At 43.6% G+C, this 72,089-nt stretch overlaps 3 protein-coding genes across 4 annotated transcripts in view; 1 reads left to right on the top strand and 2 right to left on the bottom strand.

Annotated features, from left to right (window-relative positions):
• The window catches only part of PHLDB3 (pleckstrin homology like domain family B member 3), a 70,699-nt gene extending 66,893 nt beyond the window's left edge, over nt 1–3,806 (top strand). For both annotated transcript variants that reach the window (XM_066607087.1, XM_066607086.1), the window contains one exon: nt 619–3,806. In XM_066607087.1, coding sequence (XP_066463184.1) covers nt 619–753 — 135 coding nt within the window. In that variant the 3' untranslated portion in view covers nt 754–3,806. The remainder of the gene's footprint in view (nt 1–618) is intronic.
• A 15,013-nt stretch (nt 3,807–18,819) lies between these two features.
• Nucleotides 18,820–39,071, bottom strand: LOC136632303 (ly6/PLAUR domain-containing protein 3-like). Its single transcript, XM_066607085.1, has 5 exons — nt 38,881–39,071; nt 32,341–32,478; nt 31,931–32,101; nt 29,120–29,266; nt 18,820–20,545 (listed from the first exon to the last, which is right to left on the bottom strand). The coding sequence occupies exons 1-5, from the start codon at nt 38,957–38,959 to the stop codon at nt 20,142–20,144; spliced, it is 939 nt and encodes a 312-aa protein (XP_066463182.1). The 5' UTR covers nt 38,960–39,071; the 3' UTR covers nt 18,820–20,141.
• A 25,687-nt stretch (nt 39,072–64,758) lies between these two features.
• The window catches only part of LOC136632302 (phospholipase A2 inhibitor and Ly6/PLAUR domain-containing protein-like), a 7,729-nt gene continuing 398 nt past the window's right edge, over nt 64,759–72,089 (bottom strand). The window contains exons 2-5 of the mRNA XM_066607084.1: nt 71,101–71,208; nt 67,873–68,028; nt 67,290–67,436; nt 64,759–65,171 (exon numbers count right to left, since the gene is read on the bottom strand). Coding sequence (XP_066463181.1) covers nt 65,029–65,171; nt 67,290–67,436; nt 67,873–68,028; nt 71,101–71,208 — 554 coding nt within the window. The 3' untranslated portion in view covers nt 64,759–65,028. The remainder of the gene's footprint in view (nt 65,172–67,289; nt 67,437–67,872; nt 68,029–71,100; nt 71,209–72,089) is intronic.

The raw sequence follows: 72,089 nt of genomic DNA, 5'->3' as shown, positions 1-72,089 counted from the left end.
ACGTTTCAACTCCATGATGAAGCTTGACAAAGACTCCATCATGGAGTTAAAACGTTACCATTTAATTTGGAAAAATTAAGGAGCATCAAACCTGATGCCGTGATTTTAAACCACTCGGTAATGCTGCTTAACCTTCATTTCTACACACCTTAAAGGGGTTGTCTCACCACAGCAAGTTATTCCCTTTTCACAGGATAAGGGATAACCTGCTGATCGGTGGGGGTCTGACTGCTGGGTCCACCACAGATCCTGAGAAAGTAGCTTTCATGCATCATGAAGTTTTGGCAACGGCGGACACACCGCAACTCCATTCACTTCAATAGGACTTCCGGAGATAACCACGTTCAGTTGCTTGGCTATCCTGTGAAAGTGAGTGGAGTGGAAGTGAGCCTGCATATCTTATACTCCCCACACTTTGGGGCATGCTGGGGCTATCCTCTCCAGATTTGAGGGGGCTGTCTTCTCCAGTGTTGATTGGGGGTCACAGCAGGTGGACACCCACCAATGAGCAAGTTATCCCCTATATTGTGGATAGGTGATAAGTTGCTGTGGTGGGAATACTCCTTTTATGACTTTCCATGATTCCACCTAATACTATATATTTTTTTTCTTTTCCAGAGCCCACATCCCAAACTGACATTTTGTTTGAAGACCTTTGAGCGCCTGTTTTGTATGGTAGCACCTTCCCCAGAGGCTATGAGGATATGGATGGATGTCATGGTCACAGCTGCTGAGGAGAACTCGCTGTACTGAGAAGTTCTGGGACTTCCACCAAAGGAGAAGGGGAAGACAAGCACGAGAAGCACATATGTAGTATAAAAAGAAGGAACTTGTGAAAGAAATATGACTGACACCGCAGAACGAATAGAAAGAACTGTCTTTTATAAAAACTTATGACCGGCGTAAGGGAAGTTTTACTGGGCGTTCCCTGGTGAACACCAGTTTATGTATATACATCCATTCACCCATCTGATCCTTTGTTGTGTAGCCTCATAGTTGACCGATTCTGGATGTAATATAATTGTATTAAAGGCTCCCTGGGCCTGCTGGGTATCTATGTATGAATAGTGATACTTGGATATACTATACAAACTGAGTGAACCCATTCATGACCAAACATGGTGAATACCACTGTTTTAGACTTTATTTTGTGAATACCAGAAATTTCTCTGACATACTAAATAGCTTCAAAGCTCAGGAAGGATTAGGAGTTATCAAGCATTCTGAAGATGGAACAAAGACTTATGAGATTGCGGACCTTGAAATCCGAAGCACAAAATTGCTGCCCTAATTGCAAGGAGGCATACAATGGTGTTGGATCTTCTGGAAGATTGTCAAGAACCCATTGTTTTCTATTGGAGGCACAAGGACTGGGAAATTTTGGGGAAGACATTTTAAACAAGGCAAAAAACAGGGTGATGTGAAGTCACAGACTTCAAATATTAGAACGGTCTATAGGAGGGACTGTTAACCATAACTATTAGACTTCAGCTTTCATTTCCTAAATTGCACTGGAAATGTAAATGATGTCATGGAATGGCAACAAAGGTTGTTTCGATAAACGAGACACTAGGTGTCTGTTGCTAAACCACTATTGGTACAAATGGTGACACCCAGGCAAAGAGTCCTGCCAACCCTCCAAATCCTTTTGACTTCTTTCTACAAAGTGCCACGGATGCTTTGATAGTCAGTGGGCACCAGACCGGCAGTTGACTCCTATTGGACGTGGTATTAGGAAGATGGCAAAAGTCACTTCCCATCCCTTCGCATAAATAAGCGCCCTCCTGAAAACCTGTTGATGGCTTTGAACTGAATGGATGCTATTGAGACGGTCTCTGGGTTTGTGTATGTGCGTCAAGAAGGCTCCTCTTTGTTGGAAGTGAATAATAAAATGTAGCACGCAGGGGCCTCAAGACAAGCTTCAGTGACTATCCATATTGTGCAATGTTTATAATTCAATTTTGCTGCTAAAAGAAATATATCAATAAAGTTGGACAGTTCACATTAGGCCTCAAGTGGCCTTGACACCCATAGCAACCAATCCAAATTCGGCTTTCTTGTTCTATGTTGTACTGAAAAAATCCACATTCTGATTGGTTATTACAGCAAGAAAGGTTGCTTTAAACCGGAGTCCTATCATGTCTGCCTTTGAACAGGCTTGAATCTGGTTGCCATTTGTTTTGGTGTGACATCATTTAGGATTTCATATCTCGTTGTTGCCAACCTGCAGTGCCGGTAGCCATTTTCTGGCTATTATGACAATACGGCTGCCTAATGTGCGATTGTGCCTAGTGATTTCCCTGAGACACTAAATCAAGATCACAAAATGTCTGTCTTGAAAGCCGCTTGAAATTGGCAATGCTACAAGATGTTACTAGACAAGATGGGGCACATTTCTGAAAGGTTTTATGACCGTTTCTGGTTTAAAAAAGTTGCAATTTTTTGCACAAATATGTATCTGCACAAAAAATTTGTGACTTTTCTCTTTTCTGCACCGGCGCCACCACTTAATAGAAAAGTGAGTGGCTTGGTTGGGAGGGACGTGGCTGCCCCGGACTGACAGATTAATGTATAATGTACGCCAGAAACTGGCGTGAATTATACCATAAATGTACGCCACCTTGGACCTGGCATACATTTCTGTCTAGGGTCACAGAGCTGCCGGGGATAAATGAATACCTGAAGAGGCGTGTGTCTATTCATATATTCAGCGCTCCATGCGGCTGGGGAAACTGAACTAAGCCCGGCGCAGGACATTCTGGGCTTAGTAAATTACCCCCAACGTGGCTCTTGGATTTTGGTCATATCTGTGTTTTGTCCCTGGTCGCAAAATGTGTGCCTTCCAGTGTCTGGGGGCTTCGGTACACAGGATTGTACAGCTCTTTTCCCTGTCACTTTTTGTGATGAAAGACAAATGTAAGTTAGAAGCCGACCGTTGTTTTATATATTTACATGTTTTCTGTGATACATTAAGAATAGAGATGAGCGAACGTGTCCGTTACGGACACATCCGCACCCGGACACCGGCTTTAGCGAACACTGCAGTGTTCGCGCGTAAGTGTCCGGGTGCCGCCGGGGGGCGGGGAGATGCGCGGCGGCGCGGGCGGCAGTAGCGGGGAACAGGGGGGAGCCCTCTCTCTCTCCCTCTCCCCCCCACTCCCCGCCGCACCCCCCCGCGCTGCCACGGCGGCCCCCGAACTTTTTCGCCCGAACACCGAGGTGTTCGCAAAGTTCGGTGTTCGGGCGAAAAAGGGGCGGGGCCGAACGTGTTCGCTCATCTCTAATTAAGAACTTTTCTTTGAAAATCTCTAGATTTCTGCAAATCGAACACATTAGCGCCGGCATGCAGTTTTGGTGTAAAAATGATAAAGCTGAGTTCTCAGGGAAGGGGTGGTACCACAAAGACATTTTCTTACATGTTCGCGCTCTTTATATGACAATAAAGGATTGCCCCTTCATGTCAGCAGGGTGGTCAGATGTCTCACTAACTGTCACCAGGACATCTGCCTATTTACGGCCGCCATGACACGCAATACGCCAGCGTTATTGTGACCAGTCAGAGGACTACTTCTCCCTTTTTGTGAGTAAAATGGAAATAAAAATTTGATTGGTTGATGTTTTTTTTCTTTTTGTAGTTTTTATGCATTCTTTTTTTATACATACCCTATTGTGTAGGAATGTAGACTTGTATAAAGTTTGTATATTTAGGGGAACTTCTCTCTGGTGAAAGGGTTGTTATTACATTTATTCCAAAAGTTCCATTTATTTTATTTATTGTACTCCTAAATAAATAATCTTGGATAATATGTAGACGCCGAGTGTTTCTTGTGTGGAAAATATATTTTTGGGATTCTATTCTGAGGTGACTCAAAGTAAAAGTCTCTTAAAGCAACCCTCTGGTCCGAGTCCTTTTAGATGAGCCAATGATGATTTTTATGCCTGCATGAAATGTATGATAAGCGGACGAATCATCGTTGAATCGTTGGCTGCGTTTACACTGAACGATTAGCATTCATTTTTGCTAATTTAAATGATTTTTTGAGCGATAATCATTCCATGTAAAAGCACCTAAATGCATACTAATGTACATTGTGCATATGGAAGAAAGTGACTTTGTACATTTTTAAATGGGCTGATGATCGCATCAAATGTTCATCCGAACATTAATTTCCCCGATAATTGCACTGACTGAATGCACTCACAATCAGCCGATGAACAAGTAAACTCTCATTCTTTGTCTGATTATGTCTCTTGTGCAGGCATAAAATTGCTTGCTTGTCGCAACGCATCTACCTGTGTAAATATTGAAATGTACTGATTATCAATTAATTCTGCCTGGGAACGGACCATTGCAGTAACAATCGTTGGTACCCATTGGAGATGAGCGAGCATCGCTCTTCTCGAGTAACTGCCTTCTCCTCCGAGGGAGGGGGGGGGGGTTGCGATAGAGAGATCTCTCTCACTCTCCTCTCCGCTCTCCCCTGCCGCCCCCCCGAGCACGCTCAGAGGAGAAGGCAGTTACTTGAGAAGAGCGATGCTCACTCGTGTAACTGACCTTACCAAGCGTGCTCGCTTATCTCTAGTACCCATGATGATCTACCTGTGTTCAACGTGTGAGATAAATAATGTGATATTTTAATAAACTGAGCTTTTACGGATGTGGCAATACCATTCTTTTTTAATATATTTTTTTGCTACAACTTGAGAAAAATCTTTGAAATATTTTAATATTCATTTTAAAAAACTTTATTTCCCATTTATCCTTTTTTTTTTTAAACTTTTTTTAAGTCTCCATACTGGACTTGAACTGGCTATCGTGTGCTTGCATGTACAATGTACTGCAATACTTTAGTATTGCAGTATTTCATAGATTTACTGGCATTCTATTAAGCAGTAGGTGAATGGGACAACCTTTCAGTACTCAGAACGGCCGCTATAAAAAATATGGCATTCTGAGTAATTGCAAGATTGTATTCGGATGTAAACCTTGAAGAGGCTGCAGTGTTCACACATGCCATGCAGACCCTTTAATTAGTAGATCAGCATGGCTACTGGGTGGCAGACCCCACTGATCATATATTGATGGCCTATAATGAGGACATGACATCCGTTTTTAAAGGCTGGATAAAGCATTTTAAGTTATAAAAGGGAGTTTTAGGGCTATGAGAACCTGGATATTGCCTTTTTTCATGCGGACTGATTGCGTGAAAAAAACTCATGGCATGTCCTGTTCATGGATGAGAACTAGGACATGCTAAGGCATGTTCATGTGCTGTTTGTGTAAATGGGGCAGCATATGGACTTGTTTTTATGTGCTGTCTGATGCAAGTTATACCGGAGCCTCTGGGGCACAACCCGCATTCATGAGTAGTGTGCATCTAGCATAGAGTGTTCCGAGTAATGTATAAGGAGAGTAGGGCTTATAAGCCATGTGTGTAGAGCCTCCTGTGCCTGGGAGAAACTGAAGCCCACTGGTGTAGGACCCTAAGTGTATGCTCATGTAATAGATTTCGCTGTGGAGTTTTCAGCATGAGTTCTGCTTCTAAAAACCGTGGCAAAATCCACATCTCCCTGCTGCAGATCATTATGTGGATTTTGCGCCGTCAATGGACAAAACCCACGTGCTGAATTCCAACGTGAAGAATCGCGCTTCTATATCAGAATTCTGCACATGGATGTTGCCTATTGGCATGGCTACATCCACGTGTGGATCCACAACAAAAACTGTGTCAGTAAGATGGATTTTGCCACAGTTTTAAGAAGCGGAATTCATGCAGAAAATTTGTTAATGAATTCCGCCATGTGAACGTGCCCTAAAGCTACAGAAACTAACAATCGGGGACAGCCAGCTGAGAGAGCAGATAAAAGCTAGGAACTGCAGTATTGAATCAGGCTGCTTTCACACGGCCGAGAAAATCCTACAAGAATTGTGCGTTGTGAGAAAGCAAATATGAGCCCCAGTCTTTTGAATCAAGTCGTTTAAATGAGTTAGGATATGCCAATCTTATTGCGTTCTGAGCTTCGCATCGCCCATAGATTTCAATGGGACCTTTAACCCTTTCCAATCCAATTTGTATCCTGGTTTTCCGAGGGGGCTTACTCTTTTTCTGCCATTATACAATGGCGCTATATGCTGGCTAGAGCCAGTACTGCATGAGGTGACACATAGGATAGGCTCCGACAGCAGAGAGGCTGGCAATATACAGTAAGAGAACCCCGACGGATGTCTTCCAACATCGGAGCTGTACAGCCTCAAATCATAATGTCTTCAGAGGTCAGACAGTGGATTGGAAAGGGTTAATGTATTGCATGGCTCTGGCATGCTGTGACGTGCATGCAAGGATTTCTGTTGAAATCAATGGGGAAACCCTTCCGATCCTGTATCGCGCATGGAATTTGCGCAAGAGGATCCAAACTTAACAGATGAGATGCGGTTTTGCCTGAAAAATGCCTTGCATATGTTTGTTCACCGCCCGATATTGTGCCCGCTCGTGTGTAGGTAGCCTCAGTGAGAAACGCCAGAATACAGAAGTCCAGAGGCTGTACCAGCAGGAACTGCTTGTGGTGAGAGAGTAAAGGACAGAGGGAAAGGTGCATTTCGGTAGAGAAGCAGGAATAGAAACATGCTATGCGAGTCAGCAAAGGGTAATTGCACATAACAAGAGATACATCTGCACTACAGTCTCTGGGCAAAGGAAGAGTAAGTATGGTTTCACATCTGCGTTGGAACCTGCATCCAGAGGTGTCGGCACAAAATACTGGATGAAAGAGCGCTTCATGCAGCGCTATTTCTTCTGGTGAAATGCCAGGCAACTTAGCGGCAATCAAATGGAAACCCATTATAGTCAATGGGGTCCATTCGGTGCTGTTTGGTTCCGTCATAAGATGGACCCAATCAGCCAAGGGATCCCCCTTCCCTGCTCCGTTAGGTAGGCTTCTTTCATCTCTCAGAGCAGCCAGAGGCACCACTGCTAACTGTGAGGCATTCAGTTGAAGTATTGTGTCTCCATGTAATGAATGAATGTAACCACCAAGTGCTTCCCTAGTTTCCTGGTCTTTTATAGGAGTTCACACTGCACAACATCTCACCCAGGGATTAGTGCAACCCAATGCACTACACCAGTGGTGGCGAACCTATGGCACGCGTGCCAGAGGCGGCACGCAGAGCCCTCCCTGCTGGCACATGCCGCCATTGGCCGCTTACCACTAGTAAATACCTGGAGGAGCCGCGGCTCCCCGGTATTCTTGTATTATGTCGCCACCAGAAGTTTGGGGTGGCGACCTAATACAGGGTTTTTACATGTTGTAACGCCCCCAGCTTCTGATAGGCTGGGGGCGTGTGGCCTTAGCAGAGAAAGCGTCAGCAGAGGGATCAGCTGCAGCAGCAGGGACGCTGAAGAAAGCGCCACCGGCAGCAGTAGACGGAGCGTTGGCAGCAGCAGCAGGGACACTGGGGGGAGCGCCGGTGGCAGCAGAAGACAGAGTGCCGGCAGCATGAGCACAGCCACTGCCAGCGGAGGCTGGAGGGAGTGGCGGCAGCAGCAGCTGGAGAGCAGGACACAGAGCGGCTGCAGCACAGACTGTGGGGCAGCTGGGGGGGCATGTCACTGGTACGCGCAGAGGGGGCGCTGGGGGAGTGTCACTGGTACGCGGGGGGGCCATTGGGGGGATGTCACTAGTACAGCATAACAGTCACTGAACAAGTCATTGTTCACACTAGGGAAATCCCTTTCAGACCTTATGCATGCGCAGTGTGCCAGATAAGACGTGAATGGTGCGAATGGGAGTCAGTGAGTGTCACAGTGGTTATCTATAGTGTTTCCCAAATAGCAGCATCTGGAGTGGAGTAAATGGCTAATTATGACTTGTGATGGTAATGGTCATGACGTAAGTGTTCTACAGCACAATAATTAGTAGTGAAGGAATCAAACAGAAACTGAAAGGCGGAGTAAGGTAGCCGAGATGTAAAAACTTTAATCATTTTCACCCAATGGAATATTTAAATGTTTCTCCTTTTTACTGCTGAAACAATTGCAGTGAGGTAGACAGGGTGACTTGGGGATATCTGGCTGTAAGGTGACAGGATGACTTGGGGATATATGGCTGTGAGGTGACAGGATGACTTGGGGATATATAACTGTGAGGTGACAGGATGACTTGGGGATATCTGGCTGTGAGGTGACAGGGTGACTTGGGGATATCTGGCTGTGAGGTGACAGGATGACTTGGGGATATCTGGCTGTGAGGTGACAGGGTGACTTGGGGATATCTGGCTGTGAGGTGACAGGATGACTTGGGGATATATGGCTGTGAGGTGAAAGGATGACTTGGGGATATCTGGCTGTGAGGTGACAGGATGACTTGGGGACATATGGCTGTGAGGTGACAAGATGACTTGGGGATATCTGGCTGTGAGGTGACAGGATGACTTGGGGATATCTAGCTGTGAGGTGACAGGATGACTTGGGAATATTTGGCTGTGAGGTGACAGGATGACTTGGGGATATATGACTGTAAGGTGACAGGATGACTTGGGGATATCTGGCTGTGAGGTGACAGGATGACTTGGGGATATCTGGCTGTGAGGTGACAGGGTGACTTGGGGATATATGGCTGTGAGGTGACAGGATGACTTGGGGATATCTGGCTGTGAGGTGACAGGATGACTTGGGGATATATGGCTGTGAGGTGACAGGGTGACTTGGGGATATATGGCTGTGAGGTGACAGGGTGACTTGGGGATGTATGGCTGTGAGGTGACAGGATGACTTGAGGATATAAGGCTATGAGGTGACAGGGTGACTTGGGGATATCTGGCTATGAGTTGACAGGATGACTTGAGGATATAAGGCTGTGAGGTGACAGGATGACTTGAGGATATATATCTGTGAGGTGACAGGATGACTTGGGGATATCTGGCTGTGAGGAGACAGGGTGACTTGGGGATACTTGGCTGTGAGGTGACAGGATGACTTGGGGATATTTGGCTGTGAGGTGACAGGATGACTTGGGGATATCTGGCTGTGAGGTGACAGGATGACTTGGGGATATTTGGCTGTGAGGTGACAGAATGACTTTGGGATATCTGGCTGTGTGGGGACAGGATGACTTGAGGATATCTGGCTGTGAGGTGACAGGGTGACTTCGGGATATCTGGCTGTAAGGTGACAGGGTGACTTGGGGATATTTCGCTGTAAGGTGACAGGGTGACTTGGGGATATATGGCTGTGAGTTGACAGGATGACTTGGGGATATGTGGCTGTGAGGTGACCGGATGACTTGAGGATATAAGGCTGTGAGGTGACAGGGTGACTTGGGGATATCTGGCTGTGAGGTGACAGGATGACTTCGGGATATCTGGTTGTAAGGTGACAGGGTGACTTGGGGATATTTGGCTGTGAGGTGACAGGATGACTTGGGGATATATGGCTGTGAGTTGACAGGATGACTTGAGGATATCTGTCTGTGAGGTGACAGGATGACTTGGGGATATTTGGCTGTGAGGTGACAGAATGACTTGGGGATATCTGGCTGTGAGGTGACAGGGTGACTTGGGGATATCTGGCTGTGAGGTGACAGGATGACTTGGGGATATCTGGCTGTGAGGTGACTGGATGACTTGGGGATATCTGGCTGTGAGGTGAAAAGATGACTTGAGGATATAAGGCTGTGAGGTGACAGGGTGACTTGGGGATATCTGGCTGTGAGGTGACAGGATGACTTGTGGATATCTGGCTGTGAGGTGACAGGATGACTTAGGGATATCTGGCTGTGAGGTGACAGGATGACTTGGGGATATCTGGCTGTGAGGGGACAGGATGACTTGGGGATATCTGGCTGTAAAGTGACAGGATGACTTGGGGATATTTGGCTGTGAGGTGACAGAATGACTTGGGGATATCTGGCTGTGTGGGGACAGGACGACTTGAGGATATCTGGCTGTGAGGTGACAGGGTGACTTGGGGATATCTGGCTGTGAGGTGACAGGATGACTTGTGGATATCTGGCTGTGAGGTGACAGGATGACTTGTGGATATCTGGCTGTGAGGTGACAGGATGACTTGGGGATATCTGGCTGTGAGGTGACAGAATGACTTGGGGATATCTGGCTGTGAGGTGACAGGATGACTTGGGGATATCTGGCTGTGAGGTGACAGGATGACTTGTGGATATCTGGCTGTGAGGTGACAGGATGACTTGGGGATATCTGGCTGTGAGGTGACAGGATGACTTAGGGATATCTGGCTGTGAAGTGACAGAATGACTTGGGGATATCTGGCTGTGAGGTGACAGGATGACTTGGGGATATCTGGCTGTGAGGTGACAGGATGACTTGGGGATATCTGGCTGTGAGGTGACAGGATGACTTGGGGATATCTGGCTGTGAGGTGACAGGGTGACTTGGGGATATATGGCTGTGAGGTGACAGCCTTTATTAAGAGGAGATTTTCTACTTTCGGTGGTACTGACTATGGTGTTGGCTTCTACAGCAGCACTTTTGTCAGGTCCTCGATGCTGCGCTGACTCTCTCCCCCAAGGTGACTATACCAAGCCTCATTCGCTTCAGCACTTTAACCCCACGGTTACAGGCTCGCTTTGTACTGGAAGAATGTCTCTTGCTCTTCCTTCCTTACAGCTGCTCACTCGCTGCAGGATCTCTCTGTCCTGGTTCTGTTTTCACTCCCTGTCTTCTCCTCGCCCGCTGTCTTTACTAACTCTCCTTATGGACATCTGCTCTGCTCCCTGTCCACTAACTCTCCTTCTCTAACTTACTGACTGACTTCCCATGTGGGACTTTCCCTTTGTTCTCTCCTCCAATCACAGGCTCCCTCTCCCCTGTCACAACTCTGTCTGCTAGCCAATCCTAAAATTCTTCTCTTCGTTAGGACCAATGAGAATTAGGACTGCCGGTAGCCAATGAAAATAGGCTAGTTGCTGTGCAGATTTGACCTAATCTTGTTACTGGGCAGTCTAACCTGTGGCTAACTATTTAAGGCTCGGGAGAGTGTCTGAATTACATCAAAACTCTGTCAACTTTATCTAGGACCCTTTTGGGGTCACTACACATACATACACCCACACAGCACGTGCATGACTCCAAACAGGGTTCCACATACTTTAATAGCCATTTTAGTTTTTTAGCTATGTTCGGTATGGCTTTTCCAAACACCAGGGTTTTCAGAGGGTAATTAATAATGACCAGCACCCACTAGCAAGAGGGGCTGGTCCTTATATATACAGATGCACAGCGATTGGCTGGCTGGAGAAATCAACCCAAATCAACCCCCACCTGCAGTAGTGTGCTCCTGGCAGTACATAATACTACAGGTCCCAGGAGTACAAAATGCCTATTACTCCTGGGTTGTCGTCACACGATCGTAAGCGAAATTGCGCACGCCTTAGTGCAAGTCTTTTGAGCTACGAACGAGGATTTTTTGCAAGCGTGCCGGGGTATTTCACCATACTTTTTCTGCCTGTGGGGCATGTTTTTTTGCGCAGGACACAAAAATGATTGTGGTGGCTAATTTGACTAGGGAGTCCGGATATGTTCTTTTTCCAGCGCAATTACGTTGTGTGTCACGCATCTCCTTCTGTATTGTGCGCACCCCCTATTGACTTCTATGGGGACCTTTAGTGCGCAAATACAAAAAAAGATAGGACATGTTTTATATTTTTTTTTGCATGACCGAAATGCGTGCCCCAAAATACGGAAATGTATACGACCCCATTGACATCAATACAAATACGTGTGTGTGTAGCTGGCCTTAGTTTTATACCTGTGACCATTTATACGAGCCCTTAGGCACTGATATGTGTGACCTATATATTGGCGGCAACAGAGGCAATTCAACAGATATACAATGAAATCAGAATTGCAGTTGAAGAATTTCTTTATCTGGATTTCTTTTTGATTTACATTTAAATTGCATGTGAAGAAGTCTAACTACAATTAGGCATTTGGGAGGCTATCTGTAATCTGCTTGTCTCTTCGAAAAGGTGATCCCTGGTTATTTAGGTAGTATCTCCCGTAGAAAGGAGTCACCTTTTAACCCCTTGAGTGGCGGGTTTCCTATCACCCTGTCGTGCCCACCAGGGCAGGTTTTTTAAAATGGTCTAATCATTTAATTTCAACTAATTTTGCAGTTGCGTCTCAAGAGCCATAACTTTTTCATTTTTCCATTGACATGGCCATATGAGGGCTTGTTTTTTGCGGGACAAGTTGTGATTTTTTAAACAGGAGGGAGGAAAAAAAGAAATGGGGAAAAAAGAAAAAAAGGGGCCATGTCATTAAGGGGTTAAATAATGTATTAACTTCCTTCTCTGGGTCATTACGACGCACGGATACCACATGTGTGATTGTATTTTTGATTTTTTACAAAGTAAAGGGAGACAAGTGTTTTTATAAATTTTTTTAAAATAATTTTTAAACTTTCTTTTTTTTTAAACTTTTTTTTTTGTCCCTTTAGGGGACTTCCACAGGGACCCATCAGGACCCCCTGATCACATTCCGGGGGTCTGATGGTGACAGCCCTTTACATGCTGCAGTGACAGCCCTTTACATGCTGCAGTCACACAGACTGCAGCATGTAAAGGGTTAACACAGCAGAGATCGGAGGTTTTCTCTGATCTCTGCTGTAAGAGCTGGTACCTAGCTGTTCTCTGACAGCTAACAACCAGCTCTCCCTGCCACAGAGACCATCGGCTTGCTTCTGACAAGCCGATGGTCTCTATGGCAACCTGTAAACAAAGCAGGACATTGCCGATATGCCGGCAATATCTTCTGCTGGTTTTTCAAAGCCCTTGCTTTGTTCTTTGTGGGTCTGTGCAGGCAGAGCACACTGTCACAGCTTGTGGCATTGTGCTCTGCAGCTCCCATAGTGATACATCGCCCGGAAATCTTCCGGGCTATGTCACTATGTCACTATGAGCAGTGGAGCTCGTCCCGGAAAATTTCCGGGCGTGCCACTCAAGGGGTTAAAAGATCCAGTTAATTTTTTTTTTAATATGCTCCCAATTTTTTTTGTTTCCTTGGTCAAAGGTGGTTATGTAATTGCATTCAAAACTTTCTGTTCCCTCCTCATTTTCTTGCGTCTTTGGCAGCTTCTTCCGTAGATATTTGTCTTGTAGACATGCCAAGCTTTCACCTGTTGGTTTCAAACCTGATTCCTGAGCTTGGCCATAAAGGTTTCTTCCTCCATTGATATATCTACTTCCACTGGTTGAAGGATCCTGGCAGAGATCCCCCTGGTATTGTGCAGCACATGGAGTTTTTTCGTATCAGAAACGCACAACTCGGCCAGTTCATTGTTGAACTGATTTTTTTAAACAATTTTTTTAAACGTTCTACAACAAAAACTATATAAATTTGGTAATGCCATAACCATACCGACCTATAGAATTGAATCAACATATCATTTTTATTGCACTCCATATGTCTTAAAAATAGCCCCCCAAAATTGTGCAATTATGTGTTTTCTTCATTTCACCTCATTTATAAATTTTTAAGAGTTTTTCAGTACATTATATGGTACATTAAATGGTACCACAAAAAAAGTTGTCACACAAAAGAAAAGCCCTCATATACCATAGTCATGTCGATGGAAAAATAAAAAATTGAGACTTTTTTTTGAAACGAAGAGGAAAAAAAAATTGAAAAACATAAAATGGCCATGTCTTTAAGGGGTTGAAAGGAAAAAGTTTAGTAGCATGTTAGCCAGTAGAGTAAAATGTGCCTGTTTTCAGTAAGGCTACCTACACACAGGCGAGCGTGATCTCCATCGTGTGTTTTCACGCTGATGCAAGGTGTTTTTCTGTAAAAAAATAAATTAAAAAAATAAAGCCTCCCATCACTTCAGTAAAGTAGGAATCCTCCGGCATGCTTTCACCGAGTCGTCGAATTGGCAAGTGTTTCACAATGTTTTCAATGGAATATCTCGCATCGCACGCCATGCGATGTGTTTTACTCTCCCATTGAAAACAATGGGTAATGCGTTCAAAGTGATTTATCCCACACCGTATTGCTTATATATACAGGTGCTCCCCGACTTGCGAACAGGTTCCGTTCCGGGAGCCCGTTCGCAAGTCCGTTTTGTTCGCAAGTCGAACAAATGGTAGTATGGAGGGGATCGCGGGTGGATCCCGCTCCATACAACGTCGGGAGCAGGCTGTTCTTACAGCGCGCACCCGGCGGCAGCAGTTCCAACGTGCCACGCCGCTTGTCAGAACTGTTAACACTTTAAATACCGCTCTGACAGCGGTATTTAAAGTGTTAACAGTTCTGACGAGCGGCGCAGCTCGTCAGAACTGCTGCCGCCGGGTGCGCGCTGTAAGAAACAGCCTGCACCCGACCTTCAGGGGGCCCGTACAGCGTCCCACGATGAGATCGTGGGACGCTGTGTGGTTGCTAGGCAGCCGGGGACCTCCTGAAAGGCCCCAGGGCTGCCTATGCAGAGTGCCTATCAAGCGCACGGCTTGCTAGGCGCTCTGCATAGACAGCCCTAGGGCCTTTCAGAAGGCCCCCGGCTGCCTAGCAACCGCGATGTGACCGGACAGGCTTCTATCAGGCTTGATAGAAGCTTGTCCGGTCCCTGCACAGCATGATGTAATGCCATAGTATTACATCATACTGTGCTGTACAGATAGTTCGTATCTAGCGAAATTCGTAACTCGAATGTTCGCAAGTCGGGGACTATCTGTATATATGACTCTTTTTGAAAAAATGGGGTTCATATTCGCATGAGATTTGGGCTATGAAACCAGCCTAAGAGAAACAAAATAATCTTGGGCTAACGTCACACAGCGAGTGCAATAGCAGCTGTGAAGCATGGCCCGATATGGCACTCGCCAACATGTGACTTCCCCATGGATGCAAGGTGTTTTTATATCAAAACAGCCTCGCATCAGTATGGGTAAGTAGCGATCCTCTGCCGTCTCCCATTGTTTTCCATCAGAAGACCATGCATCGCATCACCCACTGTGCACCTAGCATGTGCTGCGATGCTGCGTCGGCCCCATTAAAGGGACGTGCCGTGATTTGCTTCCTGAATCACCTCGCAGTGCAATGCGGGCTAAAATCACTTGTTTATGACCCCCTTCATAAGAATGGGGTTCATATTTGTGTGTCTAGCAACGCACAAATCTCGCATGATTTTCTCGACCATGTGAAAATTGCTGTTAGGGTTTCTGCTGGGATCTGTTGTACTACATGGGTTTACAGCAGCATATCTTCACAGGTAGTATTGATGGAGCTGACTGGGGCTGTATTTCTTCAGCCAGCCAGTGCCCCGGGTCTTAGATCCCTGTGTGTTAGGTATCTGTATCTCTGGAGGCCTCTCTTTAAGTGGGAAGTACTATTAGGGTTTCTGCTGGGATCTGTTGTACTACATGGGTTTTCAGCAGCATAGCTTCACAGGTGAATTGAGCTGGCTGGGTGTGGATTGCTCCAGCCAGCAAATCCCCAAGGTCTGTTGCTTATATATACCAGCTCCTCTGCTAGAGGCTGGTGGCCTTTTCTCTGTTTGTTCCATGCGTTTAGTGTGAATAGTATCATGCTCCTGCGTGTCTGCGTATGTGGCTGGACATGAGGTGTCTGGACAGCATTCAGGATGTTCAGTGGGAGCAGTGTCATGCTCCTGCAGGTCTGTGCAGCTCTTGGTACATGTAGTGTGAACTGTGTCTTGATGTGGGTCCTTTATCATCTAGAACGAGATAGGTCCCTAGGTTCCAGTGCAGGGTCGTCCCTATCGGGATGTTCCCCCCACATTGCATGCAGGTTTCCTGTGATAAGTTGTCTCATTATGGAAGGAACAGGTGAGTGTTTTGAGCATTTGTCAGTCAGTGTGTTATGTCTGTCCATGAGTTATGTCCGCTATTTCCGAGTTCCACCACGAGTTTCGTGTCCAGCCCGCAGATCCGCAGTTCACGTGCCAATAAGACTGTGCAGAGTTTTCATGTCCCAGAATTACGTTACAGAATACACATGTACACAGATAAGGAGATATTCGTTCATGTCCCTGTTTGCCATTAACAATGGCCTTGTAGATATGATACCTTTTTAATGGCTAACAAAAAGACATGCTATAGAGAGCTTCCAAACCTACTTAGGGTTTTTCCTCAGGCTTGCTGAAATAGATCCGAAAAAATTTGTTGTAGAGGGTAACCAGGCTAGCGTGTTATCTGTGCCACAGATTTTTCGTATGTTTCACTCTAGAATGAAGCCTCTTGAGATGTTGATCCCAGTGTTAAGAGTGTCAAATATGGTTATGAACTTGTACTCCAAAATTCTTCTATGACGTTGAGATTTGATATAGCAGCTTTTATATGATCTATGTTGTGTCTTTTACTAGAAAAATGCTCAGCCGCAGGTAATTAGGTTTTTCTTCCATTAATTGTGTGGTGCTGAGACCTCACCCTCGCTTTAAGTTTTCGTCCTGTTTCTCAAACATAAAGACCCCCAACAGGACACTTAAGGCCCATTTACACATAAATACAATCTTTCAAATGATTGAAAGATTGACAGTTTTAGCGTTGATTTTGCATAAAGTGTTAATGTCCATTAGCACTTCATCATATTCATTTGCATGTAAAAGGGCCTCTGAGAGCTGTTTGCAGATCCCAACATGTGGTCTGAGCTCTGCACACAGCTGCTTTGTTCTAGGATGGGCTGTCAGCAGAATACAATGTAATCTCCAACTCCTGTGGAGAACACAGCGTGCGGTCTGTGTTATCTCTCTCTGACTAAACGATGGATTTTAAGCTCACCTTAAAATCATCGCTCAGCCGAAGAGTGAAAGACGGCAGCGTTTATACGCAATGATTATCGCTCATATGCCATCGTCTGAACGAATTTTGAGCAATAATCATTGGGTGTAAATGGGCCTTTGCTGCACAGAATCGGTTACTCAACATTAAATGTGGAACATGTGAATGTCCCCGGGATCTTATAGTTCTGCTGTGTGTTGGGGATTTGTATCCTGTTCGCGGTTTGTACATGCAGGCAGATCTTGAGGCTCCTTATATTGCAGCGCTAAGTTACTTTTTGTGTGTCAGAGGGTAATGCACTCCTGATTATAAAGTTCCTCAAATTTGGAGGTTTCCTATAACTCAGAAGGGGAGGGTCCAGGAATATGGTTTTCAGATGGTTATCCTTGTGTAGAGTATGATGGAGTTTCTAGAGGTACACAATTGTTTTCTTCCTTCTCTGTGTATCAGAACTTTATGAGGAACTTTATATTTAGGAGTACATCATCCTCCTACACACAAAAAGGAACTTATTCTTGTAGGCAACTTCAAATCTCAATGTGCTAGAAGAATTTGGTGTTATTTGCTCCTCCATTTGGTAGTCAGCAACCTGCATGGTGAGAGGAGGATGCATCTATATGCACTCCCCAATCAGTAAGTAACTGCCATTTTCTGTGATTGTTTTTAATTCTTGATTTCCCCTTCTGTGACGCATTTATATTAGTGTAGGGACCCACTACAACGCAAGGAACCGTGAAGTGGTTAGTGGGCTCATGTATCTTGGCCAACATCCAACCAATGCCTTGCATTTATTATCTATCATTCACATGCAATGTGGCATTAAGACTCCAGGGGGAGCCCAGGGTGGCAGTACCAATGTGGTTTACTGATGGAAGTGCAGGGCAACCCGCTGAATTATCATGGCGTCATTAATAGGTTGCTGGTCTGCATGGTGAACTACATATATCAGAATGGTCTGGCACCCTGTATCCACTATGTGTGGGAGTGAACACCAAGCAGCCACCCCCCTCATTATCAAGAGGCAGTGTGAGTGGCTGTCTCATCGGTGTCCTGCACAGGTGTTATTGGCTCCTGCATTTGGTAGTCAGCTACCTGCATGGTGAGAGGAGGATGCATCTATATGCTCTCCTCAGTCAGTAAGTAACGGCCATTTTCTGAGATTGTTGGGAGCACAAGTTTATAGTTATCTTTGACACTTTCAGCACAGGAGTAAACACTTCATGAGGCTTCATGCTACAGTGGAGCTTAGGAGAAATGTTAGGAGAAACCAGGTCTGTGTGTTATCCCTAATGAAATTTAGAGACAATAGAAATTTCACATCCTTATCAGTGGACTAATTAAGTAATTATTCCTCAGCTCATCCCATTCTGGTACTGTTTTAAGTGCAAATTAACCACACTATTTATGTGCCTTTTCCTATGTATGTATGTCTTCGGATCTATTCCATTAACCCTGAGAAATAAAACCTAAAGGCCCATTTAGACACATCGATTATCGCTCAAAATTCACTCAAAAGCCATCTTTTGAGCAATAATTGTTGTGTGTAACTGCACTAACATCGTGCAGTTTTCGTTAACCAGTCGCTGATCGTTGTCTTTCAGCATGCCGAAAGACAACGATCGGCCTTATCAGGAGTTTGCAGTGGGATACAGCTGATACTATTGTTTCAGCTGTATTCCGCTCCCTGAACACAGGCGGGGTATGAAGAACACAGCGGTCCGGCTGTGTTCTTCATACTCCACACGGAGCGCACAGCTGTATACCAGCTGAGTGCTCCGTGAACAGCCGCGGTATGAAGAACACAGCGGTCCAGCAGAGAACAGCTGGATGCAGAAAACAAGTGGCCCCACTTATCTTCTGCATCCCCCGCTCGGAGCGCAAAGTGATCGCTCATCGTTTGAGCGATCACCTTGCGCTTAAAGGCACACAACGATTATCGCTCAAAAGACGTCAGAGTAATAATCTTTGTGTCTAAACGGGCCTTAAGAAGGTTTGAAAGCTTGTAACATCATGTATTTTTGTCAGCCATTAAAAGCTATCATATCTATAAGATTACTTGATTTCTCTTACTGAGAACAGTCTCAAGGGGTTAATCACAAAGACCCTAAAATTAAAGGCTCGGTAGTTAAAAAAGAAATCTGGCAGCAACATGTTAAAAAATACCTCCTCAATTCTCCCCTTTTATATGCCCTTCTATGTTTGCACCAATACTTTCTTTTACTTGCCTACCATGATGTGCCACACTTACCGAAATCATTGCCGATGTCACATAAACAAAGAATGGCTGGGAGCAATGGAAGCATAGGTGCTGGAGCGATGATGGAGCATTTTAACTTCTGGAGGGTCCTTTTAACTCAGATCTTTTCATCACATCTTGAAATTTATTTGAACTCAGTTCCACACAGGAATGCACGAGGAATGTTTTCACAGCTACGGGAGGCACATTGAATGTCATGATGATTGTTTTGGGGGCCACTATGTTGGGAGGGCTGTTATAGTCGTTAAATGTGAAGAGAACTGTAAATGTTAGGCTACCTACACACGGGCGAGCATTATTTTGGGCCAAGAAACTTGGCCCAATATCGCACTTCTCAACGTGTGTTTTCCCAAGTGCCTATTAACTGCCCTGAGTATACGTTAGGTAGCTCTACTAGATAGCCATTCACACAACAGTTAGCCAATTGATCTAATCTATGCTAAAGCCACAGCCACTCGCACACTCAATACCTTCTACTCGGTGCAATTCAACTTGTCGTTACTCTATACAGATGGTGGGCTGAGTGTATTCCATCCCACCCTCTCTTGTGAACGGTGCTGCAACTCTTCCTCCTTCTTCTCTTACTGGCTGCCTCAGTGATACAGCATCATGTCTCCAGTGTACATGTCATGGCACATAAATAGTGCAATCTTTAAGAGAAAAAAAATCATGTACGGTGCTTTTCTGCTGGACACTATGGACAGCAGAAAAAAACACCTGTTTTTTTTGCGAAAAGTGTGTAAATTTACGGACAGTTGGCAACTCAGAGAGCCAATGGACAGATGTAGGGCCGATTCTGAAAAAGCAGCCATGTTTTTCTAACCCTGGACAATCCATTTAAGAGCCATTTGCCTTTACATAAGCATTAGACTATTACACATACAATATTTCAGTATTGATAGAGAAGGATTAGCTATTGATGGAACAAGTGAAGGTCCAGCCAAGCGTGAAGAGATATGAGAAATCAAGACAACAGGACTACTTTTTTTTTTTTTAAACTAGTTAGTAACTTCGAAGCATATTGTTCTATAAGTTAAATTCCTCAATACAACTTCATCCTTTTTTGCAAAAATACAGTTAAACTACAAAAACAAAGTCCTAAGTAGGAGATAGAGCCCAATGATCATGAAAGACAGATTAGGATGAAAATAAGCCAAGGCGAGTACACCAGTCCAAAGGCCATGTTATTACTTTCGCTACCTTCAGCCTGATTACTGGAATCTGCAGTGTTTGGAGTATCTTCTCCGTCTCTTGGTTCAACACCCTTTGTGGTTGCCAATGTAATTGCAGGGGTTAACCATGGAGGGGGTAAAACAGTGGGGGTCACTTCTTCTTTATTTTCATCAAGGAGAACTAGAAACGGCAGGTCTATAAGCTGGGTCTGGTTGGAGAGGTCTTGGTTGCAGCGATCTCCTGAGCAGCAGGCTCCTTTTATCTCAATAGATACAGTACCATAGGTTAGTGTCTGTGGAACACAATGGAATCTTGAGGTGCAGCTCTTGACAGGTATGACGGTTATGTTATTATCTAGATAGGAAGAGAAAAGTTCCAGAAGTCTTTGTTAATAATGTTTGGTGACAACCCAACCTCAGTGTAAAGTTGAAAAAGTTTAAATTGACTACAAGTTGTCTCTGCCATTTCAAATCCTCTACTATATAGGACTACTGCACTGTTTAGCTCCAGGGATGCAGACTTTTTCATTACATACGTATCTATGAGAAACCATCTTCCAAGAGTGAAAGTGACTTCCAAAGTATGGACTTATAAATCTAGGGCTAATGTCACAGGTGGTGGGATAAAGTAACCTCTCCATGTAGTATCTGGTATCAATAACCGCAATTTATTACACACAGTAACCACTAACAAAAGTTGCCCATAAAACTTGCAGGTTCTTGAAACTCCCAGTGGCAATGTTCAACAGTGCCAGGCATGGTCCCAAAGAAAGTCCCACCTGTGGTTTTCACCTAAACACTCAAGCTTAGCAATTATTAGTGTCCTGACAAACAGCATTTGTTTTCCTACCTGGTCAACAGACCTGCTTAGTCCCAACAGTCACTTTTAGGGTGCACACTTATTTGGCTTTCAATAAGGCCAGCCTCACTTCTGAAATGTTCCACAACCAAGAATCCTGGGAATCCAGATGCTGGTCTCGATGCCCTCTGGCAGTTGATTGCTCCTCACGGATGCTCTCTCTCACTCCCGCAGTTTGTTGCACATGGAGCGATGACTCCTTCATAGTCATTGCTGTAACTCCAAGCAGTCTCCCAGTCTTTGCTTGGTGACCCAATGCCCACAGTGCTCTTCTGAGCAGCTCCTGCTACTCCGTTAACTGGTCCCAGCACTTTCTACAGACTATCACACTCATCCTTCTTCCGAGCCACATAGCACCTCTACATTCCCTGCTGTTCCATATGCCTTCTCTTCCAGTGGCACAGTTCAGAATAACTTTTATATCATGCCAGTAGTGCCAGAAACCTTCCCAAACATGTGGGACGGGTCTCTGGCTTAGCACTCAGAGTGCCCAAATATTTGCATGGTAACATAAAGCTTTGCAGTTGCGCCTAAATATTCACACATGCATTCACATAGTAGCATAGTGTATAAGGCCAAAAAAAGACATATGTCCATCCAGTTCAACCTGTCCCCTCCAATGTTGATCTAGAGAAAGGTAAAACCCCCAATGAGGTAGAATAGGTCCCTTCTTACTCTAATCCATTGTATTTGGAAGTGTCCACAGTTGGCCCCCTTTGGTAAGTGGTGACACCATTAATTTAATGTCATTTGTCGGTCCAACATAAATGTTTATAGTGGTCAGAGCTTCTTTTGTTTTCTGATACAGAGTTCCACATTCCCTGCACAGAAATAGAAGTGCTTTTACATGGAACGCTTATCGTTCAAAAAATTGTTGGATCATTCAAATTCGAATGCTAATGCAGCTCTCACATCGGATGCTTTTTAAACAATATAGATGAGAAGCGGCGCTCCAATGGTGCGTAGGAAAAATAGACAAGGAACTAATATGCAGGGGGACTCACCGCAACTGAACCGGTCCCAAGGTTTTGGGAACCGGTCAGTTTTATAGATCCACGTGAGCCTCTTGTACCAATGGAATAGATGCAGGTCAGCGGTCCTAGGACATCCCAGAGGGAGAGCGGCAGAAAGTAACTCCAAACAAATGCATTTGAGGAGGAAAGAATATGTGATCAAAATAAAAAAAAAACTTTTGCGCTCCGTTAAACTGTATCGGTGTAAATCAGGATCTTACTTGTTAGGGGGTGCCCGATCTCCTGGCACCCCTCACATCCAAAGAAGCAGAAAAGCCCAGCTGAGGAGAACGTGTTCTTATAGATGAAATTTAATATATTTAAAACGAATTGACAATGCTGCGACGCGTTTCGGCTTATGTCAAGCCTTTCTCAAGCATACTGAGCAGGTTACAAGTTGTCTCTATTTATAGTTAACATACAAATGAAGAAGAAAGAAAGGTGGAGGGACAGGAAGGAAGGGGGCGGGGAGAGAAAGGGGAGGGAGAGAGGCTGGTCCGTTTGGTTCCTCCCCTACGTGGGTGTTGTTTATTAATTTATGGGGGAGTTCTTAGAAAAGAATCTCAGCAAATCTTAGCAAATCTTACCCCTATAATGTAGATGTCCTCACACAGGTATTAATCAGACATCCTGTGCTGCTGTAGCTGGTGTGTGTTGGTATACAGGACTGCCCTGGACGGCGTCCGCATGATTTCGCGGCGCCATCGATAGTATCCATGTGGACGTGGATATACACCCGGCTTCTAGGGTGAAGGTCGGATGTCACGGCATCACAAGGAGGGGGGTGTGTCCGAATAGAAGGTAGTGGGCGTGATAGTGTAACGCCATGGTAGAGCATTGCTCCCAGTAACGTTAATCATGTCACGTGATGACGTTTAGGACGTGATTATGTCATATACAGGGGCGGGACATCACGTGACCACACGGTCCAGGGGCGGAGTTAGCCCTCGTATTGTCATATGACCGCTATGGCTAATGTACGTCAGTACACAGGATTGCCTTGGATGGCGTCCGCATGGTTCCGCGGCGCCATCGATAGCATCCGTGTAGACGCATCATACACCCGGCCTCTAAAGTGAGGGCGGGGTGTCACGGCATCACAAGGGGGCGTTCCCAATAGGGGATAGTGGGCGTGGTGATACAACGCTATTGATGGAGCATTGTTCCTAGTGACATTTGTATATACAAGTTCAACACACTACACCCTGCAGGCTTAAACGAAACTTTGGAGAAGATCTATTAAGGGGAATTTAGATATTGTTAATGTATGTTCTATATCTATAGACCTATGATTTTTAGAATATGTATAATGTTAGGAATTTTATAAGGAATTTTATGAAGATGTCTATTTACTGGTTATTTTATGCACCCAAAGTGCAAAATTATATCCCATGAATATTTATTTATTAATCATTTCTATGGGTAATTTATAGAGATGAGCGAGCACCAAAATGCTCGGGTGCTCGTTACTCGGGACGAAAATTTCGCGATCCTCGAGGGTTCGTTTCGAATAACGAACCCCATTGAAGTCAATGGGCGACCCCAGCATTTTTGTATATCGCCGATGCTCGCTAAGGTTTCCATTTGTGATATTCTGGGCAATTCAAGAAAGTGATGGGAACGACACAGCAACGGATAGGGCAGGCGAGGGGCTACATGTTGGGCTGCATCTCAAGTTCCCAGGTCCCACTATTAAGCCACAATAGCGGCAAGAGACCCCCCCCTCCCAACAATTTTTACTTCTGAAAAGCCCTCATTAGCAATGCATACCTTAGCTAAGCACCACACTACCTCCAACAAAGCACAATCACTGCCTGCATGATACTCCGCTGCCACTTCTCCTGGGTTACATGCTGCCCACCCCAACCTCCCCGCACGACCCAGTGTCCACAGCACACAGCAAAATGTCCCTGCGCAGCCTTCAGCTGCCCTCATGCCACGCCACCCTCATGTCTATTTATAAGTGCGTCTGCCATGAGGAGGAACCGCAGGCACACACTGCAGAGGGTTGGCACGGCTAGGCAGCGACCCTCTTTAAAAGGGGCGGGGCGATAGCCCACAATGCTGTACAGAAGCAATGAGAAATATAATCCTGTGCCACCGCCATCAGGAGCTGCACACGTGAGCATAGCAATGGGGAACCTATGTGCCACACACTATTCATTCTGTCAAGGTGTCTGCATGCCCCAGTCAGACCGCGGTTTTTTATAAATAGTCACAGGCAGGTACAACTCCGCAATGGGAATTCCGTGTGCACCCACAGCATGGGTGGCTCCCTGGAACCCACCCGCTGTACATAAATGTATCCCATTGCAGTGCCCTGGACAGCAGAGCTAACGTCAGATTAAATGCAGGTGGGCTTCGGCCCACACTGCATGCTCCAACCTGACCGGGTTTTTTAATTCATAGACACAGGCAGGTACAACTCCCTATTGTGAAGACCCTGTGGACCGACAGCATGGGTGGGTGCCAGGAAGCCACCGGCGGTACATAAATATATCCCATTGCATTGCCCATCACAGCTGAGGTAATGTCATGCTTAATGCAGGTTGGCTTCGGCCCACACTGCATGCCCCAGTCAGACTGGGGTTCTTTAGAAGTGGACACATGCAGTTACAACTCCGTGTGGACCGACAGCATGGGTGGCTCCCTGGAACCCACCGGCGGTACATAAATATATCCCATTGCAGTGCCCATCACAGCTGATGTAACGTCAGCTTTAATGCAAGTGGGCAAAAAATTAATTGGATTACACTGTAGGCGAGGGCCCCCAAAAATTGGTGTACCAATGTACGTCAGAAAAATTGCCCATGCCCAACCAAGAGGGCAGGTGAAACCCATTAATCGCTTTGGATAATGTGGCTTAATTGGTAACTAGGCCTGGAGGCAGCCCAGTTAAAATAAAAATTGGTTCAGGTGCAAGTTTCAACGCTTTAATGAGCATTGAAACGTATAAAAATTGTTTACAAAAATTATATGACTGAGCCTTGTGGGCCTAAGAAAAATTGCCCGTTCGGCGTGATTATGTGAGGTTTCAGGAGGAGGAGCAGGAGGAGGAGGATGAATATTATACACAGATTGATGAAGCAAAAAGGTCCCCGTTTTTGATGGTGATAGAGAACGATGCTTCCATCCGCGGGTGCAGCCTACGTATTGCTTAGGTATCGCTGCTGTCCGCTGGTGGAGAAGAGAAGTCTGGGGAAATCCAGGCTTTGTTCATCTTGATGAGTGTAAGCCTGTCGGCACTGTCGGTTGACAGGCGTGTACGCTTATCCGTGATGATTCTCCCAGCCGCACTAAACACCCTCTCTGACAAGACGCTAGCCGCAGGACAAGCAAGCACCTCCAGGGCATACAGCGCGAGTTCAGGCCACGTGTCCAGCTTCGACACCCAGTAGTTGTAGGGGGCAGAGGCGTCACGGAGGACGGTCGTGCGATCGGCTACGTACTCCCTCACCATCCTTTTACAGTGCTCCCGCCGACTCAGCCTTGACTGGGGAGCGGTGACACAGTCTTGCTGGGGAGCCAGAAAGCTGTCAAAGGCCTTAGAGAGTGTTCCCCTGCCTGTACTGTACATGCTGCCTGATCTCCGCGCCTCCCCTGCTACCTGGCCCTCGGAACTGCGCCTTCTGCTACTAGCGCTGTCGGATGGGAATTTTACCATCAGATTGTCCGCCAGGGTCCTGTGGCATAGCATCACTCTCGAACCCCTTTCCTTTTCGGTTATGAGAGTGGAAAGGTTCTCCTTATACCGTGGGTCGAGCAGTGTGTACACCCAGTAATCCGTAGTGGCCAGAATGCATGTAACGCGAGGGTCACGAGAAAGGCTTCCTAACATGAAGTCAGCCATGTGTGCCAGGGTACCTGTACGCAACACATGGCTGTCCTCACTAGGAAGATCACTTTCAGGATCCTCCTCCTCCTCCTCAGGCCATACATGCTGAAAGGATGACAGGCAAGCAGCATGGGTACCCTCAGCAGTGGGCCAAGCTGTCTCTTCCCCCTCCTCCTCATCCTCCTCATGCTCCTGCTCCTGAACGTGCTGAGATATAGACAGGAGGGTGCTCTGACTATCCAGCGACATACTGTCTTCCCCCGCCTCTGTTTCCGAGCGCAAAGCGTCTGCCTTTATGCTTTGCAGGGAATTTCTCAAGAGGCATAGCAGAGGAATGGTGACGCTAATGATTGCAGCATCGCCGCTCACCATCTGGGTAGACACCTCAAAGTTTCCAAGGACCTGGCAGATGTCTGCCAACCAGGCCCACTCTTCTGTAAAGAATTGAGGAGGCTGACTCCCACTGCGCCGCCCATGTTGGAGTTGGTATTCCACTATAGCTCCATGCTGCTCATAGAGCCTGGCCAACATGTGGAGCGTAGAGTTCCACCGTGTGGGCACGTCGCACAGCAGTCGGTGCACTGGCAGATGAAACCGATGTTGCAGGGTGCGCAGGGTGGCAGCGTCCGTGTGGGACTTGCGGAAATGTGCGCAGAGCCGGCGCACCTTTCCGAGCAGGTCTGACAAGCGTGGGTAGCTTTTCAGAAACCGCTGAACCACCAAATTAAAGACGTGGGCCAGGCATGGCACGTGCGTGAGGCTGCCGAGCTGCAGAGCCGCCACCAGGTTACGGCCGTTGTCACACACGACCATGCCCGGTTGGAGGCTCAGCGGCGCAAGCCAGCGGTCGGTCTGCTCTGTCAGACCCTGCAGCAGTTCGTGGGCCGTGTGCCTCTTATCTCCTAAGCTGAGTAGTTTCAGCACGGCCTGCTGACGCTTGCCCACCGCTGTGCTGCCACGCCGCGCGACACCGACTGCTGCCGACGTGCTGCTGCTGACACATCTTGATTGCGAGACAGAGGTTGCGGAGGAGGAGGAGGAGGAGGGTGATTGAGTGGAGGAAGCATACACCGCCGCAGATACCACCACCGAGCTGGGACCCGCAATTCTGGGGGTGGGTAGGATGTGAGCGGTCCTAGGCTCTGACTCTGTCCCAGCCTCCACTAAATTCACCCAATGTGCCGTCAGGGAGATATAGTGGCCCTGCCCGCCTGTGCTTGTCCACGTGTCCGTTGTTAAGTGGACCTTGGCAGTAACCGCGTTGGTGAGGGTGCGTACAATGTTGCGGGAGACGTGGTCATGCAGGGCTGGGACGGCACATCGGGAAAAGTAGTGGCGACTGGGAACTGAGTAGCGCGGGGCCGCCGCCGCCATCATACCTTTGAAAGCCTCCGTTTCCACAACCCTATACGGCAGCATCTCCAGGCTGATAAATTTGGCTATGTGCACGTTTAATGCTTGAGCGTGCGGGTGCGTGGCGGCGTACTTGCGCTAGCGACGGCTGGACGGTGCGCTGACAGACATTGGTGGATGGGGCCGAGGACAGCGGAGGTGAGGGTGTGGGTGCAGGCCAGGAGACGGTAGTGCCTGTGTCCTGAGAGGGGGGTTGGATCTCAGTGGCAGGTTGGGGCACAGGGGGAGAGGCAGTGGTGCAAACCGGAGGCGGTGAACGGCCTTCGTCCCACCTTGTGGGGTGCTTGGCCATCATATGTCTGCGCATGCTGGTGGTGGTGAGGCTGGTGGTGGTGGCTCCCCGGCTGATCTTGGTGCGACACAGGTTGCACACCACTGTTTGTTGGTCGTCTGCACTCTCAGTGAAAAACTGCCAGACCTTTGAGCACCTCGGCCTCTGCAGGGTGGCATGGCACGAAGGGGCGCTTTGGGAAACAGTTGGTGCATTATTCGGTCTGGCCCTGCCTCTACCCCTGGCCACCGCACTGCCTCTTCCAACCTGCCCTGCTGCTGCCCTTGCCTCCCCCTCTGAAGACCTGTCCTCAGTAGGCATAGCAAACCAGGTGGGGTCAGTCACCTCATCGTCCAGCTGCTCTTCCTCCGAATCCTCCGTGCGCTCCTCCCTTGGACTTACTCCAATTACTACTACCTGAGTGATAGACAACTGTGTCTCATCGTCATCATCCTCCTCACCCACTGAAACCTCTTGAGACCGTTGCCGGAAGTCCCCAGCCTCATCCCCCGGACCCCGGGAACTTTCCAAAGGTTGGGCATCGGTCACGACAAACTCCTCTGGTGGGAGAGGATTCGGAACCATTGCTGCCCATTCTGGGCAGGGGCCCGAGAACAGTTCCTGGGAGTCTGCCTGCTCCTCAGAATGTGTCATTGTAATGGAGTGAGGAGGCTGGGAGGAAGGAGGAGCAGCAGCCAGAGGATTCAGAGTTGCAGCAGTGGACGGCGCAGAACTCTGGGTGGTCGATAGATTGCTGGATGCACTTTCTGCCACCACGACAGGACCTGCTCACACTGCTCATTTTCTAATAAAGGTCTACCGCGTGGACCCATTAATTGTGAGATGAATGTGGGGACGCCAGAAACGTGCCTCTCTCCTAATCCCGCAGCAGTCGGCTGCGATACACCTGGATCAGGAGCTCGGCCTGTGCCCACACCCTGACTTGGGCCTCCGCGTCCTCGCCCGCGTCCACGTCCACGTCCTCTAGGCCTACCCCTACCCCTCAGCATGGTGTATTACCAGTAGTGCAGAAACAGAACGCTTTAATTAAATGTGCCGCTTATTGGCCTGTGGTTGGAGGCTGACTTCGCTTATGGAACGCACAGCAGAGCCAGGAAAGAATTTTGCGCAAGCCTGCTGTAACACTTAGCTGGCTGCGTATGAATTAGGACAACTACCCCCAGCAGAGACGCAGTACACTGAGGACGGTCACAGGCAGCCCAAATAGATTTTTTTTCCCAAATTTTTTTGGAAAAGCCCACTGCCTATATAGACTGGATATGTCTTCTGTCCCTGCCTCACCACTACTGGCCCTGGACTATGTAAAATTACTGCAGGACGCAATGCTCTGGACACAATGCTCTGCACGGCCGATATACCAGGGGACTTTACCTTACCTTACATATACATAAAAGATTACTACATACCAATGTTGCACAGAATTTGGAGCGGTGTATCAGACAAACTGAGTTTTGACCTCTCTAATAGTACATATTGTAAGAATTGACATAGCACATGATGTATAGATAGATATTTACCAACAGATATTGTGACTTTCCCATCGAAGCAATGATTGATGGTGCTGTGGCACTGCATGGCAGGAGCAGTTGATGGAGAGCATTCCTCATCGGGCTTTCCAATACAGCTGTAGCATTTTTCATCACTGGGAAGATGAGTTGTGTTCTCTGTGGAACAAAATATATATCAGCATATATCAACTGGAGGAGATGTCTGGCAGATAAAGGGTTTCCTAATTAATTAGGAAAACACCTGTCTGAAAACCTCCAGAGTTGCTCAGCTCTGTGTCCATTGGAGACCAAGCATTAGGCTAGTGTGGAACACCTGCTGCTACATGGGAGAACCAGAAGACTGACAGGGGTGGACGTTCCCTAGATTGGCATCTTGGATAGGTATGAGGTGATGAACTTTTGAGTTATGCTAAGGCATTAGGCCTGTTTGATAATTAGGTGCAAAACCTATGTCAGGTAGTAGCAGACAGCTAGGATGTGATGCTGAAACAACAGTGTGAAGAGCGCATGTAATAAAAGGACTGATATACCAATTTTTACTAAAATTCTGGCCTGGATATGACTTTGTGATGTTTTGCCACCTAGCCGGTAGAGGAATGATGGTGGAGCTCAATACGCTCAACTTGCCGCTATATATATAGTAAAGTGATCACAATCTCCGGGGATAGATGGGCACTTTTGGCACATCCAGAACACAGACCATTGCAGTCAGTAATCTGCGTTAGGGGATTCAATTTTCCTACTCCCTTATGGGAGAAGGAAAAGGGAATCCCTTAGGTGAAGGGATGGTTTATGATGGAAGCGAATGGTGATGAATGGACCCATTGACTGTAATGGGGTTCGTTTAGTGTTCATTCAGCTGTCTGGCATTTTACTGGATGAAAAAATCCTTTGCAGGACTTTATCATCTGACATTTCATGATGGATCTGTGATGGAGGTTCTGAACACTAGCTAGCAACTTATGGGCTCATTTGAATTAACATTTTTCCCGTCCGTGTCACATAGACCCATTAGGCTATTCATGTGATAGTCCGCATGTGAAAAAAATCTATAAATGTCCTGTGCTGGTTCCTATCATATACGAGAGTAGAACATGCAATGTCTTCTGCGTCTGCCACTCAGGGGGAAAGTGGCGTCTGTTTGTAGGGTGCCGATGGTTGCCATGGATATAAACACTGCTAATGGTAAAGTAAAGGGGGTCTCCACTTCCTGGAAGTGTTGTTCCTCTACTTTATTATATACAATTATCACCCTTAGAAGTGTAGGTCTGTCCCACAAAGAAATTGCCAAATAAGTCAAGGTGGCACTCAATCCAGTTTCCTATGCCATCAAAAGGCACAAGGAAACTGGAGGAAACTGACAGGAAGAGGTCTGGCAGACCAAAGGCTACTGCAAGATCAAATGACAAGTTTTTGAGAGTCAACAGTTTGCGTGATCAGCACCTCACAGCAAAAAAAATGCCTGAGACAAGCAGCACCTACAGGGGACTACAAAACAGTGGAAGAAGGTTTTATGGACTGGTGAATCAAAATTTAACATTTTTGGTATATCATGCAGGGTTTTTGTACGCAATCGAATAGGTGAAAGTCTGGTTCCTAAGTGTGTGACACCAATTGTCAAATACGGTGGATTAAACATGATGGTTTGGGGCTTGTTTTGCTGGATCCAGAGTTAGCAACTTGCACAGGGTGACTGTCACACTGGACAAAAAGGATTACCACAACATTTTGATGAACCATGCAATACTCTTTGGTCTATACCTAGTTGCTCAGGGTTCATATTACAGCAAAACAATGATCCAAAACATAATTCTAGGTTATGTCAGACCTACTTAAGAAGACAAAAAGAAGCCGTAGCTTAATGCATGACCTGCACAGTCTCTAGACTTAAAATTAGTTGAGCTTGTTTGGGATGAATTGGACAGATGGGTGAAAACAAAGCAACCTACAAGTGCAGCACATTTGTGGGAACTTCTGTAAAGATGTTGGGAAGAAATTTCTGAACAATATCTAAATTTACTTTTAGAAAGAATGCCTCAATTGTGTAGAGCTGTTATATCAGCTAGAGGAGGCTACATTGAAGAGTCAATAATCTAGATTTAATTTGGTGAAATAAAGTTAATCCCTTAATTTTATTCATCTTAAAGGGGTTGTCCCGCGCCGAAACGTTTTTTTTTTTTTTTCAATAGCCCCCCCGTTCGGCGCGAGACAAATCCGATGCAGGGGTTTAAAAAAAAAAAAACGGATAGCACTTACCCGAATCCCCGCGCTCCGGTGACTTCTTACTTACCTTCCGAAGATGGCCGCCGGGATCTTCACCCACGGTGGACCGCAGGTCTTCTCCCATGGTGCACCGTGGGCTCTGTGTGTTCCATTGCCGATTCCAGCCTCCTGATTGGCTGGAATCGGCACACGTGACGGGGCGGAGCTACGAGGAGCAGCTCTCCGGCACGAGCGGCCCCATTCAGAAGGGAGAAGACCGGACTGCGCAAGCGCGTCTAATCGGGCGATTAGATGCTGAAATTAGACGGCACCATGGAGACGAGGACGCTAGCAACGGAACAGGTAAGTGAATAACTTCTGTATGGCTCATAATTAATGCACGATGTACATTACAAAGTGCATTAATATGGCCATACAGAAGTGCTGCACCCCACTTGCTTTCGCGGGACAACCCCTTTAACTTGTTTTTGACAACTGTAGATGCAATTAGTCACCAAGGAGTTTTGTGATTTTTGTAAAGACACGATGAAGGCAGTAATCTATAACAATATCCATAACACTGTTTTATCACATATAATTGTATATTGTAGTATTTACCAACTTCAGCTATGAGATACTTTTTCAGATCCATGTCAGTATTGCACAAGCTTGTGTTGCATTGATTCATCTGATTAAATATGGAGATCCCGTGGTACGACATGGCTTTGTCCAGTTTGGCTTCTTCACCGGAACTACAGCCTTTATTCAGTACAATAAAAGTATGATGACCTTTGGAAAGAGGAAAAATATTAGGACACAAATGAAAGTTCTGAATAGTTATAGATTTTGCTAAATAGATAGAAGGGAGCTGGAGAACATTCAAAGGTGAACAGCAGCATAAATTAATGACAAATAGGGTCTCTGCTATGAAAAAAAAATCCTGTAATAGGCCTAATTTTTATTTTTGCTATGAGGTTCCCCATCGTCTACTTACTCTAGTGCAATATTTGGAATTAAGTGGTACATACTTGATCTTACGGCGGTGATGAGCTCAACACACATATCCTGATTTGCAGAGCAGGAAATGTTGGCAGCATTTTCAGGTAGGCAGCCCCCTTCTCCCCGATCCGTGCAGGAGTAGCAAGCAATTTCCTGGGATGTGACATCTGTAAAGTGAATCAACAAGAGAACATGATACATAGATATACTTATATATACAGAGAATGACCAGCCTTTTCATGATTGGAGCTTCCCTGTAAGGAAATTAGACCCGTGACCTCGGAATTCAGCATAAAATCGAGTCAGAAAGTTTTTTGTGGATCACTTTCAGTGTGAATCCACATTAAAATAGAAAAATCCAGCAACCTGAGCAATTTCAAATGAGACCTGGTCATTGGTATTAGACTAGTCGTGACTTAGATTTCATACACTGCCAGCCTTGTGAGGTTTTCTCATAAAACGTTGGTGAGAGTATACCGAAAATAAGCTATAACATCAGATGACCAGTTTGAGTACCAATGTTGTCTAAAGGGAGCAAAAAGACAGGACTCCAGTGGGCAAAAGAGCACAACAAGTAGATCACTGAGTGGACAAACATCACCTGGATGGATAAATCCAGATTTCTGTCGCACAATGGTGATGAGAGGGTCAGAATTTGTGGCAAGCAGGATGAATCGATGAACCCTTCCTGTCAGCTATTCAGAGTGTATCAGTACCTCTGTCTAATCTACAGCAACTACAAGAAGCTCCCCTGTCCTCAAAGGCCAATATTCCTGCAGAACAATTTTAACATGTAGTTGAATCTATTTGCTGTCAATATGTTGAACTATAGAAGGTCAGAGTGTAGCTGGGCCGCTGTATAGGGCTGAGGCTTCCAGGACACAGGTCAGGTCCTCGGGGATAGGTGCAGCAGAAACTTCCCCAGCTCTTGGGAGAGAAGCCAGGTAGGGATCTCGCCTGCTCTTAGTAAAATGCCCTGGGCCTGTGCACCATCTGTGACTCAGCTGGGAGTCACAGAGGAATGCATCACCATGCCACATAATGATGCTTGCAAATAACTTTTACTTTCAAACAAAACACTGATCAGAGTACAAAGGGATTACACAGTATTGCTTTTCTCGCCGAGGAGCTTATTGGCCAGTGATCTATTCTCTTGAAGCATCAGATGCATGGAGTATCCACAACTTTTTTTCGGCTCTGCACTCTTTTTACCTTAGGAGTAACTCTCTACCTGGAAAACTAGAGACCAGCACTCCGTTCTTCTCTTTTGCACCAACCACAACTTCCTGAGGAACCTTGTTGAGAGGGGGGGGGGGGGGGGGGGAGACAAAAAAGCTCTTCTACAAGAGTCTACAACAGTATTTCTCAACTCCAGTCCTCATGGAGCCCCAACAGGTCATGTTTTCTGGATATCCTATAGTAAGAACACCTGTGGCAATGTCTGAGGCACTGATGATAATTACCTCAGCTGTGCAATACTGAGGAAATCCATGAGGACTTGAGTTGAGAAACACTGGTCTACAAGACAACGGACAATACACTATTAGATGGGTGTCTCTAATAAAGTTGCATGCATTTACATCATAATTTTAAAAATCCATTTATTTATGTCTCTTATTATATATATATATATATATATATATATATATATATATATATATATATATTTATATTTATTCCTCAGTGTTGTACACAAATTCACATCCCTTACCTTGGGCCCTGCTTTATGAGAGCTCACAATCTGCATTCAAATATTAGTTTTTAGAGTGTGAGAGGAAATACAGAGTAGCCTGAGGAAACCCACGTAAACACGAGGAGAACTTATACGCTCCATGCAGAAGTTGTCTTTGGTTGGATATGAACTCAGGATCCCAAAGTTACAAGGCCACCATGTTGCCCACATCATGCAATCTTGTATAATATAGCTAAATGGAAAAAACTTTCAAATTCTCACATATTCACTATTTTGTAATATATCATTATGAGATGCAGGCCTCATTTATTACCATGTAATACTCTCTAAATATCTAAAAATAAAAATCATTAAATATGCAGCAGACATGATTACATTTCTAATAGGGTCAATCACTTGAATAGCACATAAGAAGGGTTTTCTCCTTAGAGATCAGCCAAATTATTTTTTTTTCATCATTGCTTTCCATAACCTTTTAATTTTTCCATCTACATAGCCGTATGACTGCTTGTTTTTTTCAGGCCAAATTGTGTTTTTCCATGTAGCATTTTTGGTACATATAATTTATTGATAAGTTCGATTTATATAATACATAATATAAACTTTTTTATTTTTGGGGGGAGGGACGGATGAAAAAAAATGTAAACTTGCTCAAAATCAGCAATTCTGCTATTCCTTTTTATTTTGCAGGTTCTTTTCCCTGCTGTATTTTTTATGGTAAAGATGACAAATTAACTATATTCTACGTTTGGTGCATATACGACAATACCAAATATGTACAGGATTTTTCAAGTTTTGAAAAGTTTAATGGAAAAAAGTCATTTTTCTGTTACCGCACTCTGACAGTCATAGCTTTTTTATTTTACCGTTGACATGGCAGATGAGGGCTTGATTTTTATGAGATTGGGTTGAATTTTTATTATTACTATTTTGGGGTACATATAATTTATTCATTTTTATGAAAACAGTTTTAAAACCTCCCTTACCCCCTGCAATTGGCCATTTTTTTTGCATCCCTTTCTGCTTACCTTGCAGCAAGAATAACAAGTTAATTTCATTGTTTGAGTCACTATGCTTGTGCAGTTACTGTACCAAACGTGATTTTTTTATTTTATGGTAAACTATCTTTTAAACACTGGTCACAGTGGCATATCACCCTGCCCATAATCATATACTCTGTCATTGTATATTGAATTGGCACCCTATTGCACCCAGGCATAGATTACACTAGGTGTTAAAAGCATTCTGCAAGAATATCGCACCCAGGGCGTGCCAAGAGTAATTTCCCACACCTTTTACTCCACCTCTGCCAGCCTGAACTGTTGACACCTGGCATGATGCTTGTGTGGAATTCTGACCGTCCCGTCAACAATGGGCAGTAGAAATGTGGATTTATCTAACCAGGTGATGTTCTTCCACTGCTCAGTGATCCCATTTTTGCACTCTTTTTGTCCATTGTTTCTTCTCTGTTTCTCTTGGGGTATGTTCACACATAGTTGATTTGTTGTATCTTGCTGGTCAAACCCTGGGTAAATCCCAACTGTTCATGTAACTAGAATTCAAATCCTCATTAATGTGCAGAGGCCTGTTGCTAAATCACAGGTCACTAATTGTTTTTTTCTGAGGACAGCCTCACTTACATAAGTCATATGGAAGTACTAATGTTGACTGGCTCGGACTAATCCCGAGTTGGGAGCATTCCTTAACCACAATTTCCAGGAATCCAGCTGGTGGTCCCGATGTCATCTCACGATTGTAGACACAGCTCTGGCTCTGTTTCCTAGACTGTCGCACCCAAGGTCGCAGCGTTCCTGAAGGCCATGGCACCTCTGGAACAGCTCCTCCACAGCTCCAGGCAACTTCTTGTCTGCAGTCTAATGGCCTCTGAGTGCCCTCTTGTAGGCTATTACATCTCAGCTCTACTCTTCTTGCAGCAGCCCAGTTTTCCCCAATCATTGTCCTGCATTCTCCCACAGCAGCTCTTTTGCTTTTAGCAACCCCTGCACCCAATCCTAAGTTCTGGTGCAATTCAGAGGGGCAGCTAGAATACCTATTTTCGGCATTTTGGGGGCAAGGCTTAACATTGTGACATTATGGAGGGAGCGGAGTTTAGCAAAGGTGCTTGTCTTCTTTCTCTCCCCTTCTCCTTGATGCATCATGGGCAGGAAGGTGGGTTGCACCCAATGCTTCAGAGAGCCTGTTCTGCTCTCCCTGTACCCCTCCTGGCAGCATCACTAGCTGGAAGGGATTGGACTCGTGACACCGGCAACCGCTGCTAGATTAACTGTGGGCTACTGTCACTAGTAATAGGGGAACTGGGCACCGCTCTTTACTCTTACACAGCTGCAGTTTGATTGACTGTGTATCACCTTTTTGTCAAAGTGATTTTTGACATCCTTCTCCTGACCCCTTTTGTCGACAAGTTGACACATCTACAGAATAACCTTTCCCTGGATGTTGCTCCTCAGTTACATAATTTGCACTATACTTTTAACACTGTTACACAAGAAAACCCCACAGTGTTGGTGCCAGTCTAGCATCAATGATTATGCCTGGCTTGAAGTTGCTCAGATAATTTGATTTCCAATTCTAATGTGGATTCATACCAGAACTAATCCATGATTTTATGCCGCAATTTGGGGTCACATGTCTAATTTCCATACAGGGAAGCTCCAATCATGAAAGAGCTACTGTTTCTACTAAAGTGGCAAATTCAGTATATATAAATACAGTACTTTGGCCCAATGCTACTATGAGTACAAATCTGGGCATTTGTCAGGGTCCTATGTGCTTTGACTAAGAACAAGGCCTGCGTGAGTATGTTTCAGTTCAGAAAATTAATCTCACGAAGGAGTTTTATAGCATATCCAGAGCACATATCATAAAAGTCTGCCCCCAAGCTATCATGAGAACAGGGTTGTCCAGTGCCAACAGATAGTTGGCCATTTGAGGGCAGTTATTCTCTATTAAAGTCTATGGGATATATGGAAACATTACATGCTTTTGTTGCAGAGTTCTATCTTCTTTTTCAATGGGCTTCAAACTCCCTGCAACTCCCAGCAGTCACTGACATGAAAATTCCTAACATGTCCTGAAACTACAACTCCCAGCAAGCCCTGACGCGAAAGTCACGGGTTGGCGTTCTTTAACCTTCTTGATGGGAAACTGGTTTCCTTTTAAAATTAGCATTTTTTTAAACTCGACATTACATTTCTGTACATGGATGTTGATTGAATGCATTGTATAAATATTTAGAGGACATAATGGTTACGTATGGCTGGTTTCACATTGCGCTTTGCAAAATCAGTGCTGGTTTCATCTTGAGTTCCTGCATAATGCATAGTGATGGAACCCAGGATGAAACCTGCACAGGACCATAGGAGATAAGATGTGAGATGGAGACCTCTTGTCAGCCAAACACAGCACTTTTCTGTTGAATGTTAATGACTGACAGGGACAGAAACTATGTGAAATGGAGACTAAAGAATTCTCTATGTAACATATATTCTTCACTATGGCACCATCCGGGTTCCATCCTGGTTTCCGTCCCCATCTAGTTGAACCCAGGACAAAACCAGCACTTCTTTTACAAAGCACAATGTGAAACCAGCATAACTCTCTAGTTTGCCTATACGTTAAAGGGGTTGCCTATGAAGAGTACCCCTTTCCACACCGAATTGGGACATATGGACATCATAGGGGGTCCCCATGCTTAAAGCTTGGAACTCAGAAACTATATCAAGAAACCCAAGGAGCACACAACTTTCTATACTATATAGAAACATTCATTTTAGAATTAAACAGGATGATTTTGCAATCCTGAGAATTATTGCCTACAAGACTCTTTGTACAGGATCAGGAAGAGCACAGACGAGGGAGTGACAAAGGAACATTTTGATGGCACATTAAATATGGATTGATACTTGTCAGGAGAGAGACATAACATATAATTTATGTACTGTTTAGTAGCTAGATGAGTAATATGGTTACACAATTTATATGGTCTTTGTGGTCCTTGTCTCCACTGCAGTGACTGTGTAGGAGAAATGAAGTAGGGTGAATATGCAGATGGAATGAAAATGGAACCGCAGTAATAAGCACATGGATGTCTGTGCACCTCAAAAGCCATAAAAGGGTACCTGAAAAAATGTTGTCTAACTAAACATACACTTTTCATTCTATGTGGATCTCTTTCAGCCCATCAGTAGTAATCTATAGTATGTAAATAAGGGTCTATAGAGCTAGTCCCAATTATTTTGTAAACTTCCAAACAAGTTCTGCAAGTTAGAGGTAAATCAATTCAAAAGCAAGCAACATTCTTATAGATAATCAGTATATTTTATGGCAACAAAACAATCATTTCCATGCATGGAAATATGTAAAATTAGAAATTGCATTGCACATGCTTCTAAATGTGTTTTTAGCCTTTGCTGTATGCACCAATTAAAAACTATGTCAGTATATGTTGGCAATTTTCAAAGTAAATTGCTCAAATTGTAGCTTTAACACATACCTTAATAATTGTACCAGTCCACGTCCCTAGTGAGGATCACAATCTCACTTCCATTTTTCTAACCACATGTTCTATGGTCATTCTCATAGAAAGCATCCTAATCATGTGTTTAGAGGATGGGGTTAGCCGAAATTCCAAGAGAAAGACAATGCAAACATTTGTAAACTTTAATGCAGAAGTTGCCTTCTTGTGTTTTTTTGAACCTTGGCATTTCAAGGTGACAGGCTTCACTAGTGTGATCTCACATGTGCAGTAGCTATAACATATCAGAAGAGCTTGTCAACTTGATTTCCCAACAAGGGAAATTAATTCCAATAAGGGATAAATCTAATTGTGGCTTTGTGTCATCAGGACACATCTTACCTTTAAGTCCAAGTGTGAAGACCAAGCAGATAACCATTAGAGCAGACCTTCTCCATGACAGACCAAATATCCTTTTCATCGTAAGTGACTTTGCTCCTTGTGGTTCTAGAGGAAGTTATTCTGGTTCCATCCAACCTAACTATAAAAAGTGTCATCTGTGTTTTGTTGTCTCTCGTTGTTTATTCGCTGCGTTTGGATCCACTCCAAAAGCCATAGGTGGGATCCTCCCATCCAAACATGATCATCAGCTCTATAACCTGAATATCACTATTACAGTCATTCAAATTACAAGTTCAGTCTCTGCACTTAATCCTGCCAAATGGCCATGGTTGCAAATCCTGTTTTATAAGTTTTAAATGGTGTCAGAGCCTTTGTAATTGTCACAGTACATAGCAATTTCTGTTTCTTATAATTAGAAATCGCTAAAGCTGACCGTAGAATTTGCCATGTCAAAAGTGACCGACTCTTCAGCCAGCACCTCCCAGGAATATGATACAAGGTATGATTGGTGATATACAATAAATGAAGGTTGCATATAATACAAATTTAAACTCACGCTCTGTTGCATAATAGACAAGAAAAGAGGTTGGCACACAAAAGAGATGAGTTCCCAAACAAAAAGAAATAATGCATCAAAAAAGGAATTCAGTATGTCATATTCATAGAGACATGTGTATGCAAGAGATATCTAATGCTATCAGAATCATGTATACAATAATGACAATAATAGAACAAACAGATGCTGCATATTCACATGTACAGGACAGTAATATGAACATAACAATAGTGCCAACCTTAAACCCTGCACCCCGACGCACGTTTTACTCGTTTCCTCAAGTCAGGAGGTACAGCAAAGGTATGATTGACTTTACCTAAAGGCCAGGTTCACATAGATCCGATTTGTGTGGATAGTTCTGCATCAAAACCACCAAAAATCCACAGAGAAATCCTCAAGACAAATCTGCATAAGGGCTGACACCCACTGGCATTTTATTCTCTCTTGCGCTGCGAGAGCAAGTGTAAACACTCGCCTCGCAGCGGGATATCGCCAGTGTTCTCAATGGGGCCAGCGGCAGCAGCGCTAGCCTCATTGAAAACATAGGGAGAATATCACAGACTTCTGCCGCAGCTGTGACAGCTGTAGCAAGAGTTTCCTTCCTCCACGTGGGGACCGCGGGGATGAAGGAATCCTCTGCATGATTTTCAGGGAAGGGCTTAAAATATAAGCCCTCCCCTGAAAACCATCATTAACTGGTTAAAAAAAGAAAAGAAAAAAATTACTCACCTCTCTGCCACTCAGATGCGTCCTCCGGCTGGCTCCCCGGCATTGCTGTCCAGCACTTTCAGCAGGCAGGGATTTAAAAATCCCCACATCCTGATAGGGCTGTGCTGATTGACTGAGCGCTCAGCCAATTACAGCTAGTGCTTAGCTATTGGCTGAGCGCTCAGCCAATTACAGCTAGTCATTAGCTATTCATTCATGAAAATATAGGCAAAGGTGCAGCAGGGGAATGGTAAGGTAAGTCCACAGGCATGTCCACAGGCATAATACGGCCCACCCCAATTTCCGCCACTGACGCACTGCGGATGATCTTTAGGTCTTATTCAGACGACCCTATATCGGCCAGGTTTTCACACTTGACCAATATACGGTGTCCCTCTCTGCAGGGGGAGGAGGCTGGAAGAAGAGGGAGCAATGCAATGAGCTCTTGCCTCCCTCCATCTCCTCTCCACCCCCTTTCTGCCCCTCAGCACTATTTGCACAGGGAGGAGGCGGGGCAAGGGCAGGGCCAACTTATATATATATAAATAAAAGTTAGCTCCGCCCCTGCCCCACCCTCTCTCATTACAAATAGTGCCGAAGGGCAGAAAGGGGGTGGAGAGGGGCGGAAAGGGGGTGGAGAGAGGGCAGGAGTTCAGTGCACTTAGTGCATCAGTGGTGGAAATCGGTGGGGGCCATATTATGCCTGTAGACATGAGGTCTTACCTTACCCTTCCCCTGCTGCACCCATGCCTATGTTTTCCTGGTCCATCTCCAGTTTCTTTATACATAGCCTTCAGCGATGATGTGTAGACACCTGTAACTGCTGCAATCAGCTGTTGATGCAGGCCAGTAAACAGAGGCTGCTGCTTTATCATAGATGATCATCTCCCCTGAGAATTTTTCTATGGATCTGCAGTAGAGATGAGCGAGCGTACTCGTTAAGGCAAATTACTCGAGCGAGTATCGCTATTTTCGAGTACATGCCTGCTTGCCCGAAAAGATTCGGGGGCGGCGGAGGAGAGCGAGGGGGAAACTGTTGACTTAAAAATCCGCACCGCAGGTCAATTTCTATGCAATAAAATTCTGAGGCCTATACATATGATTTATTGTGTACAGCTGCGGATTTGATCAGTTCCGCTGATAAACGCTGCAGAAATTCCATCCTGTGCAGGCCTATTAAAACTCTTTCTGCCAATTTTAAGTAATGATCATTCTTCATCACCTAGCAATCCCAAGAACAGCCAATAGGTAGCAGCCATAGGCAACCTGGTTGAGCCACTTTCCCCAAATATCAACTAGTTGTTCGATTGAAGAACAATCCATATTGCAAAAATTTCACCCAAAAATTATCCAAAGTGGTCAAAATCCTCTACTGGGTGAATGTTGATGTCTACACTGCTGCTGTATTGACTGGTAGGGAAATTTTAAGATTTTGGTATTTTCGGTCAAGATGGAATCAGTGGACAAACTAATGTGGGGGAAATTGTCAGACACTAATGGCATCCGTTCTTGGCCATGTTTGATAGCTGATATTAAGATGGCCAAATACATTAAATTATTTCTCTAAATGTCTTCACATATGTGTAGTCAGCTTGGCCAAGTGTGCAGGTTTATTTCAAAGGGGAGAGGGGATAAGTAACTTCCAGACTTATGTCCTTTTGGAGCAAAGGTTTGGATAAGTTGAACTCCAACATGCCTAATCATTATTTCATCCAATGTCTACCATAAGGGGAGAGTCAGGAGGGCCTCAGAGGCATTATTTTCAGCCAATCCCATTGAAGTTGGCTGGTTGACCAACGATTGTGTATAATGTCTATAGGTTTCGAAATAGATATTGTCTGTGTTGGAAAAATTAATCTAGGAAACTGCAATAATACAGATGGCCACTAGAGGATGTCTATTTAAATTGTACTATGCTGAACTGAAATTATTTTCATTATACATTTGTTACATAATACGGTATGTAAATGTGGCAAAGTTTAACCCAACACTGAGAACTTGCTGCAGCAAGTATTGGATGAAAATACAAGCAGATACATTGTTGGCTCATTCAACTGAGAAATCATTCAGTCTTTTACATTCGCTGAATAAGTGAATGAGAACAACTGAACAAGCGCTGTTTGAATGATAAATGGTCGAGCTAACAATGATTTTTAGGCCTGTAGAAAATGAATGACTCACAAAAATTGAACGATTATTGTTCAGTCGTTGGCGCGTGTTTAGACTGAACGATTATTGTTCACTTTCACTTGTTTAATTGATTTTTGAACGATAATCATTCCATCTAAAAGCACCAAAAATAAGTCATGCCAGACGAATCTAATTTCCCTCTATGACAGAATCACGGAATGGGTTGATCGGGAAAATGCAGTAGATATAGTATATTTTGACTTCAGTAAAGCATTTGACAAAGTATCTCATACCATACTTATTGAAAAAATGACCAAATATGGGATCGACAAGGCAACTGTTAGGTGGATTCACAACTGGCTGAGTGATCGTACTCAAAGAGTGATCATAAATGGCTGCACATCGAAGTGGAAAAATGTGTCAAGTGGGGTACCACAAGGCTCTGTCCTAGGCACAGTGTTGTTCAACATTTTTATAAATGATCTGGAGGAGGGAATTGAGGGGAGACTGATCAGATTTGCTGATGAAACAAAATTGGGAGGGATAGCTAATACAAGAGAAGAGAGAGAGATGATTCAAAAAGATCTAGAAAAGCTTGAACAGTGGGCAGCAACTAACAGAAGGGTATTTAACAAGGAGAAATGCAAAGTCCTACATCTTGGGTAGAAAAATGAAAAAAGCACATACAGAATGGGAGTAATTGGGCTAAGCAGCAGCACATGTGAAAAAGACTTGGGTATACTCATAGATCATAGACTGAACATGAGTCAACAATGTGATGCAGCAAGGAAAAAAGGCAAACAGAATTCTGGGATGCATTAAGAGAAGTATATAGTCTAGATAACAGGAAGTAATGATCCCCCTCTATTTTTCCTACAGTTCAGAGAAGAGCTAGCAAGATGGTGAGCAATCTGCAAACCATGTCCTATCAGGAACGATTAACTGATCTGGGAATGTATAGCTTGCAAAAAAGAAGGCTGAGAGGAGACTTAATAGCTGTCTACAAATGTCTGAAGGGCTGTAACAGTGCAGAGGGATTAGCTCTATTCTTATTTGCACAAGGAAAGACTAGAAGCAATAGGATGAAACTGAAAGGTAGAAGACAGATTAGATATTGGAAAAATCTTCCTGACAGTGAGGGTGATTAATAAGTGGAACAGGTTGCCACTGGAGGTGATGAGTTCTCCTTCAGTGGAAGTCTTCAAACAGAGGATGGACAGACATCTGCCTGGGATGATTTAGTCACCTGGCAGTGAGCAAGGGGTTGGACCAGATGACCATAGAGGTCCCTTTCAAGTTTATGATTATACATAACAAAACAGGAGCCATTGAGAAGGCAAGAAAAATGTTTTGCTGTCATTTATTTAAAGTGTTAAGTGTCTGGTTACATTTTTCTACATTGATTTATTCAGTATACAATTTATATGAGTATATGTATGGATCCAGCATAAGATTATAAGTGACCCGTTATTCACTCATATTTTCTCAAAAAGTCTTGCTCCATTTTAGCCCAGCAGCAGTCCTAACAACTAGCTTGCAGCTTGGAATGTAAAATGAGTTGATCAGCTTTAATCAGTTTTAACTAAAAGAAATGTAAAAAAATCCAATTTTTTTTCATAACACCCTGTTGTATTTGGCAGCAGCCCTTGTACATATCGGCCTTAGTGATTCCTTTGTTGGGCTTGTTATTCTGGATTGCTGTAATTTATAGGGAATCTGACAAGATCCAACATGCCTGGAGCTCAGGTTGTACAGAAGCCATGCAGAGTAAAATCACTCACTGTCTCTGACCTAATTACAGTCGTTTGTCTTGTTTTATAGTTAAGCAAAAATTAACTTCATTGGTGTGCCTTCCCTGGCATTAATCACATACTAAGGGTCATATATGACAGAAGAGTGACACAAAGAGTAGGCCCATTGCGCTCCAGACATCTCTTCTGTTTCTCTTGGTACAAATCATTTCCTCAATGGTTCTGCTTTCTTGTGAACATTCTTGCTGACATCTCCACCATTAGCACATCCCATAGGTGTTGGCACCTCAATGGGCCTTGATTTTCATATGGCCCATTGTACCAGTGAGTTTTGCATAAGATCCTTTTTCTACCAACCTCCAGTCCTACTTTATACACCAATAAAACTTGTATTCCATTCTTCTCTTAACCACAAATACTTCATTAAATCCTTTTATTAGGATGGCACATGGTAGAAATCAGTTATTCCATGGTGCCCCTTTCCCAACAACACCCAATATTCCACCACCCATCTGCCAAATTCTCCTGCTATCTCGCTTGCTATCACATTCTGTGGTCACTGATACAGATACTTAAGTAGGTGGTGATATAGGGGGGGCAAGTTCTGGCTCATGCTTGGCAAATTCTGAATCTAGCATCAGTCTAATCTTTATGTATTGCATGATTTATAATTTTCCGACTGGTTTTGTTACCCAAGTGGAGGGGAGTCAGTGAAACGTGAGGCCAGGAAATATTCGTAGTACCCCAGAAGTGTTTGGCCTTGCCCAAAGTACAAGCAAGGCAAGTGGAGATCACTGTCTCAGCCTTTGTCTCCCTGTTAGTATGGCTCATGCAATACCTGCAAGGTGCGATATGTTTCTTCCTCCACTCTGGAATCATATGAAAGTAGCTGCCAACTGATTTGGCGAGAAAGAAGACGAAATCAAAGTGCGCAAAACTGCCGGCAAGTTCCTGCTTAGGCCTCACGATCATTCAGACCTCATCCCTAAGGGAAGTGGCCTATACTGTTACTCCTTACACCAGTTGAATAATGTTCAAAGTTTCAAGCATAAAGTAAACTTTGTTGATGGATCGCCACCCTGTGAGAAAACAGAACACCTGCAATCTAACACATTTTGAAATGCACCCGGCCTGGTCCTACATAGACAACACTATGGCAAAGGTGGCCAACTCATATGGTGCAGTTTATATCCTGCTCCCCATAGGTACCTTAGCAAACATTCTACCATGGGCCCCAAGCTGCCGATATCAGTCTAGTAGCCCAGAGTTAGGGCCCCACAGCACTTGTTTGGCTAGCTCATGTAAAACGTCTGTGTGTGTATGTCCGTTTCATTGATTGTGATGGAGTTAAGTGAATTGGCCTCCTAGGTTGCTAAAAGGTCATTGTCTGGTGTCAGTGTCAACAAACTTGTATGTGTCTGTGTCCATATCACCCTAACCTGCTCTATGTCTTGTCAGTTGACCCTAGAAAAGTAGGGTGGCAGCATCAATAGGTGCAAAAAATAGCATTAAACCTTATTCTCCCATAACACAGAAAAAATGCAGCGACGTTTCGACCGGCAATTAGGTCTTTGTCAAGCTCACAAGTGCACAGGTTTACATAGTTTAAATAATCAAATCTCTAAATTACACCACCAAGCAGAATAAAACCACACCCAGTCGTCAGCAATTACTATAAAACAAGACAGGAGCCAAATACATACATAATTATCATTAAAATATACATATAAATATTACATTCATCAAACACAGTGTATCCACAAACCATCCCTCCATCCATCCAATCTATTGAGGGGTTTCAGCTGTCGAATGCGCGGCTAATCCTGCTATGAGCCTGTGCGAGAATTCCCTCAACTCCCACTGGAGTTGGTTCAGTATAGACAGAAAACGCACATGCGTGGGAAACATCTCACTGTTCAACGGCATTATCAATGTATCTGTATGTGAGCGCCAAGACTAAGCTACTGCGCATGCATCAGACCCCGCAGCTTCTTGCGTAACATTGAATGGGCATATTAATTATATCCAATCTCATATCCTAACTCCTGCTAAATAGATTTTAACCAGGCCGACCATAATATAATATTAGCGTAGGTTGGTGCCACATTAGATCTTAGTGTACTAGCAACAGGGCACCGCAATGAGATCTAACGTGGCGCCAACTTACACCTATATATATATATATATATATATATATATATATATATGTTTGAGTAGAGTTTTGTCTATACCTCCCCTTAGTGGAATGAGATTAGATGTTGGCGTCGATACATTGATGACATCATTTTTATATTATGGGAAGGATCCATCTCAGAGCTCCGTGAGTTTTACAATACGCTGAATATGATTTATCCGGAGCTTCAATTTACTTTAACTCATGCAGACAGATAGATCCAGTTTCTGGATGTTTTGATTAGAGGAGTGTAGTTTAAAAACAGATCTGTATATAAAGACAACAGATCGGAACAGTCTTTTGATCTATGACAGTTCACATCCAGTGTCATCGAAAAATTCTCTGCCCTGGAGCCCGTTGTTGCACTTGAGACGCGTAACACACGATAATCAGATTGATGTTAGGCTCAATGAAATGTGTGAGAAGTTTCTCGAGAGGGCATATCCTGAACCCTTACTAAGAGAAGCAATGGCTAAGGTTAAAACATTTACACAAAAAGATTTGCTGGTGCCCAAGTTATGCAAAAAAACCTCTGATAGAATACCTTTTGTCTCTACTTATAACCATTTGAGTCAGAAACTTTCTACTGGAGACACTGGCCTTTATGTCCAATGAGAATACAAATGTAGACTGTTACTTAGACCCGGGCCTGACGCCAGTTGGCACATACAATACATGGGCCACCTAGATAGACTATAGGAGTTCACCGGCATTTTCCAGATGGCTTGATGAGGGGGTGGCATAGGAGACGGGGACGAAGACCTCCGGCAGAACCGATAGACAGAGCTTAACCTCAACATGAGGAAGTTGAGAGAACCCAGCTACCCTACCCTCTCCCTTTATCGCTCCTCCTCTATATCCTACCTTTTTGTTTTCTTTCTGCTCCGTTAACTTGCTTTCTTCTACTTTTTGTTAGTTTAGCCAGGTTCAATAGTTAAAATTTTGGTTTAAAATGGTACAGGCCTACATGTTTTTTCCTTCAGGGGAGCTAGCCGAGAGGCCTACAGTGTTGGAACATCTCTTCTACATCAATTTGCTGGCTTGCGGCTAGACCTTTGGAGGGACACATTTAACCTGAGTTGGTTACATACTTGATTATCTTCTAACCTGACCGGTCGCCTGTTGGCGACTAGAGGTCATTGAAGAATTGTTCAATCTGCAAACCAAGTATCCAAAATAATTATCTGTACTACTTTCCAACCCTTCAAATGTAAACACATTTCTTTATGTACATAATGTTAAATTTGGAAACTAATAAATATATTATGAAAGAGAATACAACTGTATCAGAACCTAACAATGTCCCAATGATCGCATATAGGAGGAGCCCGAATATTGGCCATAGGCTGGTACGTTATTTATGAGTGAAAATAAATCTACACAATCAGTTCTGGCATCGGTGAAGAAGGGAAATTTCCCCTGCCTGGGATGCTCCTGTTGTAGCAATCTCCTTAAGGGGGATTGCATTCGACATCCATTAAGGATCAATAAATATTGGATTAGGGAACGGTACTCTTGTGCTTCAACTTTTGTGGTATATCTCATCACTCATCCGTGTGGCCTTGGATATGTGAGCGGGATCACTATGGAGGTCCGTTCCCGCATAGTGAAGCCCAAGAGTACCATCCGTACCAGAAATACTGATTTACCTTTTTCCAAACATTTTATAGAAAAAAATCTTGCCATCTACCAGTTAAAATATTGGGTGATAGACCATGTCCCTTTGTCACCTAGAGGCAGTGATCGGGTTCTGCAGTTAAAGAGAAAAAAGCTCAGTTGAATTTATGAGAGTGACACCATGACTCTGAAGGGACTTAATTTAGAATATACCGAAAATCACGGTGACTTTAGTGTTCTCCCGTGACGGAAATCCGTGGTGTTAAAGCACAACGCCCGTGGACAGGCAGCTTTATTCTCGTGAAGGAACTTGATAGCTTTATTTCTCTTGCCTGAAGAACCTTGAAGCAGCATCCAAAGAATTTGCAGCCTGCTAATCTAGCTGCTTAGGGAACCTGACCCACATTACAGAAATGTAAAAGGAAGGCATACTTACCTTACCCAATCCACCACTATTTCCATTCTGCTGATCTCCAGTCTCTACTGCTATCTTCTTTCTGGTTTAGCAATGGCGTCTTAACAACAGGTTGATATGAGTATTGCAACCAATTGTTAGCTTCCTTCAGTTGGTAATTAACTGCACTGATCATATGTCCTTGAGGGGGTAGAATAGCAACCAAACCAAATAGGAATAAAATGGGCATTATTTCTCAGACACTGGATGGTGAAGGACGGGCCATTAAAGGGGTCTCTACTTTACAGTGAATAATAGGAAATGCTTATGAAATCACTTTATTCATAACTTACTGATGCACTTTACACTGAGCGATCACTGCATTAAGAACAGATGGCAGGTGGTATCTTGTGATCAGTAAGGCAGTACCATGTGATGGGCACATCATAATCTGCTCTTTGCTAAGTGTTATCTTCTACTGGGCAAAGAAGAGGTCAGCATATTATCTGTCATTGGTAAGCATACTAACAAACATTTCTTCAGCACTCTTTCACACTTAATATCTGCAAATAAATGCTTAATGTTTTTTAGTACTAACCACATGAAAATGCAAGGTTCTTAGTGTATGATTTGATCAAATCCATGTATGCCCATCCGCCACATCAAGGCGAACCTTACTGTCCATCACCTTAGCAACAGTTTAGGTGATGGACAGCGATGGACATACCCTTTAGGGTAGTCCCTTACATGTGCCCAAAACAAATGGATCACTGTGCACTGTAGAGAGCGCAAAACCCTTCTATGTTTGTATATGTCCCTCACAGATTGTATACTGTAAGTAGGGGTGGACTGAGAGTGGTCTGGGCCTTTTACCAGCCATCATAGTTATACACTATTAACAGAATTGTCTTGATTTAGGGCCTGTGGACTCCATCTAAGCATGGATCCTTAAAAATGGTCCAACTGGTAAATACAATTACATACCGAAAATAACTACTGGTAACAGGGTGTTGCATGCTTCATCATGTCATCCCACTGACATTATCAAGAGTGTTCCAGCTGGGAAGTTGCTTTGTGTGAAACGTAACTGTTCTATCACTAATCAATTTAATCGGGAGATTGATAAAACTATTCATCACTTAAAAGAACGCAAATATAAATTATAGATGTTAAATGGAGCCAAATCCATTGTAAACAATAGGGATCGATCTGATCTCTTACATACACTTCCTGTAGTAGTAGTTTCCACTGCATTTATCGGAGGTGACCACCATCAAAAATTAATCAACAGAGAAACATACTGGATTTTTGGTTAGAAAAGCAGTGCCTCCTTTGGTTTAAAGAGGAGATCTCACCTGATTTTGCACTACTAAGGGTTAATTGACAAGCATTCTGTCTCCCTTTTCGCTGCCCTTTTTTCTGCTTAGTCATATGACATTTTTTAGCTTGCTTATTGGTTGTATGCTCCTTTTTAAACTAAGCAGATGTGCCGTGTTCTTGTGCTACGACTACGAGCTGCTGTAGGAGCTCGAAACATGTCAGCTAATCGTGCCATTGTACGGTCTTCCTGTTGGGATTTTTATATAGCTCAATTAAGCTGTGATTTTATGGATGCTGGAACCTTTTCTTGCTGCATTCAGATTTGAATGATGCATGCTTTATAGAGGTCAGATATCCATTTTTGCTGCCCAAGAGGGAAAATGTCCTCCATTCAAATGTATTCAGTTTCTATTCAACTTAATATAAATATGTATGCAGTAAAATTCCTAAGCTCCCCCTATTGGTGACTGCAGGCAGACAGAATTTTATTATTTTACTCTATGGCTGTGTTGGAATTTGTAACTCTATCAGAAAAACTGATCATCAAGATACAAAGGGAAATTAATCAGCACTGAATTTGTTACCTAAAAATTAAATAATGTTAGTGGGAGATACTCGAGACACGTCCTGAAGATCTGTCTTCAAATCACTCAAAATATGCTAACACTGATACCCTTTTTACATACAATTATATTGCAGCCTGACAGTCATGTAGCTTTCTATTGAAACAAAATAAGAAAATTAAGAGCCATTTACATGGGACGATTATTGCTTAAAATTTGTTCAAACAGATGGAATTGAGCTATAATCGTCCTGTGTAAATGCAAAAAATTTTTTCTCAACGTCGGTGTAATTGCACCCTGCTTGGTGTTTTTTACTTCTCAAGGGGGCGGTGGAACAAAAAGGGGTGGCAGTGGGGGCTTTTTTTACTTTGTTGATTTTTTTTTTCTTCTAGTAACTGAATTTTTCTAAAAATGAGTACTGATACCTCGTTTTTTTGTGGATAATCCGTTCAAAAACAATCAATGAAATCCAAAACCAACAAAAACCGAGACAATTCTTTCCATATGAATCACTTACATGTAATAGCACTTGTGTTCAGCCTGCACACCTCTATCATATAATGTATGACTTTCATAATTCCATGACTCCGCTACAGATCAATCACACTTCATAACACTGGATAACCTACAACACAACCTAACCTGCTGTATTCCATAATGCCGCTGATTGGGTGGAACTACTTCAAACTGTCACTTGTGCGGGTCTCTGGGAGTTGTAGTCTTAGTGGATGCCAAGTGTCTTTTCAGAACACTTATATAAACTACAACTGTCAATGACCCAGACAATTGAAAGTTACAGCCAATCAGCGGCATTATGGAATACAGCAGGCTAGGTTGTTCCTTTAGGTTATCCAGTGTGATTGGTGTGTAGCGAAGTCATGGAGTTATAAAAGTCATACATTATTATATTATAGAGAGACATAAGCTGTGCATTCTTGAAGCATACTTTATAAAAATGGCTGAGAAGAAGAATCAATATTCAAATGAATACTTCAAATATGGATTCATCCCTTCTCCTACAAATGGACAGCTTCCCTTGTGCCTCGTTTATGAAAAGGCATTTTCAAATGAAGCTATGAAGTCTTCAAGGCTGAGTGATCACCTTGCAAAAATGCTTTCAGACAAAGTGGGTAAGCCTATTTCATCTTTCCAAGGTTTAAAGTTAAAGTTTGAGAACCGCAGCACTGTAGGCAAGCTATTTGGAAATCTGCTCTCAATGCTGACAAAGGCCTCCTTGCTTCCTATAAAGTCTCTTTATTAATAGTGCAATGTGGCAAATCACATACTATTGGGGAAACACTTGTGTTACCTGCAGTTAAAGAGATTGTCAGTACTATGCTGGGGCCTGATGTATGTGCCATGTCGAGATCAATTCCTTTGAGTAATGACACTATTTCAAGAAGAATTGATGAGATGACTGCTGATGTGGAAGAAACGCTTTTGGATGTATTAATGAGCACAGAATTTGTAATGCAAATTGACAAGTCAAGGGTTAGAGACAATAAAGCATTGTTGCTAGCTTATGTTCGTTTCATTAATCGGAACTAAGAGGTAGTGGAGGAAGTGTTGTTTGCCAGAAATTTAACAACCGACACAAAAGGCTCCTTTATATACAAAAGAGTAGAAACATTTTTCCAAGAAAAAAACATCCCTTTAACAAATATACTTGTTTGTGCAAATGAGGGAGCTGCATCCATGATTAGTTGATATCACAGATTTATAGCCCATTTAAAATCTGCTATACCTGGCATAATGACAGTCTACTGTGGGATCCATCAGCATCACCTTGTTGCTAATTCTCTGCGCTATGTAATTAATGCTGTTAAGAAGATAAAAGTGCACTCTTTGAACGAATGTCTTTTCCACAAGCTCTGTCAAGTCCATGACAATAAATTTGAACGTTTACTCCTGCACACCGAAATAAGGTGGCTGTCAAGAAGAAAGTACTTACAACGCTTCTACAAACTTTTTGACACAGTAGTCAAGTTTCATTGAAAATGAATTTCATTAAGACTAAGGGCGAGCACCCACTGGCGTTTTTTTACCTGCGTTTTGCGTTTTGCGTTTTTCCTGCACAGGCATAGAGATAACATGTGTTCCTGTCCACTGGCGTTTTTTTTGCGTTGCGTTTGCGTTTTTAACATAGGAGCTGTCAGTTGCATATGTGTCCTTATTTTTCTCCATGGAAATTAATGGAAAAGCCGCGAAAACGCCGCGAAAACGCCGCGAAAAACGCCGCGGAAAACGGGCGGAAAAACGCGGGAAACGCGGCGAAAACGCTGCGTTTTTTTCCCGCGGAAAACGCAAACGCCAGTGGGTGCTCGCCCTAAAGGTATAATCTCTTCCTTCATTGCCAAACTGGACCTTCATACCAATAACCTGAGTTGACATGCACTCTATCAGTTTCCAAGTCTTCAAGAAATTGCATGCGAAGACAAACTTCAAGACTTCAAACTTCAAGATTCAGACTTAGACACCTCAAACAAGCAAAATAAGACATGCAAACTAGGTTTCCTGATCTATGTACCTTTTGAAATACCAATGTGGGTACTCAATCCATTTTCAGCAGAAGCAGGAGAATTTCATCCCAGATTACAAGATCAGTTGATCGACTTGAAACATGATAGCAAAGCCCAAGCACTTTTCCAACAATGTGGCTATGAATGTTTTGGGGTGAAAGTGAAGCATTCCTATCCTGTGGCAGGAAGTTAAGTTGCTTGTGTTAGCTTTTCCATCTACATACTTAGTGGAGAGGGGCTTCAGCGCGGTTCAGCAGCTCCTAGCAGAAGCGAGAAACAAACTTCAGATATGTGTAAGGGCCGACTTGAGACTGCGGTTGATGAAGATAGAGCCAGATATTGCGAAATTGGGGTCCACTCATCAGGCCCAAGGCAGCCATTAATGACACAGATTGATTATGGCAAACATTATCCCAATACCTAAAGGGGGCGCCGGACTGAAAAAGGTTGAGAACCACTGGTCTAGACTACTGTTGTCCTGTCTAAATGGGACATGTCAGCAACTTGCTCACTCACTATTGAACGTCTCAGCATTCATTGACTATTCCAATATTCATGGTGGGTGAGTGTCAAGGAATGCTCTATTGCTGTACTTATACAATGAAGAGTATGACGTTCACAAATAAATAGGTAACATTTCTTTATTCTTGCAATAAAGGGTTGAAAAACTATGGCTGCTTTCTTCCAAAAACTGTACCACACCTGTCCACAGGTTGTATATGGTGCTGCAAGCAAGCTTCATTTCAATGAAGTGGAGTTGCAGTGCCAGACAAAAGCCATTGACAGTTTGTTTAATCCTGGGCAACTTCTTTAGTAGAAACTAGCAAATGCTGGATTATCAAGTATAGATTATAGGATGTTCCTAGCAAGATATATAAGATTTTCTGCAAGGGGAGAGAAGCTCCAGGAATCTTAAAGGGGTTGTCTCGAGGAAGCAGTGACATTTTTTTTTTGCCCAGTCCCCCTAATTAAGCATACATTACTAAGCCCCCCTGTAAATGACTTTTCTAGCTGGTTTGTACTTACAGTTCCAGCGTTTCAGCAACTTATAAAAAGTTTCCCCAAGATGGCCGCCGGCTCTTTTCCCGTCGCTTGCTGTAGCCCGACGTGCGCGCTCCCGAGACACTACCAGCTGTGTCTCCCTGACAACCAGACGCCCCGCAGCCGCCGACCGGACCCCGGGATTGAACGCGGCCGACCAGTCACCCACCGCCAGGCAACAGGTAACCGGCGCTAGCCCCCGGCTCCCCCACGCTAGCCCCCGGCTTCCCCGCGCTAGCCCCGGCTTCCCCGCGCTAGCCCCGGCTTCCCCGCGCTAGCCCCGGCTTCCCCGCGCTAGCCCCGACTCCCCAGCGGTAGGCCCTGGCTCCCCAGCGGTAGGCCCCGGCTCCCCAGCGGTAGGCCCTGGCTCCCCAGTGGTAGGCCCCGGGGCCCAGCGGTAGGCTCCGGAGCCCAGCGGTAGGCACCGGGGCCACAGCGGTAGGCACCGGGGCCACAGCGGTAGGCTCCGGGGCCACAGCGGTAGGCTCCGGGGCCACAGCGGTAGTCAGTCACGCGTCACCCCCGTCAGTCCGTCACCCATCACTTACCTGGGCGGCTGGGCTGGGCGGCTGGGCGGCTTCTCGGCACGGCTGGGCGGCTCTGCACCTTCCTCTAAGAGAGGATGGTAGCAGAATGGCCGCTCCAGCGCGCTCCCGAGAAGATACAGCTCGTTTGCGCATGCGCAGAAGAGCTATAGCGGCGAGCACACTGAAGCGGCTCATGCTCAGAGCAGAAGACCGGACTGCGCAAGCGCGTCTAAAAAAGCAAGCCGCCAGCGAATTTAGACGGAACCATGGAGACGAGGACGCTAGCAATGGAGCAGGTAAGTGAATAACTTCTGTATGGCTCATATTTAATGCACGATGTATATTACAAAGTGCATTAATATGGCCATACAGAAGTGTATAACCCCACTTGCTGCCGCGAGACAACCCCTTTAACATAAGATGCTAACATATCACTAACTTTCTAACACTGGACTGTCATGAATATGTTATTGGGGAAATTGTTAAACAAGTTTAGCTTTATAAGGAATGTTTCCACTTATTCAACTTGGGAGTTTTTACATTTGTTTGCTGCTGACAATATTTATTATCACAAAACGTTTTATCTCATAGGATGAGTGGCCTCTGTATAATTTTACAACATCCGAGGATCCGACACCTATAATTATATTGTCTCTTTACATTTGTCATCATACATTTTACATTAAGAACATAACCACCTATTACATACCTCTAGCCTATATTCCTTCCAGCTCATTATATTTGTATGTTTTTCTGCGAATGTTGGGTTCTCAGGAGAGTAATAAACAGACTGCTGTAGTAAGGGTATGATCACACATTGCACAGTAAATCTGCACCAAAGTTCAGCAGTATTGATGGTGCGTACCTTCACCGTGGAATTCACTCATTGCATTGCAATGAATGGATTCTATGGTGACAAAACATTGCATTTCTGTCTGACACTTTGCATCCCCAAAAATCAGTTACTTGCCAGAGCCTCTATGCGGCAGAATTAGCAGAGCTCCATACACTGTGTAGTGACTGGAACTACAAGCTCAGTCCCATTTACTTGAATGGGACTGCACTTGCAATATAATTGTGAGCTGCTGCACATTGTGCAAGTTCTGGCATACTGTAGCTCTGGCAAACAGCTGATTAGCGGCGTACCAAGTGTCGGACCCCACTGGCAACTACTTTAGCTGCTCCTTTTAACAGTGGAGGTGAGCCTCTCAGATACTGGTAGTTATGGTATCTACTCTACCTACTATCCTTGTACGCCCTTGCAAGGATTATGTCCCAGCTTTCCCAGATTCCACACAGTTTCACCTCTTATTCTTGTATTGCATACCTACCAATATTATAATCGCCACTGACATTGCATTTTAAGTCCTGCCATGAATATATAAATCTGTATGTATACAATTGTTTATGTAAGCTTGATAAAGACACAACTGTGTTGAATCGCGTTGCTTAATCAAGAATAAAAAAAAGAAAAAAAGTTTCTTCTACGGCGCGGGATCTGTTTTTCATCTTTCCGTACAAGTCCTGCCATGAGCGACACATGACTTACCTGCAAAACCTACCAAACATATCCCTTCTGTAATGCATTTGCATACACTCTTACCCTTTGAGGCCCATTTTATGGGGCAATCCTTCCAAAAAAAACCTTGTGAGAGCTGGAATAGTGGCTATATTGGTTTCACTCATATATCCTGGAAGATGGTAAAAAAAAATTGTGAATGGAGTCTTACACTATTTGCTCAGGAATTGCTCATTTTCTAGGAAACAATGTTACAGTTTATGAAGAATACATTTTTGATTAATTAAATTAATTTTGTAAAGACACAATAAATAAGCTGAATCATATAACACCAAACTATCACCATGATATAATGTGCCTGCGATACACAATAACATTTTGGTAGACACAGCATGCAATTGTGTGCCATATTAGACTTTTATATAACTATTTGGTATTGTTTATATCATATACTGTCAATCTAAGACACAGAACTAAGTTTGTTAAATAAGGTTTAAAGAGGTTGTGTGGTTACCGGACAACATCCCTTCAATAGGAATGACTGTAGGAAGATAACAAACTGAGCATTACTTACTCCTCTTCTGCCGCTGCCAGTCGGCGCTGCAGCTCTGCTGTGGTTCCCGTGATTGTTGTGACAGCTGACGTCACCACAAGTCAGGTGACACCCGTAGTGTCATATACCCAAACCTCTGGCATTATGGCTCGCATTATGAAAGCGTTGATGCTAGGAGAAGAAGCAGTGATGCTGTGGTCTCTGCCATTTCCTCTACCCGGCAGTTAGTCATGGTGACATAACTCACCTGTTTCAGTTTCTGCATCATATATGTTGGGCCATCTGATAATTTCATTGGCAATGCATTAAAAAGCCAAATTTTTTCCCAATGTAATATTACCAGCAGTTTAAGGCCATCAGTTCTGGAATAAAAATTGTCCATTGTTTAGATCAATCATCTTTATTTTTATAGCACATACATATTCTGCAGCAGTAAAGATAGCATAGTATGTTAGGCTGAAAAAAGACATATGTCCATCCAGTTCAGTCTATTATGCTACAATGTAGATCCAGAGGAAGGGTGAAAAAGATAATGAGTAGGGATGAGCGAGTATACTCGCTAAGGCACTACTCGCTTGAGTAATGTGCCTTAGCCGAGTATCTCCCTGCTCGTCCTGAAAGATTCGGGGGCCGCCGCGGGGCGGGGAGCTGCGGGGGAGAGCAGGGAGGAACGGAGGGGAGATCTCTCTCTCCCTCTCTCCCGCCCGCTCTGCCCCGCTCCCCGCCGCAACTCACCTGTCAGCTGCGGCGGCCCCCGAATCTTTCAGGACGAGCAGGGAGATACTCGGCTAAGGCACATTACTCGAGCGAGTAGTGCCTTAGCGAGTATACTCGCTCATCCTTAATAATGAGATAGAAGCCAATTTTCCCAATTTAAGGGAAAAAATTCCTTCCTGACTCCAATCTGGCAATCGGAATAATTCCTGGATCACTGATCCTTCTGAAGTTATTAGTGGTTCTAACATGTAATATTGTAACACTCAAGAAATTCATCCAGGCCCCTCTTGATCTCTTTTATTGAGTTCGCCATCACCACGTCCTCAGGCAGAGAGATCCATAGTCTCACTGCTCTTACAGTAAAGTAACCCCTTCTATGTCAGTGTAGAAACCTTCTATCGTCTAGATGTAGAGAGAGACCCCTTGTTACCGTCACAGTCCTGGGTATGATAAATGATGGGAAAGAACTCTGTATTGTCCCCTGATATATTTATACATAGTTATTAGGTCGCCCCTTAGCCATATTTTTTCTAAACTAAATAACCAAACTTTTAATAACCTCTCTGGGTATTGTAGTCCGCCCATTCCATTTATTACTTTAGTTGCCCATCTTTGTACCCGCTCAGGCTCTGATATGTCCTTCTTGAGTACCAGTGCCCAAAACTGTACACAGTATTCCATGTGTGGTCTGACCAGTGACTTGTAAAGAGGAAGAACAATGTTCTCGTCATGTGCCTCATAACCTCTTTTGATGCACTCCATGATCCTATTTGCCTTGGCAGCAGCTGCCTGACACTAGTTGCTCCAGTTAAGCTTACAATTGATTTATTGTTTCTAAATATGACACTGTTATATGTAGTTCCCTTATGCTAAGTGATGTACCTTGTTGGGTATCGTTGGGGTGGGATGGGGGTAAGAGAGAAGGGTTTGGGTGTGTATTTCTGTTTACTATGTTTGAAAAGTTTCAATACAAATTTATGAGATTAAAAAAAAAAGTATTTTATATCAGTTTAGTCCAAGCTGTAGCAACATTCACAGACACACTCATATGTATGTTACATTGCCTAGATAAACAATGGAAGGGTCACTACCATTTAGCAGTTTTTATATTGTTATAATCTACTCATAAAGTTCAGTTGGTTTGAATACACTTTGCATTACTTATTCTGTACTGATCCGGAGTTGCATCCTCTATTATACTTCAGAGCTGCACTCACTGTTCAACATTGTATTGCTGAACTCTCTGTTCTACTGGTGGAATCGCTTTGTACACACATTACTGTTAGATATGGGTTACCACTGGGGGCGCGGGGGTCTGGTTGGTGCGGGGTGCTCGTCCTGGTGCTGCAGGGGCCCGGGCTGGCGGCTCTGTCCGGGGTTGCCCCGCTCTAGTGGTTGCTCCCGGTGGCGCATCCCATGGTGTGTGCTGGCGCGCCGGCCCACTGGTCGACCACGCAACGCTCTGGCCAGTGCATGCGCCAGGGGAAGGCAGGCTTATGATTCCTTCTGGTAGTCATGTGACTTTGCCCCTGCCCCTCTTGGCGGGGAGTTCTGCATATATACCTTGCTAGCCCAGACTCTGGATGCCAGTGTTTGGTTTTGACTTGTCTCCTACACCCACAATTATTGACCTGACTTCTGTGTGTTCGACTTCTGCCTTTCATTTGACGCATCCTCTCTTTTGCCCTCCTGTACTGCGCACGTGTTTTTCGGTTTGACCATGCTTGTTTCCGACTACTCTCTGGTCTGCTCATTTGTTGCTACATGGTGCTCACCTGCCGGTCTCCCTGTCCCTCCTTCTTTGGTATCCCTGTCACTAGTGCAGCGCAGGGACTGTTGCCCAGTTGTCGCTCTGGAGCCTAGCCCAGGGGGGCAAGTAGGTAGGCACACAGGAGAGGGCTGGTGTAGGGATCCCCTGACCTTCTGCCCCTGCCAGTTCTAACAATTACTTAACGTTTTTTTTACACAGCCCAGTTATCAACAAGGCCATGTAAAAGGATCAATGATCAGTAAGCATAAAAATCCCTTTGTAATCAGGGAACTGTACAGAGAGCCTATGGGGATGAACAATCATACTACGATTGGCTAACAAAAAAAATATTTAAATATTTTGGAATGTTTCCTTAACTTCATGAGTCAAATCCAACTAATTTTGGGGTGAGAAAAATGAATATAACAAAGAAAACTTTTTATTAGACTTTAAGGGACCTGTTGCATCCGAGTTGATGGTATTTTTCCAGAAGTTCTGTCACCAACCGAGTGTATAGTTATCATCTCTTTTGTTGCCTAAGAATCCACGAATAACTCCCTTTAAGGCTTGCCAACCTTCCTTTCTTTTTTCCCTCCAAAACTTGGTCAAACGCAGGATCCTTTACAAGTTGTCGGATTTGTGGCCCAACAAAAATACCTTCCTTAACCTTTGCATCACTCAATCTAGGAAATTTGTCTCTCAAGTACTTAAATGCCTTCCTTCCTGGTTCATACCTTTGACAACATTTTTCCTTAAACCCAGCTTCATATGAAGGGGTGGAAGAAGATAATTATTCGTCCCCATAAGCTGATTCTTAGCCCATGTAAAATAAAATAAAATGCATGCTGATCGACATGCATATCTATTGGGGTTCATTTGGTGGAATTCTCAGCTCAATCTATCTAAAAGGACCTTTGTCCTTTACTGATCTTGAATTACAGCCCGTATTATACTTCAGAGCTGCATTCACTATTCTGCTGATAGAGTCACTGTGTATATATATTACTTATCTCATGCTAATCCTTGAAGGGCTTTTCCAGGGAATAACTATTGATGGACTATTCACAGGATGGGTCATCAATAGTTGATTGGCTGGGGTCCATGCTCGGGACCTTAGCTAATCAGCTAATTGGGTGCTTGCTGTCAGTGCCGCAATACACAAGGGTCAGAGTTCAACCTGGTGTTCTGACCTCACTTGTAGCTTCAGGCGCAGCTCTCATTGATTTTCCCGAGAATAGGTCATCTATAGTATTCTCCTGGAAAACCCCTTCAATTATATCCTGTATTATACCCCAGAGCTACACTCGCTATTCTGCTGATGAGGTTGCTGTGTACATACATTACTTAGACGGTGCTTTTCGTTGAACTAATTTTCCAGGAAAATACTATTGATGACCTATCCTCAGTATAGGTCATTAATAGTTGATCAACTGGGGTCCGCCGCTTAGGACCCCAGCAAAACAGTTGATCAGGTACCCGCTGTCAGAGCCACAATACACAGGGGGCAGACTGGAAGCTGCTGTTCTGTCCGCTGTATGGTAGCCGGTGCTTCTACAGATCCCATTGATTTTCTTGAGAATAGGTCTTCAATAGTACTTTCTTTTAATTACATCCTGTATTATACCCCCAGAGCTACACTCCCTATTTTGCAGGTGAAGTCATACATTACTTATCCTGTACTGCTACTGACTTTTAATAGAAAATATGAAAAGCACAACAATAAAATAACAGTAACAATATAATAACATAGCAGTACTGAAAAGGCAAAATAACAAACAAACATTTACAGTAATATTAACAGCAACCTATAAAAATAAACTTGTCCAGCCACTCTCTTTATTACATGCATTATAAACATTACACACATACATTACATATTTTATTAACACACACCCACATACACCCTAAACAAAATAAATACTATATATATGGGGCAGTCAGGATGTGTTGAGGTCGGGCAAGCAGAGGGTGTTGCTTAAATAATAAAGCAGAATGAAGTACTGCAGAAAAAAAATTGCATTAGAAACTTACTAATAATTGGATTTCAGGAGCATCTGTTGTAAAGTGGCCAACCCCTTATAAAAATTCTCTGATGACTGAGCATAGACTGGATAGAGGAGACACTACCCATTTAAGAACCTGAGCAGGATGGGGGCACAAGTCAAGGGCAGGAGCAGAAGAGTGGCAGCGGATGTTGGCTGTAGTGGCACGTAAGACAGTAGGCTAAGACAGTGTTTATATGTCTTATAATACATCCTCACTCAACTATGCTCATTTCAGTTCATTTTTATCATAATTTACAATATATAGGTCTTGGACTGATATTTACCTAGATTGGTGTCCTTGGTAGGTTGGTGTGTATAATGGGAGTGATTCTGGTAATAACATTCTATGCTGCTTATTATTAATAGATGTAGAGCGGGAGTGATTCTTCACTCACCCCTTTACACTGATTAGTGCGTCACAGTCATAGGAACCTCATCCCCCACAGGGATCAGTAGAGATCCTGTCTCCACCTCTTCCAGAAAGGTCCTAAAAATTTGGGGGCTGCATAAAAGAAGCTGTAGCTGCAACACTGGGAGATCAGTGGCGGCACAGGAATCAGCAAAAGGTCAGCAGTGATCAGTGCAGAGAGAGCAGAGACAGTACAGATGATGAAGGGGCTGCAGGGCAGCAGTGAGAGAATGCTGGAACTCTGACAGTTGCAAGGATCTGCAGGCACCAGAGTGTTATTTTTAATCAGAAGAAGGGGCTGCTGCAGAATACTGAGGATTGCTGGAGCCAATTGGAGCTCCGAGAAGGTAATTTGCACATTCCTGGTGCATTTTGGGAGGAGCGAAGACTCACTGTGAGTGGGATGATTGCTGGGTTTAGCTGAGACTAGCTCCTCGGAGAACACCACCAGACCAGAGATTGGAGCTTCAGGGAGGTAATTTGCATATTACATGGGCAGTCTGGAAAGAGCGAAGGGTCACTGTGAGTGAGACAATTGCTGGGTTTAGCCAGGTCTAACTGCTCAGACCATGCTCCTAATAACGCTTTATAGCATCTTATAGGTTATTTATCGTCACAAGAGTTTAGAAGTTCGGAACTGGACATAAACAAGGAAGGGGTGAGTAGCCATATCATGAGCTGCAATGTATGCTATATGTTTATAGGCCTACCAGAGGAAAAGCCAAACTTCACCTGCCAGAAATGTAAGCTTGTGTCTCTACTGGAGGAAAAGGTACAAAGCCTTCAGGAGAGAATAGCTACATTGAAACTCATTAGGTAGGATGAGGATTTCTTTGACAGAGCAGAAGTGACTCTTCAGAATATTGAAGTAAAAGAAATTTTCAATGTACCTGCAGAATCAGAGGAATGGAAACATGTATCCCAAAGAAGAAAGAGGATCAGGAGTTAATCAGCACCCATACTGCTCAGGAAGCAGTACCAGGTTCTCATGCAGGAGAACAATGAAGCAGAACATCAAGAAATGACTTTGCTTGCAAATAACATTATAGTAAGTACTGAGAATCCTCTTGGATGGAGAAAAAGAAGTGTAATTGTGAAGAAGAAAAAGAGAGTGGTGGTTGTGGGGGATTCCCTATTGAGAAGAGCAGAGCCTGCTCTCTGCAGACCTGACATAACCTCATTAGAGGTGTGCTGCCTTCCAGGTGAACAAATCAAAGATGTGTCTGATAGACACTTCAAAACTCTTCAGTTCTACAGACCCAAAACTATCGATACCCTGATACTGGTAAGGACAAATGACACTACAAAAAAGGACCTTGCAACTATCTACAGAGACTTTGAAGACTTCAACAGGAAAGTGAAGAAACTAAGAGTACAGGTAGTTTTCTCATCCATCCTCCAAGTGGATGGCCATGGTATAAGGAGATGGAACAGGACTCTGGAGGTGAATAACTGGCTATGTCAATGGTGCAGTCAACAAGGATTTAGATTTCCAGACCATGGAGTGAATTACCTGTATGATGGACTCCTTGCTAGAGACGCATTGCACCTTACAAAGACACGTAAGCATACATTTGGCAGGCACCCTGCTACACTCATTAGGAGAGCCTTAAACTAGAACAATAGGGGAAAGGAAGTAAGAGGCCAGGCAAAAATATGCAGCTAATAAATACAATTGAGAACCTTGCTATTAAAAGTGGAAAGAAAGAACAAAGAGACATTGATCACAAACTAAAATGTTTCTACACTAATGCATATTGCATGGGAAACAAACAAGCAGAATTAGAGCTCCTAACATAGGAAGAGAAATATGATGTCATAGTTATCGTGGAAGCTTGGTGGGATGATACACATGATTGTAATACAAGACTTGTATTACCCGAAGAAACTGTTTGGGTAAGAGTACAAGGAGAAAACAACAGAAAGGACACCATTGTAGGCATTTCTATAGGCCGTTTGGGCAAGCAGAAGACATGGATGAACTCTTTCTAACATCAGATGGCCAAGTTCTCAAAAAAGTACGACATAGTGTTCATGAGAGATATTAACTATTCAGACATTTGTTGGGAATCTCTCTCAGTGTCACAATCTGGTTCTGGTTTGGAGTCTCAGTGTTGTAACCTGAGCTGACAGATAGTCAGAGGAAGCCAGGCCTCAGTAATGGTAGGTATCAGTAATGTGGTCAGAGGAATGCCAGAGGTTGGTAACAGTTGTAGCAGTTTGTCTCAGAGAAGCAGGCAGGTGGAGCTTGACTATGGACTAGGAGGCACAATCATGCAATGATGCAGTGGAACGGCCAAGCTTTTATAATACGTCCAATCAAAAGCAGGGCAGAGCCAAGACAGGGGACTGAATTGCAGGAACTGGGAACAAGGTTAAGGTCATGCAGGGGAGCTGTCAATAGGGCTGGATGGCTCAGCAGGTAGAGCTGCCATCTGGAGTACAGGAGCTCCTGGGTTTGAGCCCTGACATTCAAGCAAGAGGCAATGGGTCCAACAAATTCTTATTCACTCTTGCTAACAACTTTATTTTCCAAGTGTTAGATGAGAAAACAGGGGGATCTGCTATCTTGGACCTAATTCTTTGCAACATGGAGGAAATGGTTGAGGAAGTAAGGGTGGCTGGGACGTTAGGAAGCAGTGATCATGCTATCATTCAATTTTGGATAACAAGGAATGGAAGACCTGAGAAAACTTAAACCTCTAGCTTGGATTTTGGAAAGGTAGATTTTAATGAACTCAGAAAGAGGGTAGGCTGGATGTTCTTAAGGACAGAAAGTTGGGAAATATACTGTGATATGAGATTCTTAAAGTACAATTGTTACAGTCCCTAAAGAAGGAAGAGTGGGAAGCATTTAAAGAGACCATGATGGATGAATGAATACAGAACCTAAATTCATGTTAAAAAGGAAGGGAAATATGTTTAGCAAATGAAAGTGGGGGCATATCTAAAGAAGAATATAATGCAGTCTGCAGAAATTGTAGGGCAAGTGTCAGAAAGGCTAACGCTAATAATGAATTGAGGCTTGCAAAAGAGGCCAAAAGCAATAAAAAAAGGGATTTTGGGGGTATGTCAAAAGCAAAGCAAACACTATTTTTAACGACACTAATAACTGTAAGTCTCTAATACTTAGCGAAAAACCAAGATTGTGACTTTCCTGGGCCTATTGGACATTACTACTGGAGGCTTTGCAAACTCACAGATTGTAGAAAGATTTGTTATTTGTCACTGTTTGCAGTAAACCAGAGTTATTGTTTCTAGAAACTGTGCTGAGAGTTCAATTTATATTCTCTACTGTGAGTTACTGATATTGTAAGGATCTCCTATTTTTAGGTACATATAATATATTAGCTGAAGGCCTAAGTTAGTCGAAGAAATGATTACGACGAAACCCTGATAGGTTATCTGTTTTTGGATGTACTTCTTACAGTGTAAACAACTGTTTCCCCTTATTATTTATTTCTAAATAAGTTTGCAATCTTGTGACTCTGTTGTTTGCATTGCTTTCTGTGCCCTGTATCGCACCACATGACTTGCACACTTATATTTGTGTAGATTCATTAACAATGAGAGCTTTAGTCACCGGTATTCTAAAAAACATAATTTATTGATCTACATATATAATACAGCTTATAAGGCATTGATAGAGAGTAAAGGGCACCTGTTGTAACCCTCTCTGCTCATGTGCTGACCTCTGTCACATGGATGCTTTTATTAATATCCTTTATCTTGGTGCCATAGGAAACAAAGATGTCCATGTAAGGACCCATGATGTATCCATGCATTAGCCTAAGAATGTCCATTTCCCAGCCATTCACATGCCATGGTGTCTGTCCCTGGGGTGGAATCCAAAAAGTTATGACACATAAGTGGTGTTCACTCCAGTTGTGCAATTCATGGGGCTGTTTTGACACTGCGCAATGTCTTGATTCAGATATCCAATGTGGTCGCACGTGAGTTCGGTTGCACAACCCTGGAATGCGACTGTCTGACAGACTCCTATTAAAACAGAAACATGGTAAGGATAGAGAATACCATCTACAATACTTAAAGGGAAGGTTCATCATTGCATCATTTTTATTGTCTCTTTACATTTTAAATAAAAAAAATAGTGGAATGGTTATCCAAAGCTATTTCCAGATTTGCTTAATTCTGTATTTTACATGCATCACAGCAATAAAAAAATTAGTTACAAAAATTTTGCATCCTTCATTGTATGAAGTACATTTTTGTAACTTTCAAATATACCTTTAACTATATTAATTAAATAGGTTGTTCCACAAAAAAATATTGTTTATAGTTAAATGCAGCCCATAATTTATAAACAGTTTTTGTATTTTCACAAAAAAAAAATTGTTTGTATATCCTGATATTCCAGGATTAGTGTTAGCATAGTGCCAGCTGCTGTTTTATTGAAGAGCCTTTCTATTTCCCATCCATCTTAGTAAATATTCCAAGGCGGTCACACCTGCTCAGTTTTGCTTCTCTGCAGTGTCTCGCTGTCTTATCACTTCGTCAGCATGTCTCCTAACATCAAAGAAGATGCAGCAACTTCAAAAGCAGCCGCTCATCACACCAGGGACCCCTCCATATACCCAGTGGAGCAGAAAGAGAAGCAAGACTGAGCATGTGTGACCACCTTGGTACAGTTACTCTGGTGGACGCAGAATAGAAACAGCAGGTGGTGCTATTCTAACATTAGTCCTGGAATATCTGAGACTAGAAACATTTTATATAAATTTAAAAAAAATCATAATTATGGACTGGATTTACATGAATTCTAAATAATATTTTCAAACCCTTTAAGACCAATATTTATTATGCATGATTTAATTGAAAATATGCTGGAGAAAGATGGCTGTACCTCTTAATTTGGCATATTTTTTGACAGTAAATGAACCATAAAATCAAATATATGCCTACATAGTTGGGAGCCTACATAGATTTGCGCCACTGTCTGGAGTAAATTCTTCAGGATGCATCCCTCCCTTTAAGCCTTGCCCATTTTTTTGAAATATGGTGAGCGCAGCATAAAACTAAAAAAGTTGCAAATTTTGTTTGCAAAAGCTGAATGTGCCAAAACATCTTTACACAAGAAAACTCGTGTAAGTAGTCCCCAAGGCCGCTTTCACATGGTCAAGAAAATCACACAAGGTTTGTGCGTTGTGAGACGTACAAATCTCACACAAATATGAACCCCATTCTTTTCAATGGGGTCTTGCACATAAACGACTTTTTACCACATTGCAATGCGGAAAAAAAAAATTGCGGCATGTCCCATCTTTGTTTTCAATGGGGACGGCAAAGCATCGCACGGCGTGCAATTCGATGCAAGGTTTCGCATTGAAAACAATGGGAAACACTCCGCAATCCTTCGCCCTGAAGTGAGCGGAGGTGTTTTTAACACAAAAATACCTTGCATCCATGAGGACATTGAGTTTCATGGCCCGATATTGCACTCTCCCATGTGAAATTAGCCAAAGTGTTTCAGTTGCTCACCACTTTCAATATCTTTTGGCAGTGAACAGAAACACGAGTCGGTCACATAAGGCTCATTAAATGCTGCTAAACTATGACAAGTCAGGCACCTGTATCAGCAAAACTAGGTCTGGGCAGGTTTTCAGTCTGTTTCCATCAAATGAAAGAAAGCAGAGATTCTAAAAATGGTGATTAATTGAAGCACAACATATATTAGAAAGTTCCAGAATTTAAAATCAGAAAGGCTCATCAAAAATGTGCTCTCTTCACTTCCAGTATTCCTCTTGGCACTCAGCAGGAAAAAACAATGAGCACAGGTGACAGTTCCTTGCAGGGTTGGCCTTGGTTATTATCACATTTTTTTAACCTGTGCAAGTGTCCCATTTTTTTTAACTTTTAGAAAAACTTACTATTTTTACAAGATCAAGAAACACTTTGTAGAATAGAAGAATGCAAGTACAGACTAAAAGGGAAGGGGCTTGGAATGGGGGCAGGGCCACAGATGGGGAACGGAGGCTAATGTTGCCTTGTTCAGAACAGTATAGCATCCCCTTACCCCTTCATCTGGCATTGCATTCTTCTGCCATAGAATGGGTTTCCACAGGCTGCACAGACAACTGAGCCATTCATATGACTTACCTTTCTGTAGAATTTTTCCTTTGAAGTCTAGACATTTATTCTCGTCCCCTGTACATTTTACAGTGGTATTGGCCACGCAGCTCTCTACATCCTGCGAATAGCAAGTGGGACATTCCAAGCCATTCTCCGTCTTGTTCCAAGGTGTGACTAGGAGCATAAGTGATTAAATAAAAATTACTTTACCTTGTCCAATAAATCTAAACTGGCTAAAATATTTGCCAAAGCCAATTACCAAACTCAAACTTTTAGTACCAGGGGCTAACTATAGAGGTGCAGAAGTAACAGTTGCACATAGGCTCTAGAGGAGGCTCTAAAGTCCCTCTGCCACATAAGAAGATACCAATATCAGTCATGACACATCAAACATTTCCCCCCTTCTCCCTGCAACTACGCTTTGGGCTCTCAAAATTGAAATAGTGGATAGACACCAGCTGCTCTTGCTATATTCATTTACACTACACTTACGTCAAATCATAGGTAATAGCAAAGTGTATGGAGTTTCAGACTACCTCTTCCTCCATATTGCTACTGTGGGAATGACGTTAGATTTTGGGATTACCCCAAATATTTCTGTGGCATTTACCTTCAAGAGGCTTCTCATTGCAGTAGTCTGTGTCACAACAGTTCACCGTGATCCTATTGTGGACATGGTCATTGTTGAGACTGTATGTCGTATTGCAAACATCAGCGTTCAAATTACACGTCTTTCTCACCGAGTATGAACTGCTGTTTCTATTACCTATAGAGACATAGGAATCATTATTATCACATTACAATGATGTGTGCAATTGTGGTCAAACAGGAGGATTCTGTCAACCATGATGCTTCCCAAATTAAACATGTCAAGAGCTACCACCAAGTCTATATAGGGGAAGTCAATAGGGGAAATGCAATATAGATATGATGCTGAACATAGAACTAATACAGTCTACAGGGGTGTAGCTAAGAGGGGTGCAAAGCTGGCAGTCCTCCTAGTGTCTGAGAAGCCCAAACACTCCACTGTCACAAGAAGACACCCATATAATAAATGGCACACGGAGCAGCTATTACAGTTTTTGCATTGGTGCCCAGAAGCCTGAAGTTGTGCATCTGGCAGTGTGAGTATATATTCGTAAAGGAACAGTTGACGAAACATATATATGCTGCAGTAAGTGTAGTGTATATTAAGTCCTAAGAGGGCTTTGTATCACAAAGGCATTCGGAGAACACCAGTGATAAGCAGAACATAGTGGATCAGAAGAATTCTGCTGGGAATTGGCATCCATACAGATCAGGGTAGTGTGGAACAGTATCATTGGTGTAGAATCCATCACGTAATAATAATACATTTTTAAACCGCCATCAATTCCAAGGCACAGTTAAACTACATATAAATTGCATATATAACCATATTACATATATAAAACAACAGGAATGATAATCATCTACTAAATGACTAACAAACTGATATGGAGGCAGAAACGACCCTACGAGGGATTACAGTGGACCGGGGAAGGAGACAGTAAGTAGGGCAGAAGGTGCTCACATGGGCAGCAGGGTGACTGTAGGTTGCAGGTTTGTCTGTAGAGATGGGTTCTCAGGTTCCTTTTGAAGCTTTCCCAGGCGGTGGAGAGTCTGATGGGTTGAGGTAGCGAGTTCCAGAGTATAAGTGACGCACAGGAGAAATGCTGGACACACTATATGAGGAGCATACTAGGGGAGAGTAGAGAAGGAGGTCTTGTGAGGACTAGAGATTACAAGTGGGGAGGTATTGGGATGTTAGGAAGAGGTATGTAACGGGGACAGGTTGTGGACAGGATTATATGTCATTGATAATATCTTGAACTGGATTCTCTGGCCAATAGGCAGCTAGTGAAGGGATTGACAGAGTGAAGAGGTAGGTGAGTAACGGAGAGAGAGGGAGGATAAGCTGGGCAGCAGAGTTGAGGATGGATTGGAGGGGTGCAAGGGCATTAGATAGGAGGGCACAAAGTAGGATGTTGCAGTAGTCTAGACAAGAAATGATGAGGGCATTCACTAGTATTTTTGTTGACTAGGGGTTAAGGGAAGATCATATTTGAGAGAGGTTTTTGAGATGGAGGTGGCAGGAGATGACGAGGGACAGGGCTGTATTCGCCACTAAGCACTGGAGGTCCAGGTCTCCCTGCAATCATCATGTCAAATATGTTTACAGCTGAGATCCGCAGCATGTATAGACGACTCCATCTATCTCTTAAATTAGGATAAGATTAGAAACTATAGACAGTTGGTTTCACCACAACCATAATCACTCATCCTATATAACTAATGTGTCATTTATCCCACGCAGTGAACAGCATAACATAAAAAAAATGCTAGAATTGCTGTTTTTTGTCCACATCGAACAAGAATAAAAAGAGATAAAATATTGTATGTACCAATGAAAACTACAGATCGTCCCACAAAATAGCCCTCTCACAACTTCATTCACAGAAGTAAGAAGTTATATGTCTCAGAATATGCCAACGCAACAAATAACATTTTTATATGGTTTTAAAAGTAGTATAATTGATTTAAAAAAAAAAAACTATATAAATTTGTTATCACCATAATTGCAGCAACCCTATAGAACGAAGCTTAAGGGACACGCCAAGCGAAGTGAATAGTGTTATGCCTAGTGCAAAATGAAGGGGATGGAGCATGATATGAAATCACTCTTTGAATTCATGTCGTGTTCTACACATCATTACACGTCCGTTTTGCTTGAGGCATTTTATTAACATGTCATTTATACCACATTGTGAATGCCATAAAAACAAAACCCGAAAAACAATGACAAAATAGCTTTTTTTTTCTTTTCCACTCTACAAAAAAATACATTTTTTTCAAAACATTACATGTATCAAAAAATAGTGCCATTAACAAATGTAACTCATCGCAAAAAAAAAACCATTTATGGCTATGTCTATGGAAAAATGTAAAAGTTATTGTTTTCAAGGTGATGTAAAAAAACAATTTGCTGAATCCTGAAGGCCCAAAATAGTTGTGTACTCAAGGAGTTGATGGGGGAGTATTCAGGCTCAGTGCCCAGGGCTGCATGAGCTGTACATACATATGGCCTTGGCACGGGCTTGTATGTGCAGTTAGATGGAGAGGGCAGAGTTGTGGTACACCAAGAAAGCGGATCTGTGTAACTGGTAAAGTATGGAACTAGTGATAGTGATTGATAGTTCTGCTGGGAATTTAGAGTAGGATGGGGGAAAGATGAAGCCTTATAATGATCATATGTTAATGGTTCCTATCAATTGTAAAATAGGTTTCCAATCAGGGTGGTTCCTGGGATCATCCTTTCAAAATTTCATAAGGCTACATAGGTAGTTAATAAAGTAATAGGCTTCATTGCAGTAAAACAGGTTGGCCTTTGACAATGATGGGTGAGGCTTTGACTAAGACCTCAGCAGACAGCTGTATGCGAACTGTGCCAAAGAATGTCGGGCGCAACTTACATTGGACGGGCACGTGCAGAGACAGTGGATAATGCGTTTCCTACTCTCACCCATGATACAGACCAAAACAGGACATGGAACAGTGGTCCGTGTGAAAACATGGCCATGTGAATAGCCTGATAGGCCATAATGGGTTTGTGCGCTGTCCATGAAATACACTGACAGCACATGGATGGGAAATATGGCGGTGTGAATAAGCCTAAGTAGACTTAAAGTTGGAATAGCTGTGATAGTGGACAGGCAGGATTTATGAGTGCCTAATTAAAAATGGTTGCACACATATATAAGAGAATGTTAGGGTTTTGAAGTGGAAAGACAGAGGTCTCAATTTTATCTACAATACTTACTAGAGTCTAGCTCAGTCACTTCTGTCATGCAAGTTCCACAAGTTACCAGGTCTCCTGCACAGTCAGGAGAGGTGCTATTATGGCATTCGAAGCACAACACGCAGTTACCTAGAAAGATATTATGGAGAAATATATAAGGTCTATCTAATAAGCATCATATTGTTTAGAATCTATTCCATAGGAAGTGCTGACCTCATTTAGGCCATGTATTTAAGTCTAGGACATTTTAAGAAAAATCCCACTATATGTCTTCTACAATAGTACATAGACACGATGGCACGTAGACACCTTCTACAGTGCCCAAAACAAATGGGCCAGTATGTGCTGTAGAGTGCTGATCTAGTCACCAGTCAATGTACTGTATGTCACATATTGTATACCAATGCCCTCACAGATTTAATGCTGTAACTAGGGGGTGGAATGAGAGTGGCCTGGTTTCTTTTCCAATAATGGTTATGGGCCATTTACGAGCCATCATCATTATACACCATTAACACAATACTTTTGATTTAGGGGCTATGAACCCCATCTGACCATGGATCCTTGAACACAGCCCTAACGCCCAACTGGTCCCTCCACATCTGGGTGTGATTGTCAAGCCCAACCTGTCTATGTATATTAGTCAGAAAAAGTCAACAGAATTACAGGTGAATGTTGGGTTTCAATCTAAGCCATATAATTTAGCTATAACTTTATCTATGAGATATTGATTGATCTCAATTGCCAACCCAAGGCTTTTGGGTCCTATGGCCTGTTAATTTTAGTCCAATACATACTTTTTTGTATGAGAAAAGCATAATGTATCCCTTTTCTCCATTCCCTCTACCCTCTTTGCTCCTATTTAGGTGCCTGCTGAGAAGGCTCCTGAACAAGTCCACACTGTTCATGAAGAAAGTAGATTAGACCAATCTAAAAAAATGTCTGTCCCACCACCATTTTTATAAGCGTCTGTGTCTTGGAGTCTCTTCTTCATTCCTGTGCATTTTCTC

The sequence above is a fragment of the Eleutherodactylus coqui genome, chromosome 6, assembly GCF_035609145.1.
Source record: "Eleutherodactylus coqui strain aEleCoq1 chromosome 6, aEleCoq1.hap1, whole genome shotgun sequence".
Classification (NCBI taxonomy): domain Eukaryota; kingdom Metazoa; phylum Chordata; class Amphibia; order Anura; family Eleutherodactylidae; genus Eleutherodactylus; species Eleutherodactylus coqui.
The sequence above is the reverse complement of the archived record's forward strand: the minus strand, read 5'-3'. Positions and strand labels throughout refer to the sequence as shown.

Coding starts and splice junctions, on each gene's coding strand:
- LOC136632303 (XM_066607085.1), bottom strand. CDS start 38,959: ATGAAAAGGATATTTGGTCTGTCATGGAGAAGGTCTGCTCTAATGGTT. Junction 32,102..32,340: donor CATCACCGCCGTAAGATCAA/GTATGTACCACT, acceptor CTCTTTCCAAAG/GTCATCATACTTTTATTGTA. Junction 20,546..29,119: donor GAAAGTCACAATATCTGTTG/GTAAATATCTAT, acceptor CTTCCTATCTAG/ATAATAACATAACCGTCATA.